The sequence below is a fragment of the Anoplophora glabripennis genome, unplaced genomic scaffold, assembly GCF_000390285.2.
Source record: "Anoplophora glabripennis isolate ALB-LARVAE unplaced genomic scaffold, Agla_2.0 scaffold263, whole genome shotgun sequence".
NCBI classification, from domain to species: Eukaryota; Metazoa; Arthropoda; class Insecta; order Coleoptera; family Cerambycidae; genus Anoplophora; species Anoplophora glabripennis.
Genome location: NW_019416378.1, coordinates 632,766 through 686,376, shown reverse-complemented (window position 1 = coordinate 686,376; position 53,611 = coordinate 632,766). Strand labels below are relative to the sequence as shown.

General features: G+C 32.5%; 2 protein-coding genes across 2 annotated transcripts; one reads left to right on the top strand and one right to left on the bottom strand.

Moving 5' to 3' along the window:
* Positions 1-6,805: 6,805 nt before the first annotated feature.
* LOC108908906 (WD repeat-containing protein 61) lies at positions 6,806-48,919 on the bottom strand (the record flags this gene model as incomplete). The annotated part of the gene is made up of 5 exons (XM_018713087.1): positions 48,915-48,919; positions 46,545-46,708; positions 37,657-37,892; positions 22,267-22,454; positions 6,806-6,977 (listed from the first exon to the last, which is right to left on the bottom strand). Coding segments are annotated over exons 1-5 (765 nt in total), but the record flags the coding sequence as incomplete, so codon positions are not given.
* Positions 48,920-49,900: 981 nt separating this feature from the next.
* Positions 49,901-51,159, top strand: LOC108908905 (putative nuclease HARBI1). The gene is made up of 5 exons (XM_018713086.1): positions 49,901-49,906; positions 50,063-50,253; positions 50,335-50,482; positions 50,610-50,757; positions 50,885-51,159. Exons 1-5 carry the CDS (start codon positions 49,901-49,903, stop codon positions 51,010-51,012), a joined length of 621 nt encoding a protein of 206 aa, XP_018568602.1. The 3' UTR covers positions 51,013-51,159.
* The last annotated feature ends 2,452 nt before the right edge of the window (positions 51,160-53,611 follow it).

The window sequence follows — 53,611 nt, the reverse complement described above, 5'->3', positions numbered from 1 at the left end:
CTCCTCATTCTAACTACGAGAATTAGCCCAGAAGTCGGAGACTTGTGCGGGAGAGGAGGCGGCATATTATTATTAGGCAGGCCGCATTTGCGCTCAGGAACGACTTATGTTGGTAGGCCCTAACCACCATTCAGTGCAGGAATGAGGGAAACCTGGAAAATTAATTAGGGGGGTGGTCAAATGCCAACCGGTGTCAATCTCTCACATTGACCCAAGCCAACATTCTTCCACCCTACCATACCTGCACAGAGGGTGCCAATTCTACGTACAAGCATAGCTAATCTACGGTCTACCGGGATTCGAAACCCGGGCAGATCGACACATCGATTTAAGTACTGACGCCTTATACCGTGCGGCTATCGACCGTGTTAAATTTAAACCGTTTAAAATTACTAATAATATTTATTTGAAGCATGGCAACTTAATTACAGAAAGAATTATCAAAAATTTGATGTTTAATAACACATTAATAGCGATTTCCTGGTAAATGGTTACATTTATCGGCTTGATCAAAGAGTACATAATTTTTTCTGATATTGTTTTTCTTTCCAATAATGTTTAAATTTCTGTGATGTCTAACAAGAGAAAAAAGTTATCAAACGGAAAATGAAATGAAAAATGAAGAAAAACTAATTTTGAGTTCTAGGTAAAGTGTCCCCTAGCGGCGCATAATGAAACTTTTCTCTGACTGGGCCAATAGAGCTTCATCTACTTAGTGGATGTGCCAAATGAGAGACTATTAGAATTTGAATTAATTAAGTTATTTAAATAGAAAAACAAAAAAATTGAACTTTGACAAGCTGTAACTTGCAAACAATTGACAATTCAAAAAAAATTTTCATTGCATTCTGCTATTATTTTAATCCGTAGAATCACCTCCCGGAGTTTCCTGACGGACTTTCAGAACACCCTGTATATCGTCGTAGTGACAGCAATTATAGGTCGCATGTCCTTCAGCCACTAGTTTTCAGGAGAGATAAAAAATTTTGTTATGTTATTTTTTTATCTATGTATCTTAGATAAGTTTCATCGACCAACTTACCATGCTTGGTACATAGTGCAAAGATTGCCCTGATCTTTTTTGGGCATATAAATACCAATGTTCATTTCATTAACTACCTTTAAAAATATTTTCCAAGATGATAATGTTTTACCTTCAATTCTGCACTTCTCACTATAATGTATATGCATATCTCTAAAGGTATACCAAACGGGTTCAAGAAAGAGCTTACTTGACGAAGACTGGCAATAATGAGATCGTTTTTTGGCAATAAATTCAGAAATTCTTCAATATTTTTTGTAACTGTTGTCCTTGGGTTAGTTCGTCCTGGTACAGTTTTGTCTTCTATAGAAACCGTTGCAGTTGATGAGGCACTTTCATCATGTGAAATCCACGATCGCAATGACTTCCCCCCAATACACATTGTGTTAAGAAACATTGTTTTGTAGACATGTTTCTTTATCTGTTCATAACTGCCTTCATTAACAGTAAGGTAAAATTTGTAAGACATTTTTTCCTTGAGCTGTCAGTGTCAATCTGGCGTCGTCTATATTTTGAGTGTACTTGCAAAACGTGTCCTGTAACAAACACATTTTTTTTTGCTTTCCATCAAATAAACTCCTTTGTAGAAAGCATCCTGACATTGCACTTCGCTGATTGCTTTGATGCTCTGTGCAACAATGTTACTCTCTGATAAGATTTCATTTATTCTTAATATTTTTTCAGAAAAATTACATTTTCTAATCCTACTATGGTGTTAGCTTAGATAAAGTCTTCTCCACATTGATGGAAAACCTGTGTTGGCAACTGAGTAAGTCGTATTCAATTGAAAGTTCATGTTAGTTCCACAGATAATTCAGGTGATATCGCTTCACGAAGACTTTTCCCAGGAGAACTTATTAACAATGTTCAATGGTGGGTGGGGCCTTCATGGCTAAAGTCGTCAAAACACAGTTGGCCAGTTTCATCTTATGAAAATAATGCAGTTTCCCTGGAAGAAGAAAAAAATAGTGGTTCTTTCTTTGTCTCTTTTGATGCCTTGGACTTAGTTCTACAAAAATATTCTTCTCTCGCAATAATTAAACGTATCATTGCCTATTGCCTTCGTTTTATAAATAATGTTCTATTTTCTGATTCCAAATTATATGGTCCTCTACATACGTGAGATACATAATTCATTTTTTCTTTTGAATTTTTGATTTGCCTTTCCAAATGTTTGCGGTGTTTTCGAACAAATCCACATTCTGTTCAACCCATTATGGGAGACCTACCGCCAACACGTGTAAAGTGTAAACCAAATTAAACCATTTCAGTGTATGGGAGTTGACTATGCTGGTGCAATTTTCATTATGTTAGGCAAGTCCCGCGGAGTAAAATCACAAAAGGCGTACTTGTGCTTGTTTCTATGCTTTGCAACCAAGGCAGTTTATTTAGAATTTGCTTCAGACTTGTCTACAGAATGTTTTCTTGCTGCTTTACATCGATTTATTGCCCGTCCAAGTCGTTGCACACAAATATACACGGATTGTGTTAGTAATTTCGTTGGTTCTCAGAAAAAACTCTCAAAGTACATGCAATGTGCTGCAGAACAAGAACAAATTCAATGGTCCTTTAATTCACTCTCTGCACCTAACTTTGGAGGTATTTGGGAAGCAAACATTAAAAGTGCAAAGCCTCATTTAATTAGAGTCGTAGGGGAATAAATATTAACATACGAATAGTTTTACATTGTTCAAACTCAGATAGAAGCTATTTTAAGCTCTAGGCCTCTGTGCCGTTTAAGTTCAGATCCAAATGACCTTTCCGTTCTAACACCAGGTCATTTTTTAACACTAGAGCCTTTAACTGCTTTACCAGATCCAGACCTGTCACATTTATCTCTTAACCGTCTTAGTCGTTGGCAACTATTGCAACGTATGTATTTCGATTTTTGGCGGCGTTGGTACTCCGAGTACCTACATGCGTTGCAACAGCGTAATAAGTGGAACAAATCGGCAGTTAAAATTGAACCGTGTTCTTATAAAAATTGAAAATTCACCTCCCTTACAATGGATGTTGGGACAAGTAGAGAACCTTCACCCTGGTGCTGATGGAATAGCTCGAGTAACTACCGTTAACAAAACGAGGTTTAATGCAAAGACCATTAGTAAAACTTTGTCCTCTTCCTCAACAATAAATGTTATTTCTTGCTATATACATATTTTTTTTATACAATTTTTCCTTTGATATTTATAAGTATCCATTTTTTTATACATTTTGGTGGGCGGTTATGTTGCAACTTCACCGCAAAATTGTTACTATATTTACATTCATTTTAAAATATATAAAATGCATTTTTTTTCTTTCCTGTGTTGCAACAAGATTGGTTGTTTATTTTTAACTCATTTAAATATTCAAATATCCTTTACATATTTTTTTGTTGGAAATGGTTTTTTGTGAATCAGCTTATTCTATAAGCAGTAAGACTTGACATAAAGATGAGTGCGTGCGTATCCGGACTGACTTCCTACTCCACCTGCATTTTTTAAAGAAACCGCTATCAAATTTAAGATACCCAGAAGGGCCCTTAAGAAGAGAATAAGTTACAACAATGATAAGCCATTTCCAATCATCTTTTTTTTCTATAACCTTTAGGCAGTCATACAGTCCACTACTTTTAAATAACCATACCGTTAGGTATAACAATTATAAAAGATTTTATATTTGTAAGTCAAAATTAGAAAAATTATTGACATTATTCAAAATAATTCCACTTAATTGTCATGCCATAATACAATCATCTTTAAAAGTTTTATTGGTAACCGATACGTCAGAACAGTTTACAAAAATAAAACAGTTTTTACGTTACAGCAATGCACACGTTTATGAAAAAAAAAAAAAAATTTCTACTAAGCAAATCACTGTGAAGTATTGGCTGAATTTAATCTATATCTATACTAATATTATAAAGAGGAAAGATTTGTATTTTTGTATGTTGTATGTTATGTTTGTTACAAATAAACTCAAAAACTACTGGACGGATTTCGATAATTCTTTCACCATTAGAATGCTACATTATCCCTGAGTAACATGGGCTATATTTTTTATATCCCAAAATGTTTAAAATAAATGTCCACCCGTGAAAGGAAGGCGTTTTTATAAATTGGAAGAAATTGGCAGCAGTATGAAAGAAGCTTTAGAAAGCATTTCGTCACTGATACAGCTGTGAACAACAAAAAAAGTTTTGGTACTAAAACATTTAAAGGGTTTAAAGAAGTTTAGGTTGAAAACTTTTTTTATAGCTTACAGCTGTACATGACTATACCAGGAGAGTACAGTACACAAGCTCTAAGATGAGGAAAAAGAATTCGATATTTATATGTTCTACTTAGTTTAAGGGTTTAATGTGAATTAAGAGCTACCAGCCATCATATTACTAGTCAACGGTTTCATCAATTCTTTATTATTCTCCACATTTCAAGAATTTTTGCCTTACTTTCTTAGAGCTCATATTTTGAACATAATTAAACACATTCACATATGACATACTATGTAACACATTTACTGTGAACAGTTTACAAATTTCATTGTTATACTTCATTACGGCTGCCCCGTCGTGCTCGAAAAATCGCGTGTGTTTTAAAGACCTTAAGGAGGTTTATCCGGTACGGAGGTACGTCTAAAGTCCAACGAAAGTTTCTGTAGATTCGCTAGTGACTAAAGTAGTAAGCCTTTAGATTTAGATATCTGCGAATTTCAAATAATATGCTACGTAGAGACCGCGGCATTGCCGCTATCACGCATATGGAGGATAAGTTAGTCAACGACATCAGTTTGAAGGCGAATTATTATAAATTGTGTGTTGTTACAAGTACCTAATCGACTTCTACAAGCTGTCATACGGTTCCTTAGATATCGTTTTCCTATTTATACAAGTTGCTGTGGAAACTGTTCGTCAATTGTTGCGCATTCTAAGTGGAAAGACCAAAAATATCTGTATTCTCATAAGACTCTGTACTAGATCGTGAAAAATTATTTTATTAATATCTCGTCTCAGGTATCCAAACTAGTCTAAATTTTTTTTGAGGATTTTCTTCATATTAATAAGATTATATTAATTTTTTATGAATATTTGGTCGTCAATTCCTAATCAGATAAACCTCCTTAATATCCACTTATACTTTAATATACTTTTTTATATAAAGTGTCCCGTTGTATCGTTATGTTCCAATTTTGGGAGCATAAAGTACACTTCTTTTCAAGTAAAAAAAAAAAAACGCAAAACTTGTATATCCATGTTTATTTGTTTCAAAGGTACACACACACCTATGAATTATTGGCAGATAGATAATAAATAATAAAAATTCGTTCTTAAAGTAAATAAAAAATTATTTTATTTAAGAAAAGGTCAATTAATATTTTAAAAATGCCCACCTCCTTGTTGAATGCAGGCTTGTGCCGGTAAATCAACAGATGACATAATTATCCATATTTGGCACTTGTTTTGTTGTATTTGTAAGGCAACCTATTGCATACACTCCAATAATTTTTCTCTTGTATTTGAAACATGCGTATAGACTAAATCTTTCATGTACCTCTCATAAATAAAATCAAGGGGAGTGTAATCGGGTGATCTAGGTGGCCAGGCAACAGACCACCTCGACCAATCCATCTTGGTAATTGATGGTGGTAACCCAATTTCGGACAGCAATTCTGAAATGTGATGGCGCCCCATCCATTTGAAACCACATGTGTAGGCGAACATTCAGTGGGACATCCTCTAAAAATCCTTACAGTTCGTCAATAAGAAATTGAAGGTAATTGTCCGCATTTAATCTCACAGGAAGAACGACAGGACCAATCAATAAGTCATTGATTAAGGCAGCCTAAACGTTAACAGAGAATTCATGTTGAAACTTAGATGTATGTATAGCTTTGGGATTTTCTGATGCAGGTTTCTCAGATTTATAACACCACTCCTTGTGATTGTAGCTTCATCTGTCCAGAGAACTGTTCTACAGAAATGAAAATTAAGCTGTGACTGTCTTAATATCTAGGTAGAATAAACTAGATGAGCATAGTGGTCTGCCTCAAGCAAACCTTGCCCCTTACGATAATGATACGGATGTAAGCTTTCATGTTTTAAAATTCGCCAAACAGTCATTCGTGGCACTCCAAGTTGTCTAGAGATTCGACGTACACTGATAGTTGGATCCCTTGCAACAGTATCTAATAGTTGTTGATCCAAGTCTGCCGGTAAATTCACTGCCCGGTCGAATGAGGAATGCACCTTTTTGGAAACTTATGTCGGTATTCGATAACTGCTTGATGTGCACTGCCGTTACAGTAACCATGCACAAAATGCATCTCTGTATATTCTTGAGAAGAAAATTGAAAAGGTATTTTGACAAAGAAAACGTTTGCACTCAATAAGAAGTTGCTGTCTGCACTAAAACTTATGACCATTATGTGTCACTGTAAATAATTCTTAATTCAACAAAGCAACCTTCACAGTAATCTGAATAATTTGTTTATTTCTACAGTTTGTTTACTTTATGGTTCAGAAAGAAATAACAGCCTTGTTTATCATAAACCCTTTTAGTTTTTGTTTGTGATCTCCAAAAAAATATAGTAGTTTTGATTTACTTTATGAATTCATTTTTATTATCTTCAAAATAATACATAGGCGTGTACCTCTGAAACAAATAAACGTGGCTCTACAAGTTTTGAGTTTTTTTTACTTGAAAAGTAGTGTACTTTACGCTCCTAAAATTTAAACATAACAATAAGGGACACCTTGTATGTATGTGGCAAAAAAATACTAACCTGATCAGTATGTTCATTGAATGTATGTACACATTGTTTAGATTTAACGTCCCATACTTTGACTGTTTTATCGCTACTACCAGAGACAAAATATTTACCATCCGGAGAAAATGCAACACTCAATACCCAAGATGCATGACCAGAAAGTGTCCCAACAACATGCGTGTGTTGCCTAAAATGAAATTCATATACAGTGTGTCTACGGATTACTAGTCACGGGAAACCTTTATTTTCAATTTTTTTTTTGTGAGGGGGAAGCGAAAGGTGGAGATTCTAATAACAGCAGTACATTATTAAATATGTTCATAAGCTGGAGTAAGTGGTATTTTCTATAAGCAATTATCTACCTTAGCAAAAAAACTAAACGTCAGCTCATACCAGGTGATCCATAATTGTAAAAGACAGAAAACTTAGTGCTGAAATACGACTTACTGGAATTTAGCTCTGCCTGTTTGTGAAAGAAAATGTACTATAATTTCAAATTCATAAAAATTTATAGGCCATGAAAATTTAGAGGTGTCTGATTATTGTCGTTTCTGTATTAGTTTAGTATAGCAAAGCTATATTTACAGGGTATGAAGGTTTTACAAAGTGTTAACTTTCGTAGCAGGGGTAATAGTATAAATTGCAAAAAATATTTTTTTAATTACAATTTAAAAAAAAAAAAGTGAAGTTTAAGTCTTATTAGCCTAAAATCCCCCCAAATACTTGACTGTCCGTAACTTATATGTGTAGTAGAAAATTAAAATCTATTTTTCTCAGAAACTAGGTATTTTAGGGATATGAAATAATTTTATCTTTTAATAGTAAATAAAGTAATGTTTAAAAAATACATGCATTTTCTGAACAAAAAAAAATTGCAAAAAATAGACAGTTTAATGTGTGATTTTAGGTAAAAAAGCTTATATTCATGTTAGGCTATCCCAACAAGAACTTACATGCCAAGTTCTATTGAAATGCTTTATAAAATGATAGATGTACATAAACAAATTAAACAAGAAAAATTTTATTTTAGATATGTAACTTTTTAAGGAAACATTTTGATATTGAGGTATATTCAGTTAATCACTTTTAATATTTCTAAAAACATTAACTATATGTGACTTTCATAAAAATAATGAAAAAAAAAACAGAATTTAATATTACCAATTACAGCTTTCTGTTTAAAACGATTTTTTTAAAAATACATATAGTAAAAAATAAATAGGTACTACAATATTCATAATTTTTAGGTTTCCTCAAGGAACAGAAATTACTAGAAGAACATACTGAAATTTCAACTTCATTCTTAGTTACTAAATTTTCTTAAACTCGTTTAACATTTATAAACATACAAATATTAAATATTTTTATAAATATATAAATAAAGTTTATGTCATCGCGAAACACGTAAGTTATCTTACATTGACATCTATTGATGTAAGATATCCTTAATAAAATAATCTATTTGTAACCTAGTCCAACTGGGTAATATTCAGTCAGGATTGTATTTATTCCAGAAGGAATAAAATTATCATTATCTATATTATTATGTGAAATGGTAGGTTACAAGCAATCAGCATGAAGATTCTTCTTCTGGTTTCCACTAGATTCTTAAACATGTGCTGTGCACTGTTTAATATTTATTATATTTTATTTTTTAATATTTATTATAAACATGATTTTTATACATACACGAGTATGTATACAATGAAAATAGCTACATTATTGTTTATATTTTTTAGTAAAACAAAGAACTGTTTTTTATTTAACTCGCCCAATGACCACCTGCACTTGAATTAACAATCGTTGATTGTTACTTTTATTGGCCAAATTTACTACTGATGTTGCTGTGGTACTGACCTGAGTACATTATGTACTTATGTAGAAATAAATTATTTATTTCTTTTTGTTTTCTTTAAGGTTTTTTTTTAAATACAAAAACAAACTTTTACAAGCAGTAGTTTAAATAAGTATTTTTATTTTTTGAACTCATTATTTCCCTTCCTTTTAAAAAAAATATTTTCTAGTTAAAAAACTTTTTTTTTCTACTTGAATAGCATTATCATTTGTTAATAATTTTATAGCTACCTAACGTTAAATTTGTTTTTTTTTGTCTTAGTATGGTAGTCTTAGTATAGGATGAATTATTTGTTATTTTTTCAAATGAATTACAATTCAATGCATGGCATGGCAGTAGTTGTTTTCCACAATATCATTAGTCAGAGGCTTGATTAATTACATAGCCCATCACTCTAGGATGTGAGATGGTCTAATCATTATAAGAAGTGAACCAGGACGCTCATAGCTGATCTTTAGTGACCTTTTTAAGATAAAAACTGATGACAGAAATATTTTGAACTATAAAAGCGTTAAAGAATTATTAATTTCGAACTTTAGTGTGTTTCATACATTTATTTACATTTATACAGGGTGTCTCAGAAAGACCTCCCGTAAATACAGGGGGTGATAGTACGTCAAAAAATAAGAATTTTTTCTCTTATAAACTATATGTCGATCTCCTCTTGTTTTCGAGATACAGAGCGACAAAATAAAATTTTTAAGAACGGAAATTGAAGTCCCGTTTCATCTAACAAAGTACTACAATATTCATATAGATGTCGCTACAGGAAATACGTTTATAGTAAAAATGGTACGATTATTTCATTCCTTCAAATTCCGGCAAAACACACCTAAAAAAAAACGAGAAAATGCCAGGTGCACGCACACGTGCACAATGAGTTGTCCGGCCTATACGTCCATCCCATTCTCTTGATGCTATCTCATAATTGCATATGAAAAGAGAAGGGTAATAAAATAATAAAAACTCCAATTTGCGGCCGCCGGTTTTTTGTTCTGAAAATATTTCTATTTTATATCTTCTACATATTATTATGTACATATTTACAAAAAAGGAGGATGGCAAGTGGTTATACAAATTTATAATATTTGCAGCCAACTAAAAGTTTTATTTCGTATTATTTTCTACATTTTAGTACTTATATGGATTCGGACCAGAGTAGGTGCGAATGTAATTATTTCTTGTATGGATCTTAGAGCTGTTATCTTTTATTGTTGCGTTGTGGCTGCGAAATATTTTATTTGTGGAGTTTACTGTTTTTTATATGAAGGAAAAAACATTAACAGAGTAAGTATTACAATTAGCTAGGCATAGTTGTACTTAGTACTAAATTCAAGTAAATAATAGATATTAAAATAAATATGTAGGTATTGTATTTGATTATTTGAAAATAAAAATTACATATGCGACAATGGACTTTCCGCTTACTTAGCCGTAATATAAATATGACATATTGTCGTTGCAATGCACATACAGGCTGTTCCAATAGTGTGACAAAGTTTATAATTATTTTCAGTTATAGTTGTATAGGGCAAAATCTTCAGGCCAAAAACAAGATTTTCTGAACGTTTAATTCGGTCTGAAAATAATGAATAATGGAAATAATAATAAAATGTGAATCCGAGCAAGTAACTTTTTTCGTATCACTACTACAGGCAGTTATACTAAACTTTATCGCACTATTGTGGCACCCTATATATGACTAGATATATCATTATGGTAAATCAAAAGCATAATAGGTAAAAATGTATAATTATCTATGTTTATAACAAATATTATCTGGTAAAATTCTTTTCTTACTTTCAGATACAGAGACAGTTAAATATAACCGGAAGAAGTCTATATGTTATTTCGTAATATACCTATAGTGGTGAAAACAACCCGCTCTATGTAGAACAAATTAAGAAAGATGAAGAATTATGGAAAAAATCAATGGCAACAAATTTGGAACAATTTTATAAAAATTGTATACTACCAGAAATAATATACAAAAATATTCCACAGGGAAAAAGATGTATGGATCCAGAATATATTATAGAAGCTCAAATTAATAAAAAGAAATAATTTTATTTTATGATTTTTTAAATTTTTTCCTGTTCTACTGTACCTATTCTATTTATTTCTTTATTACTTTCATTTATTTACATATTTATTAAACTACACTGTTCCACAGAATTTCTGTTTATATTGGAGGTATTAAAGTACCTACAACTATTTTTTCAAGTGAAGTGAACTGAATACCTATTTCTCATAAAAAAAATTTAGTCTCAAATCGTCCTTTTGTACATAATTCTTTACACATTTTTTGGACAAAATAAGTATATCGTACATATTTTTTATATTTTCTCATTATTATGTATATTCACAATTAAAATTCTATTTATATTAATATGCGAATTTTTTTTATCAAGAATTACTTAATATTAATTATTAAAAATATAATATTTTCCATTTCTGTTTATACCAAAGTAAGCCGCTTTATTCACAAATCGTAATTATAACATAACTTTCCGTTATGAACAACTTTTCTTATTAACATTTTTTTATATTATCAAAAACAAAAGCAGTTTATTCTTCAACGTTATTAATTTTGTTAAATTTCTGATCACCCTGTATATATATAAATTACAGTTTTTCATGACAAACATATTCAATTAAAAAGCAAAATATTTTTTGTCACGAATTACTTTTTCTAGTAGAATAGAAAATAAAAATGTTTTCCCTCTTATCCACTAACCGTAGATACTAATATAGGTATATTAATTATAAATTATGGTTTTAAATAAACTAAAAATTGTTTATATTTCATATTTTCTAAAATTATATAATAGTATGGACTTGCACTGTTACTTATATACTTTTATACAAAAATATATCTAAAATGATCATGACATTCTTTAAATATTTACGTATCAATTAACAGAAACCATGACTACCAATTCAGAATCAGGTTATACCAAATTAACCACATACAACAGCTGTTCGTTAAAAATAACCCGAGTCCATTCATAAATAAATTTTTACTAGTGCGACATCTATTACAAATCAAGCGAATTAAAAGTCGGAGATAATGCTATTCATGAATGAATATTTTTTAATAATTTTATTCCAATATAACTTTTTAAATAATAAAGTGATGAACAAACTATGAAATAAAGTCTAATCAGTTTATTTATTTAAAGACAACTATATAAAAAATTGCATAATTCTATAATACTATGAAGAAATAATCGTTTCTTTGTAAAAGTCCAAAAAACCTTCATATTTAGAAATTAATTTCTCACGAATTATTTACCTATCCCAATTAATGTTTGCTTTACTGTCTTCATTTATACTTTGCCAAATGTGATATGAAATTTTACTACTTTCTTCCATTGCTTTAAAAAGATATATTGGAATAAAAAAAGGGCTGTTTTCTACCATTTTTCGGTATAATTTAGGCAACCAGAAATACATCAGTTTCCAGCCTTAAACTAGAATTTTTTCGAAAATTTCCAAACGGTGTGAAATATTTTTATGAAATTTGGTATTCCGGGTTTTTAAGAACGCCACATACGCTGGTCTAATTATTTTTTGGATATTTCATAGAGGGCGCTAGTTATGCACATTCCTATTACATTTTAAGTTCTAATTTTTTTAAAGTTAGATATTTTACCATTCGGGCAAGTTAGAAAATCCTAATGTGGACGGTTTTTGAGAAAAAAAGCTTTTAATTGAACTATTACAATATTATAGTGTATAAAATAAGTGACTTTTCAAAGTAGGCTTATGGCAAAAGTTATTGATGGATGTCTCATACACAACACATATATCTTAGTAATATTTTAAACTCTAATTAACTTTATATCAAAATTTTAGGGATTTTTAGTGATTGTAATTATAGTAATGACTAATTATTAGTCACTAAAATTTTAATGTAAAGTTAGAGTTTAAAATATTACTAAGAATGTATGCGTTGTTTATGAGACACCCATCAATAACTTTTGACTTAAGCCTACTTTGAGAAAAGTCACTTATTTTATACACCGTAATATTGTAAGAGTTCAATTAAAAGCCTTTTTTCTCGAAAACCATGCACATTAGGGAATTCTAACAAGAGTACATTATTTTTAGAAAATAAAATTATACATTAGAAATTGGAGCTCGAATGGTAAAAAACTCAACCTTAAAAAAAATATAACTTAAATGTAATAGGAATGCAGCATAACTAGCGCCCTCTATGAAATATTCAAAAAATAATAAGACCAGCGTATTTGGCGTCCTTAAAAACCCCGAATACCAAGTTTCGTAAAAATATTTCACACCGTTTGAAAATTTTCGTAAAAATTCTAATTTAAGGGGGCGATTTAGTATGTATATTTTTACCATGTAACAGAGCTTCAGATGAGGACACAAATCATCGAAGAAACTAACATAATTGAATATTATTATATATCAATGTATTCGCAATGGTTCCCGCTAGTGAGTGAAATAAATTTCAATGCTCATGAGAACAGAAGAATAATTTAAATAAATGCCAAAGTACCTCAATTTTAACCATACTGTTAGTCTGCCAATATATTGGATTTACGACGGAACTAGGTCAGGCACAATAACCAAACTACTTCACTCACTAGAACGGACACTTAGGATCATTTGTATTTAATTTTCAGATTAATATTTATTAACAATTCTATAATTTGTGTCCTCAAGTAAGATGACAACATTTTACACACGACTCCATGTTATATTATATTATATTATATATTTAAACCAGAATTTTAGCGGTTTCTATCTTCTACAAGAATTTCTAAATAAAATTAGTTTGTGTACTCTGTCACAGGTGTCGCTACCCTTGAAAATGAAAGCGAAAACACAGAGTTGGTTTATTGTAAATTGTATTGGCCGAGAAATAGTGAAATTTCTGGCGTTTTTAGGTACTGAAATCTTTAAAAGTAAAACGTGTAGAACAAAAGTAGGGGTAAGCACAAAAATAAAATCCTTGATGTTTTGTTTATTCATGGTTACCGTTTAAATTTACCCAAATAAAATAATAACTAAAAAAAAGCGTTTGCAAAACATGCGTTTGCTATTATCCTAACCCCACATTTTAACAATTATTTTCACGTACTTATAAAAAGTAAACAATTTTATATGTAGGACTAAGCAAGTAAATGTTATAAGAATATTTACATGTGGAATTATATATAAAAAAGATAGTATTTTCGTAGATTTCAGTACCTAAAACCTTAATGGTTTGATCGTTTTTTGCACCTGTTTATTCGTTTTACTGCGGCCGGCGTCTTTGAAAATACTCAGGTGGCATGACATAACATTCCTATTATTTGATAAGCTTTAGATTATTCAGTTATTAAATGTTTGAAATTATTTGTCTTTGCGGAAAACACTATTTACAGAATATGGGACCCATAATGGTCTGATATTATCTTTGATATATAAATATGGGTAATATTTTAAAAGTAGGTAGGTACCTAAGTAATAAGATTTTGTAAAGCTTAAGTAGTACGAAAATATAACGCATAAAAAACCAATAATATGTACTAATTTTTCTTTATTAAGAATAAAGATTAAATTTTACGTACAGGGTGTCCCACATAAAATCGTTATTTATGTTGTAGCCTTGGTAGTTTCAAAATAAATTTACAGCTTAAAAATTGGTCTGGCTCAGGTAGATTTCTGTTTCAATCTACAAATCAGTAGCTACTTACCGATAAGAAGGAAACCACTAGTCTAGTCGAGAAGTGAGTTTTTTTTGCGAAAAATAGTTATTGTAATCCTAAAAATATGGTTGTTAGTACATTGGATTCGGAATTAAATTCAGAGAAAGAAGTATTTTTAAATTTATCCGCAATTAAAAATAGCAATTGTTATAAACAAAAAACGAAGAGAAAAAAGGGAGTCTCCGTTTTTTAACTATAACTAAAAAAATATTGAAGATAGCTGAAATTTCAAAAAAGATCCTGAAAGAGGAGAAAATTTCAGCAAAATAAGTCAGGAATTGTAGCTCCATTATTTATAATTTTAATTTGACGTTGAAAATATAGCTCCGCGCGGCGGCGGCGGTTTCCGCGTCGTCGCGTCGCCGCCAAGCAAAGTGTGCAACACAAAATAATTTTTTTATAGTATTCAATATTAATTTAAAAATCTAAATAAATTATAGTGTCATCTAGACACTTGAAGGAACACAGCCCAGTTGGAAAATAATTTTTAACTTGACTTATGTTAAAGTTATTCAATTGTTAATGAACTAATTTTTCGTGGTCCTAATCTTTCATAAAACTTGTTGTAAAACTTTAAATAATGTATCTAAAATTTTTTTTCTTTCTGGGAGGTCTTTTTATATACATAATAAACAAGATTCCGTTGTAAAAGTTTATAAAAGTTTTTTCATTTGTTTATAATGATTTTTTAAAATTAACAAAAAATGAAAAATCCGGGAAATGTTATAAATTTTTTTTTTACCAAATGTTTGATTTTAGTTGTTTTTCTATTAATATATTGCGTTTATTAGCTTAGCTAAAAACTTTTTAACGTTATTTGTTTATAAATTTGTTATAAACAAATGGACAAGTTTAATATTTTTGAAACATTTTTTTTGCCATTTTATTGTCTTGGTAATCTGTTTTTTAAAAACAAAAATTTTTCTTAAATAAATTTTTTAATTGTTTATAATCGTAATTTCCCTGGGAACACGATGGTGCAATTATTTTTTTGCTACTTGCCGTAGTTTACGAGATATTTGCGAAAAACCTTATTTTTTACGGGTTTTTTGACCTTTTGACCCCTTGCCTGATCACCTAGGTCAAAAATGTTTGCGGATTCGGATTCCTGAGGGTCGAAAACATATTTGCGCCCAGGTTTGATCGACAGAGGAAAAAATGGAGGTTCAGCCTTCATTTCAATGGACTAAATACATACAGTAATATTATCTATATATTTTATGCCTATACATATTATTCTCCAAACGCAATTAGTAGCAAGATTCTATATATTTTAGTAATTAAGCAGTGTTTTTAAGTTAAAACGACTCGTCAAAGTAAAAAAATATTTCAGGTTAGGTATATATTTTTTTTACTGAAAATAGCAGTTAATTTACATTATCGGATTGTTAATGTGAAAATATAAACATTAGACTGTTGACTATTCCATGTTATACGTGTTTTAACGTCACTTTTGAAGAAGAAACTACATGTAATTTTAAAAACCGTATTTCTGTTTTTATAATGAAGGAATAGTAATTATAAGATTGTTTAAGCTTATTAACTAAAAATTATTGCCTACTCAATAAAAAAATATTATTGTCCTCGATAATCTATTACTGATTAATAAAATATTTACTCTCTTTCCTTATAAGATTGTATGCACACAAATTGGAGCCGTTCCTGAAAAATCGGGCGAATGTGGCTGCAGTTTAAATTATTAGACTTGAAGCGTTGGCCGCTAGAACAGCACCTGCCGGGTCCCGTTTCGTGACTCACGCTGGGCGATATTTTTTGTACAAAATCCCGTCCTTAAATATTTTATTATGTCGCTCTGTATCTCGAAAACAAAAGGAGATAGACATATAATTCATAAGACAAAAAATTCTTATTTTTTGACGTACTACCCCCTGTATTTACGGGAGGTCTTTCTGAAACACCCTGTATATTTGTTCAGGTAAATATATAAATATTTGGGTTAAAATATGGTATTTTTAATAATTCAAGAGGTAACATGCAGGTAATTAACTCCAGTTATGAGTTATTTAACTATTTAACATTGGCAACACTGAAAATAGAAGCACTTCCATTAGAATTAGTGCTGCAGGTAAAGGGGTGAATCTCAAATCATTTCAAGCGAAAGCTTTTCAAAAGTTTACTAATAACACAGGGCAACATTTGATCTAGGGACAATCGTCAGAAGTGACTATGGTATTTAGGAGTTTTTTGCGTCGCTGATCACGAATCCGAGGTCGGTTAAGCTCCATCACATCAGGTTCAAGGTGATTTGAAGGACAATGGATTCGCGTTTAGTGACCTCAAAAACATTCAGACGAATTTTTTCGGATTTTTCAGACTGATTTTAACTTTTCTATCCAAAATACTTCATCAATGACCTTAAATGACCTTGAATGACCTCTAGGGTGTATCCTGGGGGTAAACAAACCTCAGATTTAGGTTCAATGACCTCTAAAACATAAGCATGAATTTTTTCAGATTTTTTGGAGGTCATTTCTTGATTTGACCTTCAAATCACCTTGAACCTGATGTGATGAAGCTTAACCGACCTAGGATTCGTGATCAGCGACCCAAAAAACCCCTAAATACCATAGTCACTTCTGACGATTGTCCCTAGATCAAATGTTGACCTGTGTAATTGATATAATCTTAGATTTCAAATAAAAATAGCACTACTTGTTTTCACAAGAGGAAATGGAGTGAAAATTCTCAATTAATCTCAAAATCAAATTCCTCAAAAGAATATCGAGCAACTGACAATGAGATTTACTAAAATCAACTGAGAAATCAACTCAGGTAAACAAAAACACTACTACTGTCTTCAATTTGTTGTGAACTTATTAAAGCTAAGAAATTCCTAACAATGTTTGTATTAAGTGTGAGTAATAAATAATAACCTATAAAGCATATAAGGTCATTCACATATGGTGACCAAAAATGAAACCTCATATTATCTGGTGAATTTTAAGGGGAGTCTTTCCTATAAAGATTTTATCTAGGACACTTTGTTAAAAACTTTAAAAAATATTTTTAATTTTTTGAAATAAATTAAAAATTAATAAGTGAAATAATTTGAAATTGGGCACATGTATTTATGTAAATATTGTCCAAAATACATACTCCAGTGGTGGAGATACAGGATATCGGTGGCATATTTTTCTAAATAAAATAGTACGCCACTGCTTTACGGTAACAACCATGATATTTTCGGATTCGTCTTTCAATTTTCTACAAATTACTACTCTTTTATGGTTTTTTTGAAAAAAGCCTGATTTTCGAGTAAAACTTAAAAAACGAACTGAGAACACACTTCGATATTTGAATATAGGTAATGCTTTTTAAAATTACATAGTGGGCTGCGATAGCTACTTTGACATTCTGAGTAGTTAGAAGAAAGAATAAATAATGCTTTTCATCAGATTCAAGCAACAATAAATTTCCAAAAAATTACATTTTCATTACTAAAAATATGTCGGGCCTGTATTCGTTGAAATGGAGGTATTTTTGAGCATTTACTCAAATAAAATCATTAAAATAATGACTAATGTTATTAATTTCCTTATTCGAATAAATAACCGAATGATTAGTGCTTGTCATGTCATTTAAGTAAAAGTGTTTTGTCGTATTCCACCCTTCGAGCGAGCTTCAGAATTTCAGAACACTCAGTATATTCCTGGACGCCGTCTTGTACCTACGGATATGCCTAAAACCGTTGAATTGGGAAGGAGGCGAAAAAATCAAATTCGCCTACCTTTCCAATTCAACCCTCCACGGTTGCATAACTAATCTAATCGCCGTCGGCCGGGCAAATCAAAAAAGCCTCCACGGTATCATTTCAGACATCGAACTCGATACCGTCTGAGAGCAATTTCCGCGACTCTGCATCTCAGTGCGGACGTCGCCCCATAACATGACATCGATCCTCCCGGCGATAGCGCTTCCAAAGCCTAAAGACCAATTTCAATGTTTCCAATGTCACCCGCATCGCGACCGATCTCGCCTGGGTCTGCCTTCCCTGCGCTCAGTATCCACTGCAGCGACCACCGCAACCTGCAGACGAACCCCGGGACGCTTCAAGGCGATATTTGGAAACTACCATCTAAAATTTTACTAACCTTTCGAATTGGTCAAGGACGCTATCGTCAATAACTCGAAAAATTATTGAGGGATCGGTGCCAAAATTTAATGCAGCACTCCTCAAGTCGCTGGCATTATCTCTCTAAATTTTCGTCCGAATCGGATGAGTCAAAACGCCGTTATACGGGGAAACGCGGATTTCCGCTCATTCAATTTTGGCCGAACCTCAAAACCACACTAGAGCATCCCTAGGCGGTTAACATATCCAAATTCGAGCCGAATCGTGCGACTACTAACGACCAGCTAAGCCATAATAGGTTTTCACGTCCTCCTAGCTGACGGGGAAAATTTCACCGATGTTTCCAATTTCCCCGTCTTTGGGCCGAAATGACCGTCTTTCGAGGGTCCCACCGCTCTGGCGGTCGGATGCGATGATCGATAGCCTAAGCCGAGACCGCGGGTAGAGTTTTTCAAAATGGGAAAAAACTCCAAAATCCCCGATGCCGACATCAACTATCCGGAGAGGCCAGAGGGGAATGAGATCCGACGTCAACAGCGACGACGGGCGCTTTTTACTGGAAAATTTGGCGGACGATTCACGAGCGGTCCGCCAAAATCATGGAGATCGGAGGAAAGCGATCGAACGTCTACTTCCGACGTTTGCAGTACTTCAGTGGGAGTACATGGTGCGAAGAACGACACAGAGCAAATATGCAATGAATCTTATTCTATGGTAAATAACTTGTATATGTTAATTGTGAACCTTTATTGTCTGTTAATTCTGTTCAATAAATACTTTTAACATATCTTCCACGGTTTGATTGAAAAAACCCTGTCATCAAACTCAAGACCTTTTGGAGCTCAAGCTCACAGGCTCGCTTCACGAGGCTTTCGTCAAGGCTGCCATATCTTGACGGGGACATTTATAGTGCCTAGCAACCACTACTCGCTTCACGAGACATACCATACCACCCGAGGTAGCCTAGCCTGAGGTGAAGACCCTGTTCCCTGCATCAAAACAGCGGTAAATTCCAGGATCCTTTTTGAGACCTGCGATACCGTCCGAGACTGACCACCTCCGACGAAGATCCTGTGCGATAGCCTCCTGCATCGACACCCCAGGCTCCTCCAGAGACCGGCGTACCGCCCGAGGTAGCCCAACCTGAGGCGAAGATCCTGTTCGATAGTCCCCTGCATCAAAACAGCGATACATTTCAGGCTCCTTCAGAGACCTGCATACCGTCCGAGGCTGAGAACCTCCGTCTAAGACCTTGACTCCGGTTGTGCCGGCTCCATCGAGAGACCCGCACCTCGGTACAGGGTACGCATATAGGCTCCTACGAGTCCTATCAATCAGACTCTATCGAGATCTGCAAATCCGAGGCAATTTTCCTCGTCAAACCTCTAGGCGGTCACTCGTCGAGGCAACATTCCTCGTCAAACCCCTACGAGATATTTTCTTTGCAATCTATGGATTCAAAGCAATAGTAAGCACGTCATTGCGGCGGCGTACTCCAAAATTTAAAGGGCTCCCTCGAGAGACCCACATTTAAAGGAAAGTTAGTGTTTCTACAAGACTTTCGGAGCAAAAGAGCTTGCTCCGACATTGTCGTACGGGGTAAGATGTATCCCGCGACATCGATATCCAGTGCTACGAGGATTGGTGCCCTCGAAGGTACAACAAATAAATCAGATCGTGATTCTTTGATCAACACTGAGCTGGACGAGACTTCGTTCCCCCAAACGCTATCTCGGTGCTCCGTAGAGTCTGAGGAGCCGAAGGTGGTAGCTCGTAGTAGTATGCGGCGCGGCGATGCCACAGTGCCGGTGTACAGGCTGAGGTCCGCGACTACACGAGTTACCGATACCACCTCGAGTATCCCTCAAGACGTGCCCATGGAGACGAGTAGTCGTTCTCAAGAGTTACCACGGAGTGGGTCACCCACGAATACTCGGGACAAGGTTATAACTACGTACCAACTGGTAGGGTCCGGGGAATCCCATGAGCCTAACCACGGTTCGCGGTCCGGCCCCGATAGCGGCCTACCTCCGATATCGGGTGTCCCGGAACGTGGAGCCGTTGGAGACAGCAATACAGTACACACAGCATTTCCACGTAATGGTACCCAGCGGGAGCAATGCGCATCTCGTTCGGATGCCATGGCATGCGAAAACTCCTTAGTCGACTATGTCGTAGGCGACGTAGCCGGCTCTTTCCATATCAGCAATTCTGGTACCTATTCTGTCAACTCTCATGATTTCCCCCGAACATTCGATCACCGCCTAAGTGGTCCCTATTTAGAAAGTCTAACCCGGCATGGCGCTCGACGTGGGGCTTGACCATCGTCGTCGAGATCTCCCCCCACGAGCTCATGTCCTAAACACCACGTCTGTAAGCCATATCCACCACAGACCACAGTCACTTGAAAATCTGATGCGACCTGGCGTCCCAAGTGACGATCCATTAAAACTCCGTGCGTCTCTATTGCGGACCCAGGTCAGGGAAACCAATAATTTAGATCACAATTCACGACATGGCGCTCGACGTGGGGCTCGAAGCTCTGCTTCGTCGTCTTCGCGGCGAGCTCACGTTGCTGAATCACTTCAAAATTCGCAAATATGACTCGACATGGTGCCCAACGTGGGGCTCGATTCGAACTTCCAATGTCTCCACCACGGACCATGTCGATCAAACACTACGTAAAGATCAAAGAATTCGACAGTTTTCAGTTAATTTTTTAGGTTTTACTCGAAAATCAGGCTTTTTCGAAAAACATAAGAGTAGTAATTTGTAGAAAATTGAAAGACAAATCCGAAAATATCATGGTTGTCACCGTAAAGCAGTGGCATACTATTTTATTTAGAAAAATATGCAACCAATACCCTGCATCTGCGCCACTGGAGTATGTAAATTTTAAGAAAAGCCTTCAGATTTTGGACAATGTTTACATAAATACATGTGCCCAATTTCAAATTATTTCACTTACTAGTTTTTAAATTATTTAAAAAAATTAAAAATATTTTTTGAAGTTTAACGCCCTGTCTCTTTTTAACGAAGCATCCTAGATAAAAACTTTATAGGAAAGACCCCTTAAAATTCACCAAAGAATACGAGATTTCATTTTTGGTCATCATTTGTGGATCACCCTGTATACCAGATCTTAAATGTCAATACTATCAATACCTACTGATCTGGTGTACTTTGTAGCTACGGGCACAGAGTGACCCACTAACTTGTAGGTGTTATAAAAGCATGACTAGTACCTCATTAGGTAGAATAAACTTTTTTAACTAATGATATGTCGAAATCAACTACTACAGACCATATGAATATATTGGAATATAATTGAATTACACCTGACAATATATAGTAAATAGTTAAGGAGCCACCAGTTTCAAACTTTTTAGTTCTCATTAGTATGCCATAGCACCTACACTCTGTACCAGTAGGTACAAAGCATTGCTTTGTGACAGTAGGTATTGAAGAGCAATGATATTTATGACATATCATGTATACTTTATCCCATTCAAAATATGGCTGTAGATAAAAATCCAAATAGCTAAATTGTTCATCGGTAATCTCACCTCTAGCATACTGATGAAAACTAATACTGTTTTTATTGGGAGAAAAAAATGATAATTATAAAACAGTTTAATTACATATTTATAAACTTTAGTAATTAGGATAAATCAAAGCAAGGAGAAAGTGAAGTATGGAAATCTTAGCATGTCTTGTGTAAGAGTAGTAACATAAACATTTATCTGTGGTAGCAGTCAACTTAAAGTTCGTCCTTTGATTAAATAATATAACAATTTTGAAGACTTACACATCATATAGTTTCATGTGACCATCATCTGAGGCTGTTAATAATAGCTGAGAATCAGGTGAAAAGCATAAAGAACGAATTGGCATGGCATGTCCTTCTAGTGTGTGCCATAATTTGTTTGAAGTTACGTCAAATATGTTAATGATTCCGTCAATAGCTCCACTAGCAATATATTTTCCATCTGGACTCTGAAAACGAATAAATATAAAATAAAATATAAAATTATAACTGGAATAAAAAAAAATCTATAATTTTACAGTAATAAATATTATTTTAATTAATAATAATAATTTAAAAAAAGTAATAACTCCATAATGACTCGTTTTTCAAATGAAAGTGAAAAATACCTTTTTTCTTAGAAAGCATATCAGGAACTAAATGTATTAATTTAATTTACAGGGCAGTCGATAACACCAAAAGTGTGTAGCTCTTAATGACAGTACCTCTTAGTCACTAGTTGACAGATTTGTATATTGTTGAATTTATGATTCCCAAAGTGGTCTATATCGACCCCTAGGGATGGGGGTCCATGAGAATGGATCCCATTTAAGCAGGCCATGGCCGAAATTTTGGCTTTGAATGGAATAATTGACATAACACAAACAGTAGCTATGTACTTACATAATACTTCTCTTATAATAGACATATAAATTACATATGAAGTAAACATCTTTAAAACATAAATGTTTATGAAACATGATGAAGATTTGGAACTAACTAGATTTGGGGAACTTTACGACTACATGCTTTAATCATGGGAAAATTTGAGATCGATGATCAGATGATTCTCCATTGACGGATTAAACCAATAACTCAATTGCTTTGAATTTTAATTAATGCTAATTGTTAGAATATTATCTTGAGTCCAATCAACATAATTTCGTTTTACTTATAAAATTATTGTTATACTTCTGTTACTGAAATTTAAGTTAATGTTGTAAAGGGTTTTTTCAATAAGAATGATACGATTTTGAAACGATATGGTAACCGTGGTAATAAAGTTATACCTGTCACCAGTTGGCATTTATATTCAGTACATTCTAACAAATTATTATGGCTAAATACACGCTTCAAGACGTTCTTCTGTGAACACTTATCGCGAACTTCTCGAAAACTTTGGTCCAAATAATTGCCCTTCTTTGCTGCCAATCGTCGCATCGTTGAGATATTTGAAAATAATTTTACTCTTCACGATGTAAAAACACCAGTAAATTTAACAATTCATCGTCGTGCTCAACAGTTAAGGCTTAAAAATATGACAACTTGGTGGATTTTGTAAAATTTTAGAACAACTTGAGAGGGATCCTAATTTTGCGAAAAAATTTATCTTTTCAGATGAAGCTAATTTTTGATTAAGTGGATACGTTAACAAGCAAAATTGCCATTTTTGGTATGAAGTAAATCCACAACAAATGCACGAGAAACCTTTGTATCCGCCAAAGGTAACTGTATGGTATGGTTTACGGCATCATCGGACCATTTTTTCAAAAATTAGGTATGAGATGCAGTTACAGTGAATGGTCAACGATGTCGACAGTGTTAAGAGATTTTTGTGGCCAAATTTAGATGCACTTGATTTGGAGGATATGTGGTTCCAGCAAGACGGTACCACATGTCACACTGCTAATGAAACTATCGATGTATTACAAGAAAAGTTTGACATAAGGATAATTTCAAGGAATGCAACTGTTCACTTAAACAATATGTTATACAAAACATAAATTTTATTGACTGTACTTTAAGATAGTAGAAAAAGTTTGATTGTATCTGACATAATTTTAATTTTATTTTATTTTAAAATCATATCGTTCTCATTGAAAAACCCTTTATATCAAACCGTTTAAGAGTTACTATAAATTTCATAGTAAACATTAGCCGCCACAAGTATAAGTATATTTTGACATAAACTATTACTTTGTGCTCTGTGACACATTATGAAACATCAGTATTTTGTTTATTGTATATTTGTTTATAATATAAAATCACTAAAGGTATGCCATCAAATATTATTTTGTACACTGACCTTCTTTAAGGTTTACAAGTGGTATCAAATTCTATATCTTTAAAATCTGCAATCTCCTCTCGCTCCCACACTGGGCCGCGAAAAGAGCCCATTTATCGGACCTAAGGCTCTTCCCGCGTTGCAACGTCATACCTAGAACGCGATTCCTGGACGCCTTCACCGCGAATTATCCGTTCTCCTGGAGGTCCTCGAGGGGAGCGGCCTATTTTTCGTGTGCAACGCACGTAGAATGAGATAGATCGCCTCTCCGATTTCCCGTAATTATTTTTTATTTTACCCGTTTTCCGCGTTATTCATTTAAAGCCGTGCGGAAAATACTCGTATTTATGGACCGGATGCCTTATTCCAACTTTTTATGTAGAACTCTCCGCGAAATCACACGCGGGATTCGAAATGCGGCCGTAAATACGTTCAAATGCGCCCTTTCGCGAGGTTCGAATACCTGCATTTTGCCCCGCAGAATTCCTATCGCCGAAGCTGCGATGCTGCGCGCGACTGGGCACCGAGTGTCCGGTCGTTCGACCTTGGTCGTTCTGGAGCATTTTTGTAACGTTATCTTCGCGTTTTCGTACTTAATTTTTGCCTTTTTCTGGGGTCTCCTCGATGACAGACGGCCGTCTCATAAACCGGAAAGATTTGTGCATTGGGACACGCCCACCCGGAGAAAATTCGAACGTCGTTAGAAACGTCACATTAATTATGTCAAAATAATTTCACGCCAAACGTCAAACATGTCTGTAGGATAGCGGCGAACCGTTATTTTACCTTACTAGGCCTTTTTTAAACGTTAATGTGTAGCTACGCCCCGATATGAACAGGTATTCTATTATTGTCAAGATATTATTTACATTTCTTCGTAACTACCGCTCTACATAAGCTTAACGTGCTAGCTGTCTCCGCATTGATGTAAGTACCCCTAAAATTACCCGTTTCAATTTCAAGACAAACAGTAAACCCTTTAAAAAACCTTGCAAGTTTAATATTACATTACATTATGCATTTATATTACTCTACTATTGCCATTAGTTGTGATACGTCAAAAAAAAACTGGCACTAAAGACTTCCGTGCCGCGAAATATCTTATTTTACTTTTACATTCACGCCATTTCGAGGTACATGCCTTTTAATTACCAGTACAAAGTTGCACCACACATGTACAATAAATTCCCCCGATTTAAAAAAGCAAAGTCTGAAAATTTCATATATTTTTTTTTCAATTTTACAGGTACCTATTCTGGCTTACTTCTTATTAACGAACATTTAATTTATTGCATTCATCTAGTACTATTCGTATACATAAAATTATTCCACTAACGTCAAAATGAAAATAGTTTGCCGTGTGAATTTTTTCCATCGAATCATATTCAATGCATTTTTAACGACTAGAGCAGTAGGTTTGCTTCCCGGTAATCCCGTTCGACTTGGGTCTCACATAGGGTTGCCAGATCTATTTCATGACAGACCCGGAGAAATTGATGTCCAAAAAAAAAAGGTCTTTAGGAAATTTTGAAGTCAAATCGTTTACGAGGAAATCGATCTCTAACAACCCCAAAACGTGAAAATAATAATATCTCCGCTCTCAATAAGTACTTCACTTTTTCTGTAGAATGCTGAAATTTCATGGACCCGCAAGTACCGGAAGGGTTGTTTTAACAACCCCAAAACGTGAAAATAATAATACCTCCGCTCTCATACATAAGTATTTCACTTTTTCTGGAAAATTAGTATTCGTGGTGTATTTTGAAATGCTGAAATTTCATCGACTTGCAAGTACCAGAAGGGTTGTTTTAACAACCTCAGAACGTGAAAATAATATATCCGCTCTCATACATAGTAAGTACTTCACTTTTTCTGTAGAATGCTGAAATTTCATGGACCCGCAAGTACCGGAAGGGTTGGTTTAACAACCCCAAAACGTGAAAATAATAATACCTCCGCTCTCATACATAATAAGTATTTCATTTTTTTCTGGAAAATTAGTATTCGGGGTGTTATTTGAAATGCTGAAATTTCATCGACTCGCAAGTACCGGAAGGGTTGTTTTAACAACCCCAAAACGTGAAAATAATAATATCTCCGCTCTCATACATAATAAGTATTTCATTTTTTCTGGAAAATTAGTGTTCGGGGTGTTATTTGAAGTGTTGAAATTTCATCGACTCGCAAGTACCGGAAGGGTTGTTTTAACAACCCCAAAACGTGAAAATAATAATATCTCCGCTCTCATACATAATAAGTACTAAATTTTTTCTGGAAAACTAGTATTCGGGGTGTTATTAGAAATGCTAAAATTTCATCGACTCGCAAGTACCGGAAGGGTTGTTTTAACGACCCCAAAAATGAAGTACTTAATATGTATGAGAGCGGAGATATTATTTTCACGTTTTGGTACTTTGGTACTTGCGAGTCGATGAAATTTCAGCATTTCAAAATACACCCTGAATACTAATTTTTCCAGAAAAAATGAAGTACTTATTATGTATGAGAGCGGAGATATTGGTTATTATATTCATGTTTTGGGGTTGTTAAAACAACCCTCCCGGTACTTGCGAGTCGATGAAATTTCAGCATTTCAAATTACACCCCGAATACTATTTTTCCAGAAAAAAATAAAGTACTTACTTATTATGTATGACAGCAGAGATATTATTTTCACGATTCGGGGTTGTTAAAACAACCCTTCCGGTACTTGTGAGTCGATGAAATTTCAGCATTTCAAAATACACCCCGAATACGATTTTTCCAGAAAAAATGAATTACTTATTATGTATGAGAGCGGAGATAGTATTATTTTTGTAAAAAGGAACAATTTAAATACCTACTTTGTTTATGTGCTAGCGGTGATGCTAATTATTATTTAAATTAAAGTGGGGAGGTTGAGAGTCGATGAAACCTTTAATAAAAAAAGCAAAAATTGTAAAAAATGTGAACATTCGGTATTGCAATTCTTGAATGTTCGTTTATATTCCGTAATATTAGTCGCCAACTTTAGTGGCCAATTTCACACCGGTAGCAACTTTATGAGCAAGTGGCCCGTTTTTTGCGGCTGTTTCAATTTTCCACTTATTACTATAAATATTATATAAATAAAAAAAATATTTTTCGCTGCATTTACTTTCTTTAAGGTCTTAACTTCATTCTTTAATGGTTTATTAAACAAAACAATTTTTTTTGTACATTATTAAACTTTATTTAACAATAAATTTCATTTTTCATGAAAATTTTCTAATTTTTTATTTTTTTTTTTTTCAACTATTATTTCAATTTTTTAAGAAAAATAAAATGCACCATCTTGGAGATTTTAAGCTTTAAAAAGTTCTCTCATAAAGTTTCAATATCATATTTACAACTATAGTTTTTGATCTATAAAGTATGGCCTAAAAAGTCAAATTTGTGATTTTTTAAAATTATTGAATGTGTTGGGCTCAATATTTTTCAAATTAAATTTTTAAGATTTTTTCCATATCGCTCACTGTTTCAATCGTCATTTGAAGAGTAATCTGTGAAGGTTACAGATATTTATTTTAAAAATTAAAAGAATGACAGCTATTTTATTATTATTGAACAAAATTATAGAATGACGTAAGTTTGTATACGTACTATATACAGGGTGATTCATTAACAATGGGAAAATCGAAAGCTGAAAATACTACACGTGAAATGGTGACCATTGGCGCAAACATGCCTTATCCGAAAGTTGATTGTTTCGGAAATACAGGGTGTTGAAAGTTAAAATTTTAAATCGTTTTTTTGCGATTATTCTGAAAATATGTAGGTTAGGAACTTGAAAATTTGTGAAACTATATTTTTTTAGGCGACGAATAAGATGCGTGTTGTAATTTCAGCATTGCTCATAGAGGGCGCCACTTACGACCAATTTTACCGAAAATTTAGTTAATAACTTTTTACCCTGTATGTCTAACATGAAACTTGATTCAAAACCTGAAAGAGCAATCATTTTTCCATTAATTATGTATTCTTGTTTCATTTCGGTATCTCGATCCGTTTTCGAGAAAAATCGATTTAACGAACACTATGTTTTGATAATACGAGAAATTAAAAGCGAAACAAACCAAGTGTTTCTTCGTGTTATTACAACAATTAACAATAAAACAAATGAAATTCGTAATAATGATTTAAAGTCAGTGTTCGAAGAATCCACCGTTGACATTTACACACTTTACACAACGTTTTCTGAGAGATCTTCGAGTTTGAAACAACATATTGGGATTGCGTTTGACTTCGTTGGCAGCGATTTGTATTCTTTGCCACAACTCTTCACACGAACCAATAGATTCTTCCAAATAGAAAAATGAAGAGGATTGAAGTCCGGACTTCTGGGTGGCCAAGTAAAAATGCTTCCACGGCTTGAAGAAGTTCCACTTTATTTAAGAAGAGACATGTGGTTCATGCACGACGGAGCTCCACCGCATTTTTCTTGGCCAGTGCGTGCATATTTAGATGCAGTTTTTCCAAATCGCTGGATTGGCCATGTAAGCATTTTTGCTTGGCCATCCAGAAGTCCGGACTTCAATCCTCTTGATTTTTCTATTTGGTCTCGAATGAAAGATATAGTTTACAAAGAATCTATTGGCTCGTGTGAAGAGTTGTGGCAAAGAATACAAATCGCTGCCAACGAAGTCAGACGCAATCCCAATATGTTTGTTTCAAACTCGAAGATCTCTGATGAAAACGTGTAAAGTGTATCAGTGTCAAAGGTGGATTCTTCAAACAATTACTTTAAATCATAATTACGTATTTTATTTATTTTATTGTTAATTGTTGTAATAACACCAATAAACACTTGGTTTGTTTTGCTTTTAATTTCTCATATTATCAAAACATAGTGTTCGTTAAATCGATTTTTCTCGAAAACGGATTGAGATACCGAAATGAAACAAGAGTATGTAATTAATGGAAAAATGATAGTTCTTTCAGGTTTTGAGTCAAGTTTCATGTTAAATATACAGCGTAAAAAGTTATTAACTAAATTTTCGTTAAAATTGGTCGTAAGTGGCGCCCTCTATGAGCAATGCTGAAATTACAACACGCATCTTATTCGCCGCCTAAAAAATTATAGTTTCACAAATTTTCAAGTTCCTAACCTACATATTTTCAGAATCGCAAAAAAACGATTTAAAATTTTAACTTTCAACACCCTGTTTTTCCAACACTATTAACTTTCGGATAAGACGCCAATCGTCACCATTTCATGTGTAGTATCTTCAGCTTTCGACTTTCCCATTGTTAATGAATCACCCTGTATATATATTTTTTTCTCAAGTTTAAAGACATAAAATTTTGATAGCCGGATGACTTCTTTCATTTAAAATTTTGTGAGGTCGATTTGATCAATTAGATCAAAAGTTATAACAAATTTAGTGGAGCGCGCTCGGGGCCGCGCGCACTTCGAGAGCTATACTTGGGGTTTCGTACGTTAGAAAAAAAAATCCAAAGCCCTCAATACGCATTTTAGAAAAAAACTTTTAACATTTTTTATGTAAAATTTCTTGTTCTTTCGAATAGCGCAGTTATTTTTTTTTTTTTAATTATATATTTTTTATATATATTTTAAAAACTGTAATTTCGCAACTAATTTGTTAAATAAATAATTTAGCGTACACTCTACAGTTGGTAACTTTTTATATGTTGTTTCTGACAACTTTACAAAGCGAAAAATAAAAAGTTCTCTCATCCCGTAATTTTCGCTAAGTCCAAATCTATCTTGACTACTATAATGCCCTTGTAGATTTATATTCCAAATTTTTGTTTTCACCGCTTTATAAATTTGAACAGCACCATGTTAAAGAGTATCAAAAATTATTTAAAAAAGTATCTCTTGTTGCGATACAATAAAATGAACCGTTTCTGAGAAAAACAACTTCAAACATTTTCATGTGTTAACGCTGTTTTATACTGATATTCACAGTTTCAACTCATCAATACAAAATTTATTCACTAACTACATTATTAAGTAACATTTTTATTTAGTCTATGCCAAGGGTCGGCAACTGGCGGACCGCGGTTCAGGTCCGGACCGCGGAAGGTAAAATACTGGACCGCCAAACATTTTTTGGAAGTATAAATTACTCTAATAAATTATTTAAAAAATGTTTTCTAGTATTTTACAATTGTGTGAGTGTGTGAGTTCTTAATGGTTAGTAAGCGGATTAAATTTGAGTCAAAATTAAAATAAAAAAATAAGAAATATGAATTTTTTTTCTGGACCTCGTTAAAAATTTTCAAAAGTATCCGGACCCCACCTAAAATTACTTGCCGACCCCTGGTCTATGCTCTTATATTAAGTTCTCGAAATGTTGTCCTTCCATTTCGACACACAAATTCATTCTTCTCAGAAACGAAACGAACCCTGAAGAATATGGCCTGTTTTGCTCTTATTACTGCAAAACTGTCAATAATTCGTTGCCTCAGCTCTTCCACGTTATTCACAGGCCTTCTGTATACCAGTAACTTAACATAGCCCCAAAGAAAAAGTCGATTGGGTTCAAGTCGGGCGATCTGGCAGCCCACTCTATGAATCCACCATGCCCTATCACCTCTCAGGGAAAATTTCATCTCTTACCGTTAAACTGTAATAAGGTGGTGCACCGTCATGCAGTAGCCACATTGCACGTCGCACTCCAGTAGGAACGTTTTCCAACAAAACTGGCAGATCATTTTGTAGAAAGTGTAGGTAAACCTCACCACCAAGCCTTTGAGAAAAGAAATGTGGCCCAACTAAATGATCTCCCACGATGCCAGCCCATACATTCATAGAAAATTTAATCTGGAACCCACGTTCCACCACTAAATGGGGATTCTCGTCACACCAATAATGTTTATTATGTAGATTTATAACACCATCATGCCCGAATCCAGCTTCATCCATGAAAGGAATTGAATTGATGAAAATTCTGTTGCCATCATGGAGATTTATAATTATCCTGCAAAAATTCAGTTGTGCAATCGGATCTCTAGGGAGTAGGGCTTGGACCTTTTGATAGTGGAATGGATGCAGGAGTTGTTTCTGCAAAATTTCATGGACAGAACTTTTGGGAATATTTTCATGGGATGCAATTAACCTGACGCTTATATCAGGATTATTATCAACCACATCCAAAACACGAACTTCAGCCCCAGGAGATCGAGTTCATCGTGGGTGACCGACATCAAACCGCTTCGTCTTAAAAGAGCCAAACCCACATAATCTCTGATGGACAGTACTGAACAACTGCGGTCGTGGAATTCTTCTATTTGGAAATGCAACTCGATACAAACGTTTTGCTCTTGATGCATTTCCCGCAGCTAAGCCCATAATAATAATGCATGCAGCTCCTCATTCGAATATTTATTATAATTATTATTGTTATTATTATTATTCATTTTATCAGTTTTAATCACGATACTTATTACACACAAATGATCACAACAGAATAATTCATATAAATATTGTATCGCAACAAGATACTTTTTTAAATAATTTTTGATACTCTAACATGGTGCTGTTCAAATTTATAAAGCGGTTGTTGTGGGCCATGGATCGAAGATTAAAGTCAGGTTAGACCCTTTGGCACTGGAATATTTGCATCATATTTGGAACATAAATCTACAAGGGCACTAGTAATACATAGGAAAGCCTTGCAAAAAATCAAATCACAAATAAAAAAGTTATCTAAGAAAAACTAAAAAAATAAATTTTTTTTGACACCCTGTATCTCCGTTAATATTGAGTTTTCGAAATATTGTTATAGGACTTTGTGACCCTAATTTTTTGTGAGGAATCACCTCCTGAATTCTTGACGCATAATTTCCGGACACCCTATATATTAATGCACATGGTTCTGTAGAAAATTTGAAAAGAGATTTACAAAAAGGACCAGACCATGTCTTTGGTAATCACTCAAATTGTCACCTCAATTATTGTTGTAATACACCAGGAGAAACTTCTTCTAACAGAATAACCAAGATAGAGGCAACAGGTATTCATTACCATATTAAAGATACCCTGTTTGATGTGTTTTTTACACTATTCTAAGAATTCTTTTTGTAGCTGCATTAGAAATACTAATTGCAAAGAGAAACCGTCTAATTGACAATGCAACAAACAATCGTGCTGAGCTGTTCATGTTGATTCTATGCAAGCACAATGCAGGGAAACGATTAAATCTCACTCAAAGAGAGGGATTTGAAGACAGGTCATATTTAACAGGTCTTCGTTACAATCAGGGACCAGCATGGGAAGGAGGTGCCTATGAATCATACATGGGATTAAGCCCAGGAGACCATTTTAAAAGGTTCTTAAATGATAAGGAAGCTTCATATGCAATACAAACAGCTGCTAAGGCTAAATACAGGGTACGACATGAGAGTACGACTACAGAAACTGTGAAACGAAAGAGAAAACACAGTTTTTCGACAAAAGACAAAAATATGGACAAAAAGCTGTAAAAGCTGCACCTACATTAATCGAATTTCAATCTGAAAAAGAAAGGATATTAAAAAACTTTCAGGTAATTATTTTGTAATAATGATTATGGAGTAATACAAACTGGTAATGTTTCTTTAAAATTTTGTTGTAACATAAAAAGTAATTTGTATATGTGTTGTAGGTAGCCCATCGAAAAAATAGATTAACTGCATCTTTATTTGGGGCCGTCATAAAAAAACGACACACTACCAGTTCTCAGAATTTAGTAAAACAAGTACTATATCCTAAAGGAATTATTTATAGTGACACCATTGAATATGGAAAAACTAAAGAAAGTGTAGCCAGGCAAAAATTTTCAGAATCTCGGAATGTGGCAGTAAGAGAAAGTGGACTCTATATTGACAAAAATTATGCATACCTGGCAGCTTCACCTGATGGTAAACGTTTGAGAAATGTTTTATAAATATAATGAAATTAATTATTATAGGTTTTGTTGGAGAAAATGGATTATTTGAAATCAAATGTCTTTTTAAAGTTCACAAGTCTGGCAAATCTTTAGAAGAAATGTTAGAACAGGATAAGTCTCTTCGTGTGGAAATGGTAAATGGTCGTATAAAACTTTAGGTACCAGGGCAGCTAAATATAACTGGCAAAGATGTATGTTTCTTTGTTATATACATTAATGACCAGAATCCAATATACGTAGATGCTATTCTTCGTAATAAAATAATGTGGGAAGAAAAAATGTTGCCAAAACTTACAGCTTTTTTCATAGAATCTGTTGTGCCAGCTTTAGTAAAGCAAAATCTTTAGTTTTTGGCTGACCATTTAACATGTAACACATCACATTATAACTTGTTTATAATGCATGAGCGAAGTTAGGGAAAAATATTCAATAGCTATCACACACACGTTTCATAACAAAAAAATAAAAGACCATATTTTTTCAACAAAAAAAAATTGTATAATTTCATGACTCGCAGTTCAAACTTGATTTCAACAATGAGAATAAAAAATTGGCTAAGGTTGACCGTGGGCCCATTCAATTCTTTAGCTCTTGCAAATATTGAAAATGGTATTAGAAAATCCTTGATTCTAGATAATGTTTTGGAAGAATTTAAAAACGGGAAATCGAAATCTGTTGCTTGAATAAACCCGTACTAGTGGATGCGCGAAATAATGACAAACAACTAGTTCATAATCAAGGATCTTTGTATCAGAAACTTTTCAATTTATAGTTATTTAATTCTGAATAAAATCATATTTTTTTAATTTTCTTTTTTCTCTTAGTTTTCATATTTGTAGATTAATTGTACGGTAAAAAATATACCTACTTTACCTTAACACATACATTAAAAAATGAACAGAATGTACATACGTCTTCCCCCCCCCAGTTCTGATGACTTAACTTCGCTCATGTTATAGTGATACATAAAGGATGAACCTAAAGTAAAAAGTTGTATAAAGTCAATAATCGATATAAAGCAAATTTTTAGTTTTATTGGAAACAAGGTTCATTTCACCAGAAAAATTTAAAAATCATTTGACGTTTCATTCCTGATCAGGAACTTTTTCAATGGCACTTCTCTCTTAGGACATTTCCACATTTTCTTAATTTATTAATACCCTGTACATCTGATTTCAGATTTCAATATGCCAAACTTATTTTCTCGACAAGCAGGCATTTTTTTATTATAAAATCGATAATAAAGATTGTTTTCTTCTTATCAAGTCCACCCGGGAACACACTGTATGTAGATTCATATAAAATGTAATATACTTAATTGAAATAAAATTATTGTTCATGATTGTTTTTTTATCGTTTTTCCAAACATTCCTGTTTCACACAGTTTGCAATGTGTACATTCTGTATCATAAATAAATATGGTAGACAATGTATTATCAATATCATTTTTAATATAAAATACAAAATTTAATATAGAATTTGAAAATTAAATTATGAAAAATCAAAATTTTTGTCACCCCGCAATCATCAAATCATTTTTGATAATTGTTTAGAATTAGAAGAAGAGGTTATCATGCGGCGCTATCTATCGGACAGACGCCTAAGTTCGTTTTAGCGTATCTACCCGCCAGGGGGGGTTCATTTACTGAGAAAATCTATGTAATCAGACAATATTTCTAAACAAAGCGTATTTCAAACTTTTCTAAAAAAAATTAAGTAATTTTAGGCATGTTTATTTATATTATAAAAAGTCATAGTACTTAATAGCTACAACTTATTTCTATTTTTTAGTTGATAAAATTAGTTTTAAATTTAGAAATATAAAATTTAGTCATACAGATATACGTCCTATTTCATCAATTTTTTTTTCTATGAAATTATGGCTTTTGTGGATTTACAACGGAAATAACCTGTAGCTGCAACAATTTGTTACTCATATTTGCCTTGGAAATTTTATCTGATTTAATTATTCGCAAAAGTTAAAAACCGTATACATATTATTTAGGCTCTAAATTCAATATGGCGAATAAAAAAAATAATGCCCCCTTAACGAGTCACTTTCCTTAAATGTGTTTAAGAAATATCTTTGTAGTTATGCTATTAACTTTTAATTAATTGTTCTATGCTTATTTTAGACTAAATTCACTTATATTTGTAATATTAGGATGTTCCTATTTCTGAATAAAGTTATTATTATTATTAATAATCAAATATGCTTAAATTTATCTATGCAACTAAAAAGTGTAATGATAAAGTTTTTCATTAAAAGTCATTATTGATAATGCAATGTTAACAATTAGATGAACCCTCTCTTCCTGTAAATACATAATGCTTACACTAAAGGCAATGATTAACACAAAATTCCCTAAAGACAGAATGATCCAGTCGAGTACATATTACTTGAACTTTAATCTATAATAAAATATATTTTTTTGAAGTATCGAAAAAAATTATTTTTTAACAATTTTACTTACAAAACAATCATATTCCTATAATATATTTTGAATTGTCTAAATTAAAAAAATATTTTTCATTTGAAAAAGGTTAGCTTTTTATAAGCCAATGAAAATAATGTTAACACGAAACTATTACAAGTGGTTTTTTTCAGCACCTTGCCTGATAGGTCTTTGTAATTATTGTTCTTGCCAGCGTTGTTTAATATAAAATATACAACTGTTACTGACATTTAAATCAACAGCCACTTCACTCAAAGACCAATTATCTTCTAATTTAGCTAAAGCCCTTGCTCTATGCGCTTCAGTTAAATGCTCCGGCATATTTCATATTACTTGTTTACATTTAATTACGTTTGCTCTAAGTGACATATATATTTGACAACTACTGAATTTTATGACTATGATTTGAAGTTTAAATTACACGGTACAATATTGCCGTTCACATTTGGGTGGCGCCGACTGTACATACTAGAGTTGTGTGTTACAACTTCTTAGTAGATATGTTACCGCAACGTCTGGAAGATGTACCATTAGAGACACAAGCTAATTTATGGTACATGCACGATGGTACGCCCTCTCATTTCCATCGAACTGTACGTGATCTTCTTAATGAGTAATATCTCAACAGGTGGATAGGCAGGGCAGGACTAATTGTTTGGCCTCCACGGTCTCCTGACCTTAATGGATTTATATCTGTGAGGCAATCTGAAATCATTAGTATATGAATTGCCAATAGCTGATGAAGATATTATGCTTCGACAACGTTTAATGGAATCCTGTGACAGAATCTGTAATTATCCTGGAATATTTCAACAGATAGGCTTATGATTCGACATACACTAGTGTGTAGTGAATCTAAGGGAGTACATTTTCAAGATATGTTTTATAAGACAAAACAGTATGTTTGTTAGCATTGTCTGTTTCATTTTATGATATAATATATCATAGCATAAATGTTATAATCTACAAATAAAATATAATCTTTTTCATAGAAAGGTTGTGAAGCAAAACTGGTCGTTATTTGATGTACGATGAAATAACTGGAGAATGAAGGCTCATCCGAAAAAAAGTAAAGTTTCACTTTTTGCTCTAAAGGGAACAGGCAATTTAAAAATTCACCTATTTTTTTTTTTAGAGTCACTGACGTAGAAATATTTAAGAAATAAGGGGTCCGGCTTCCCTATATCTCCTCACTTGGATTACACTCTTAATCATTGAAGGCTTCAGGGTATGAGGGGTATGTAGTGTAGTATTCGTACCAAATATCGGATTATTCCCTCCTACCGTTTTCAAAATATTTGGAAAAAATTTTTTTTTTCGACTTTTCAACACCCCGTATCTCACACCAAGGAAACACCTTACGCAAAAATTTTATATGAAGTTTGTATATGTTAACTATTTAAAATTGACTTCCCTATTTCTAGACCTATGAGCCGCTACCAGTCAAAATACATTTTTATTTTAAATTATTCTTTTCAAAACACTTTCATTTCAACATTTTTTATTCAAAATATTGGTTAATCATATTATACCAACTTAACCCTTTCGCTGCGCAATACATTCGCGAGTTTATCGCGTGCGAATATATAGGTACGTCTGAAGTAGCTACACCACTTATAGTTTTACATTATGTCGTGTTAAATTACGATTTATGATAAATTTTACGATTTTACTTTAAATAAAATACAGTATATCGACAGCTGTACTAAATAGAAACTGAAAGAGAGATGAACAATCTTGGCATTATTACCAGTACCTCCTTCCATAAAAATATTTGTCACAATCGCTATTAACTCTGCCCACAAAAATTCCCTATACTAATTGCACTAATGCGCATGGTTGCGAATATATACGGTTTGAGCAGCCTGATCCAATTTAACTATTCTAGCAAATTAATCCGTCTGGAGCAGTTAGAGCCCTATAAATTTTTAGCAAATAAATACGTCTGGAGCAGTGAAAGGGTTAATAAAATGTATTCACTTCATTCATTGCAAAAAATATTGAAAACAATACTTACATAAGCTATGCTGAGTGTAAATTTTCCTCGAGTTTCAAATGTTTGCTCTGGTTTAGCCGTTTCCACACCGTAAGAAGTAATTTTCCCTGCATGGGATCCAGAAATTATATATTTATCATCTGGACTAAAAGCTACTGTCCAGAGATCAACAGGACCAACATCTACATTTGCTACTTTTTCTCCCTTTTCTAAATCCCAAATTCTCATGCTTGAATCTAATGAACTTGATGCACATACTTAAAAGATATCAAATAGCTTGAATTAAGATTAATAACTTATATTACAATAATATTACAGTATTAAAATAGATTTTTTGAAAAACTGTCGTTGAAAGTTAATTTTTACATATTTATTAGGTGTCAAACCAAGTTTTTTGTCTATAGAACGAAAGATTCACATACAGCCAGGATGTAAAAGACTTTTACATAGGTGATTGAATCAGTTCACCAATTTATTTTTTATCGTCAACAAAATCATAAATTATAACAATAATTAATAACCAGTTTAATTACACAGGCAGACAAAAAAAAAATCGTATCTTTTTGAGATCTGACCCCAAACATCCTGAATAATTCCCCTCAAAATTAAAATTTTTAAAAATTCAAACTAGCGATCCAACCCACCTATCTTTGGTAAAATTTTCCGCTGAATCTGAGAATGATAAAAAGAAAATTTTCTGAGGTATAGATTTTCCCTTACACACCCTCAATTCTCCCCAAAACTTAAAAAGATCCAAACTGACCATCCAACCTACCTATCTTTAGTAAAATTTTCCGCTGAATCCGAAAATGATAAAAAAAATATGACGTATGGATTCCCCTCCACACACAATCAATTCCCCCCGAAAATTAAAAAAATCCAAACTGGCCTTCCTACTTACCTGTTTAGTAAAATTCAGTGAATCCGAAAATGATAAAAAAATAGTTTGAAATGTGAGGTATTTTTTAAATCCAGGTTATAACTTACCCTGGATTGGTAGATGCCTTGATAGGGCCCCAGGGCTTGAACTCGCATTTTGATTGATTGCGGAATTAAAATGCTAAAATATTTTAGACAATAACTTGCATTTTAGTTCAAAAATTTTTTAATTTTGGTTTTACCAATAGATTTTATAAAAGTTATAACGGTTACTACATCTGATCTGTATTTATTTTTATTTTTGAAAAAAGCAAGTGGAGATACGGATGAGTAAGGGGAATCCCCCACATCCAAACAAATGTTTCGCCATTTTCGGATTCGGCGAATTTTACTAGGTTGGATGGCCAGTTCGGATTTTTTGAATTTTTGGGGAGAATTGAGGATGTGTGGGGGGCAGGGGAGAATCAATAAGTCAAAAATTTTTTTTTATCATTTTCGGATTCAGCGGAAAATTTTACTAAAGATAGGTGGGTTGGAGGGCTAGTTTGGATATTTGAAAGCAAGGATTTTCTCACAGCTTAGTTAATATGAGTGCCAGATTTTCCCGCCAAAAATACCATTTTTGCCTTATGCGACGAAAATAAAAAATGTCAATTTATCAGCACCTTAATGAAAACACTAAATTAACTAAATTTGCGTGAACTTTTGTATCAATTAACTTTAATTCATCGATAATTCTGCTGATGAATTAGCCGAATGAAGGTATTTACTACATTTGTGAATGTAATTTCAATTCCAAACAAGGCTCTAATCTGCGGATTAGTTGTTTCCTAGAATATCATTAGTTAATATATAATGCTTTTTTCACGAGTGAAGTCGTATGTTGCAGTACGTGTAGTATGAGAGCCTATTAAATTTTTCCCGAGTACTGCCATCAAGAAGAAGCAGACCGTGTGGAATATATGCATTCCTTCATACAGCAGTTCACGAAACAATTGAATGGCCAGTGTGATTTTTGTCACAAATTTAAATCTGCCAAAAGATCGTATTGTGAAGTGAAGTGAATCGTCATAAAAGTGTAGATAATACTTATCTCATAATTTGTAGAATATACCTATAATATTCAGGGTGAATCTTAAATGTGTACACATATTTTAAACAGCGGTGCTGTTTGCTGTGTAGAAAAATTAGAAAAAAGTAAAATTTAGAATATACGTTTTTAATAGAAAACTTGACTATAGCATTTATACATAATATTAATCAGCTATGCTGTGCTACCAGGTTACATAGAACTCTCAAATTCTAACTTTTTATATGAAATAAGAAGAAACTTTAAATTATCTTTATAGAAATGTTTATGGCTTACTTACTCCTACTCTTGCCACTCCTACCAGGAGCAATAACCAATTTATATGTACACAAATATTGAGCTTTTGAGGGATGGATATCTTACAAAATGTGTACACCGAAACCTAATTTTAATAACTTTTTCCATATTTCTTTAAAATTTCATACATTTACATATTCTATTTGCTACATTTCTGATGTATCTAACGTACGAGTATATAGATCAAATATGTCTCCTCCTTGTGCCAGGAAAATAACTTCCTCCAAATTACAAATCGTTTACCTGCTACTGCTAATTTTCTTAAAGGACAATTCTTGGAAAAAGTGTTGACAATTCTTTTTTTAACTGATCGGAAAGCTCTAGCAATTTTAATACTGCCTGCAAAAAAAGTTTATGGTGTACAAGAGCTAAAAAACAATTATTAGTTTGGCACCCAGCTACAGAGAGGGTTTAATGATATTACAATTTAAGCAGTAGATAATTCAAATGCCACTGTTTTGTGTGTTGCAAAAAGTTTGTTATTTTTCATACAACTAAAAACGGATTTTAATTTAAAAAATATGGTATTCAATTGATTTCAACTTTAAAATGTCATAATATTTCTTGTTATGTTGTATAGTGTTTTGAAATATCTCAAAAATATTAGGTATTTATTGTTACAGATTTAGCAATCAATAGAAAATGATAAATAGCAACGTAGGTACTTAAGTATCTTATTTGATTTCCCAATTATCTAAAGACCAGTAAATTTTATGAATACTTTACAAGAATACTTTATTGCCACAAATTGATTGTACATTTTAAAAACATTTAAAATTATTTAAAAAAATAGTGGCATACGATTTTTTTTTTTTTTTCAAAAAAGGTGCCCTAGTCCGCCAATAACTACGCCACTGGAGTGTATTTTGAAATAAGTTGCCCATGAAAAAATAGTCCCTACTAAAAAATATCATCCCCCAAATTTTATCACTCAATCTTTTATGCCAGTGAAGTTACAGGAAAAATCATATAAATATTTGAAACTTTTAACAGGGAAGTTTAGCAAAACTTATCTACATATAACACCCTGTATAATGTAAATTTTTATTATATAATTTAATATATTATTATATAAATTCAATAATCAAATTTTGATTAAAATTAGTATGAAGTGAGACTTTGAATAGTGTAGAATAGCCTACAGAATAGTATATTAGATTTTGGACAAATACAATTTTTCAAAATTTAGCTGTGAAAAAAATAGCTGAGTAAGATTTGAGAAAGTTCTATGTCCGAATATGTGGTTTTTTAGGGTTTATTAAAAATATATTTGTGCTTCATTTGTTCTTTACTTATTATGTTAATAGATTGTAATCTATAAATTGGATAAGGAATGCCGTATGTAAATATGTATTTAAATACATACACTGATATTACAACTTAATAATGGTTTATGCAGAATGTAAAATAAAAGTATGGAATAGCAGGAATAGTCTAGCAAAGGACTGAAATGAAAACTAGAAAGTAAGTTGAATATTTTGATTACCTTCCATGTGAACAGTAGTTCTCAAGATGTACATGTGAACAAGCAGATTAAAAAAAATGTATCCATAAATATTTACACATTTAAAATTCACCCTGTATAAAGCAGACATTTTCGGTTTCAGGGACAGTTTCATAAACGTGAATGTGAAACATAGAAATGCCAAAGTAAAGAAAATAGTTGTCCATGAGATTAAAATATGTTTTGTTTTCATTGAATATGTAGTTAAATTATATAGGTTAGGTGATATACAGGGTGCTTCTGAAATAAGTGTGTTCCTTGAAAAGACTGATACAGGGCACGAAAAAGAGCAACTTTAATGTGCACATACATTGTGTATCGCAGTATTACTTATCCGGCACATAAAATGTTTATTGGTGTGATGCAAATCCTCACAGAGATCTCGGTTCCAGCAAGGGTTTTCAGTGAATGTGTGGCGTGGTGTTTTTCGTGACAAAATTTTGACCATCATATGGAAGCATGTTTATTAGCAATGGAAACAACTTTGAACAATTTTTGTAGAGCATATAATCTATTGGTAAGTAATTTGTTTATTTGTTAAATTTTTGTATTATTTTTAAACGAGATTTGAATAAATTTCAGCATTTTCAAAAACAAAATTTGAACCATCAAAACACCAATAAACGCTTTTGGCCTGTGGCGCGCGGCTGTTTCAATATCAAAGGTACAGCTAGCTGCCGCACCAGGGACGGCTTTAAATTTGTTTTAAGGCCGATTCTCACTTGCGTGCAAGGCATGTGCTCGGCACAGGCAAAGCACCGGCTTGGCATAATATCTTAACCGTTGTATCTTATGGGTTTTGAGGGGTGTAATTCACACTATATGTGCAGCGTCTCGTCAACCGACAGACTTTGCACGCGACGTTCTTCCGAAAGAATATTTGCAGGGCATGTGCCGTGCCTGTTCCGATAAGTGTGAATACTCTCCAGGCAGTCAACTTGCAATCATAGTTTAGCTGAGTTTCGTATTGACAAGAAAATATGAAGCGTCAGCAGAGGCTCCCTTTTTCGTCAGAACAAGATGAAATTCTTATTTAGTATATCAGAGAAAATGAGGTTATTTACGATTTGTCTCATAAAAAATATACTATAAAAAAATACTCGGACAATGTCTACATAAAACAAACACGATTTCTTAACAATAAAATTTTGTTTCACAAAGCTAGGGAAATACTACCTGCGGCATGCCTGTCGCAGTGTGAATTGTCTCTGAAAAATCGGCCTGTGCCAAGTATGTGCCCTGCCGATGCCGATCCGGTTCCTTGCTCGTCTAATGAGAATCGGCCTTAAACCTTCATGTGAAAATTTTTTTTTTTCAATTTAAAATGTAATGATTTAAACAATCAGTTCCATCATAAAAATTGCTTATTTTCGTGCCCTCTATCACCCTTTTCAAGGAACATATTTATTTCAGAAACACCCTGTATATGTTACAGTATGTTAATACATGTGTATAGGCATCATTTTTTGACATGGTTACCGAAGTATTTGCATTTGCAGAAATGAAAAAAAATATTCCCACTCGTAAGCAGATATGCTCATATCTTTTTTGCAGATGACTTTACACCACCAGTCTTGATTTCATTTTCAAATTTTTTCTCTAGCATTCTTTTAGTATTCTTAACAGCTTTCTCTTAATTATTTTATTAGGCATAATCAAGATGTTTCCGAAACAAATCTGTATTATCATGAATATTTGATTTCATTAGAAAAAACAAAATGGAATTTGTGGAAATCGGAAATTAATATTGGAATATTCTGTCACAAAAATTATTGGAAATAATCTTGTAAAATGTGATTTTATCAAATTAAAATCTCTGCAGTTATTCTTATTTCAGCAGCTGGAAACAAGATGAAATTGATGAGAAACTACAGTTCATAATTTACTGAACGAAGGAAATCTCAAATAAGTGCAATTGTGATAGTAAATTGGATTTACAAGACTACTAAAATATTTATGTAAAATCTGTTAGAAATACAAAAAAAAATACAGCAGAATAAACTTGAAAAAAATAAAATCTGAACTGAAGTAAAATTTTCTGCAAAATACATGAGCATATTCGTTTAGCGGTGGGAGAATTTTTCTCATTTTTGTTAAATCTACAGGACAATTTCAACAATTGGGGCAAGCAATAGTCCAGACGATATATTATTATCTTTGGGGCACTCTGAAAACAAGTGTATGCTTCCACATCTAATATTGAAGAAAAGTTGTGGAGGCATATCAAAATTGCCCTCAGGAACTGCAAAGGGTGTCCTTTAACTTTCTTCGCCAAATTAACCTTTGTTGTAGAAACAGCGGTGGTAATTTTGAACAGTTTTTATAATAAGTTGTACTAAAATTAATAACATCAACTTTGTTACTTTTATCTCCAGCATATTTTATTATATTTGATTGTCTTTACTAATTGTCTCAATAAAATTAGGTATGGTGTAAAAAACTCTAATTCGTCATATACGAGTGTGTATCCATATCGAAAAATGAAGTAACATGTAGTATATCTTATCGTAGTAAACACTCATTAAGAAATGTTAGGTACAATGACTTAAAGATCAAACTGAAATTACAGTCAATCTACAAAATCAGTGCCTACTAGCACTTTGTTAGGTATTTTAATATGGGTGGCAAGATAATGTAGACATTCAAAAAATATTTTTTTGTACCCGAACCGCTCATTTATATATAAAATTCTCGTGTCACAATGTTCGTTCCCGTACTCCTCCGAAACGGCTGGACCGATTTTGATGAAATTTTGTGTGCTTATCGGGCAGGTCTGAGAATCGGCCAACATCTATTTTTCATACCCCTAAATGTTAAGGGTGGTCCACCCCAAAATATTTTTTTTGTCGTTTTTAGGACAAAATTTTATTTTTTTATTTTTTTATGATGTGGCCTTAAAAAATACATACAATCCTAAATTTTCACCCTTCTACCATCAACCCTTACTTTTTAATAGCGATATTAGTAATTCAATAATTTTCAACCCCGGTCGATAACTGATCAATTATCACTTGATCATTTTTTTTATCCCCGCCAGGCGTCGACCGGTGTCACTTCTGACCCAGTAAACAGCACGGAGTAGGGATGAGATCTCTCTCACACAATGAGCCGTTTCTCACTCCCTACAGTTTTCGGCCATTATTATTGTTTGTGCATCAACCATAATAATGACATTTACTATTACCATTCATAAAAAAAATATATACACGATATACACTGGATAACACTAAATATAATATAGATGGTAGAAGTGAAATTTCGTTATGAAAAATCTACTAAAATAATCCTAGGATTAATTTATATGGCAAAACAACGTTTGCCGGGTCATCTGCCTAGCTATATATAGGACATTGTCAGGTTATCAGTCGATCAAATGAGGACAACCTAGGCTTATTTACTGTTGATGTCCTCAGGACATCAGCCGGGCTATTATCAGGTTATCAGTGGATCAAATGTGGACAAGGTAGGCTTTACTATTGATGTGCTCAGGACATCAGCTGGGCTATGTACAGCACATTTTTAGTACTTATTGAGCTAATAAAAAAATTGCAGAGTGGTATTAAATATTTCTATAGATCAAATACGTACCTAATTTCCAAAACAATTGCTTGCCATTTCCGCTCCATCTTATATTTTTCATTCAAAAAAAAAGTATTGACATACAAAAAAATGAAAAGAGAAATCTGAATCAGAAATCAGTTATATGTAATACGAGATTTGATTTCTTTGAATACCACTGGAATAAAAATTAACAATACAATATTTTGGATCTGTTGATTATATTCGCCTTAAATACGTGAAGAGTAGTTTTAAAATTCTCTTTTCATGAGATTTAGGCATTTTCACATTTTTCTGCAAGGAGTATCTAATCGTTGATACCATGTATGTATTTCTTAAACATTTTACTCACCCACTAACTAAAATCTGACAACAAAATTCTGTAACATAGCCACCGGCAGATATTTTTCTGTTTAAGACTACATAACAAGTTTTCAGAAACATCTCCAAATTATTTAGATATACACATCAATGGTTCATATTATTCATAAAACTCTATTCTATGGCATATTCATGACTAAAGTCTGAAACCGCTGAGTAGTTATTTCCTCCAATATTGGCAGCTAAATATCGGTTCACCTAATTGACGAGAGAGATCCTGTTTTAATAGTACCTATACAGTGACTTTACTAAGATGGCAATCACATCTGCCATGAGTGGTTGAGTGGTTGAGTTTGTATATTTTATCTCTTATACGTATTTAGTGTATGTTTTTGAATTTTACTTATATTTTATCCCAATTTTTTTTGTGGAACTGGTGTGGCTCAGTAGTGCGGAACCTCTTCCTATAATTACCTTTGAATTTTTGAATAAAAATTATTATATTCCTTTTTTTTTGGTAATTTTCAAATTGTTCCATTTTTGTTAATTTATCGAGTATAGTGCTAGGCTAAAAACTTTGAATCTCCCAGAGATCGAGAAGTTTGTTTTACTTGATAATGATATTAAATTGACTTACAAGTGTTCATTTTCTACAATTTTAACAGAAATGCACTGTTTTTGCCACTATCTTAATAAATAGACTGTAGTATCTGTGAAATTGCAGTGTACTCTTTATTAGTGTGGCCATATTAAAGGCCTAAGTATTGCATAAATGTAGGACTCTGCTGCGTGTAACCTATAGGTACTTGTACGTCGGGATTATTGAAATTGTAAAGTTTTAAAAGAGCGACACTTATACACAAATTCTAGCACACTAAATTTCATTTAAATAGGACAGTATTTTACAGAATTTGGAAAAAATTAAAAAGTTCCCTCTTTCAAGGGAACTAGCAGCAAACTGAAACAACTTTGGATAGAGTCGTTTATTTAGATTGTCCTATTTTGAGCCTAGGGTAGTTCCATGTACATGGCACAATGGACATGATATAATAGATATTATATAATTCATTCATTGGAACGAATCCATTCCTTTACATACATGAATAGCTCAAACTAAATGCATCTCAAGTACAAGTAATACACATAGCTTTGTATTGGATTATAGAAATGATTTTTTTATAATCATGAAAAATGCATTGTATAATTTGAATCTGATATAAACTTCCTAATATTTAAATGCGGAATACAAAATTTTCTTACATTTGCCATTGTTGCTTATAGCTACTGATACAACACCCAGGGAGTGACCCTCGAGATTATATTTCAAAGTCAGTCTATCATCTTGAAGTTCCCACACCTTCACTAAATCATCCACACCTCCTGTTACTATATAATCCATAGAAGTTTCATCGGATACTGAATCCCTAAAAATGAGTAAATATTATGTTGAAAAAAATTGTCTTAACAGTTAACCCTCAAATTAGTATACACCTTTCCAAAACTAAATAATATCTACGTTCAACTTATTTCATCTGGAAAATATTTAAAGTACTGTAAGTTTGTTTAATAGAGTTCATTATGACGCAAACTACGTTTAAGTCATGGTTATGAAAACAGCAATGGTTTCCCAGCAACAGTGGTTCACATTATAATTTTCATTCATGTGTTAATGCCTATTAACTTTTAACACCCATAGATTCAAATGACTCAAAAATCGGATATATTTCCAGTCCTCAAAGATAAGAGTAACTGCCGCCCTTATGTAAAGATTATAAATTTATACATATTATTATATTATTTAATAATGACTGTTAAATTTCTCTACATGAATAGCTTCATAATCATTATTTATGAAGGCCTGAACGTTCTTATACATTTCCAGGCTATATTAAGGGTGGCACTTGTTTACAATATATTCACATAAAAATTATTTAACGATGTCTGTTAAATTTCTGTTTTAATAATTCTAATTCACGAAGGCTTGTATGCTATAGTATAATTCTGGGACGTATTAAGGGTGGCAACCGCTCTTATGTAAAAAATATTCGTATAAAAACTATTTGATGATGTCAATTAAATAATGATGTCTGTTAAATTTCTCAGCATGAATAACATAGCTCTTTCTATAAACTCCTGTACATGTCGGTGCCATATTAAGGGTGTAGACAGAGGTAATTAAGCTATTCATGTAGAGAAATTTAAGACATCAGTAAATAATTTTGTAGAAAGATGTAATTAAGCTATTCGCACAGTGAAATCTAACAGACATCGTTAAATAATTTTTATATCAATATAAGGACGGTTGCCACTCTTAACATGGCCCAAAAATATACAATAACATGAAAAAGAAATTTAATAGACATCAAATAATTTTTATTTTTTTTGCCTAAGGGTGACTGCCATCTTTAATACAGTTCGGACATATACAAAACATACTGGATGTTGTAGAAAGAGCTATTCACGTAGATAAATTTAGCAGACATTATTAAATAATGTTTATATATTTTCTACATGACGGTTGCCACCCTTAATATGAATGTATAGAAGATGACCTGTTGGCTGAAAATTCAAAGGAAAATCGAGAGGAAAATAGTACATGCCAATTTTCAATTGGCAGGCTAAATAAATTAATGGTAAATTTAACGATAGTAGCTGCAGTGCTGAAAATATTTATGGTTAAGAGAAATACATGTTTCCATTTCTTTAGATACACATTAATCATTTTTCCAGTTATTTCAAAACATACTTTTTTAGATATTCTTTTCCTATGATTTTTTAGAGAAAATAGTATAGATGGCAATAGACAAATGTCGTATATAATACAAAAAGGTTAATAATTTCAATAAAAAATACAGAAATCCGATAAAAGTAAGTGCTTCAGAAATGTATGTTTTTTACCAAACACTACTTATGACTAGAGAGCGGACAATGTGTGACTTTAACCCGAAGAATAGGTCAAATTTTGGTAGAGATGTGTACGCGTTCAAAAATGTATTGTGTATAAACTATGCAAAATATAATTATTATGTATAGCAAATATATCGTATTATCCTCGCCAAGATTTGTACCCTTTATTTAAAATCCATAAATCATGTGAACAGGTTAAATAACGAGAAAATAATTAAGTTAATTTAGTTCTAAATAAATGAAATGACACTCGCGCCCATCTCTAGTCTATCCGTCGACATCGGTTGCGTTTATCGAATTCCTATTGGTCAGAATTCAAACTGCAGCCCCGTTATGAATGGAGCGTGAGTTGGACTATTCTATCATGTGCGTCGCCTGAGGATATTCGTTACATTGACTCCTAATTTCCAATTAAAAGAACGACACTATTTTTAACCGAACTTTATTTAATAAATATGTAGTATACAATTTCTGATTTCCTAAATATTTTATAACGCCTAAAAATGTATGTACCGTGGAATTTTCGTGAATTATCATGGGTAATGTATCTAGGTTTATGAATGACATATCTATGTTCAAGGTTAAAGTCACAAATTGTCCGCTCTCTGCTTATGACACAGTGTAAGAAATTAAGACTACATGAGTTCATTGATCCTGTTCTTTCAACTTCCATATTTTCAAGTGTAATGAAACGAGATAAATTTTACTTTATTTTCAAAATACCTCATTATTGCGATAATAATCAACTAGCTGGAGAGGACAAATTATATAAAATTAAGTTTGTAATTGATCATCCAACAAATAAATCTGCAGAAGCAATTATGTCATTTGAAAAGCTTTGCTTAGATGAAAATCTCGTTTTGTCAAAGTATGGCTATTTTCGAAGCAATACATTCCGGAAGCAATACATTGTTTTGGCAAGAAGTTATTTAAGTATGTGACTGTACAACAAAATTTTGTTTAGATTTTAGAACTATACTGGATCTAAAACAGATTTTAATAGACCTTTTTAGTAGCGACGTCACATATGCCAAATAATAGACAACCCCATAGTACACATTCAGCCCTATGCTGTATGAACATTGACTTCATATCAAGGTTGAAATTATATGAAAAAATGACATTTAGACAGACATTTCAATAAAAATGGAGGTTTACTATGCTGTAAAAAACAAATTGATTGAAATTTGTCAAGGGTTTGAAATGATGTCAAGTAACCTTGAAAACTTCTAATGTTGGTATGCACTAAAGCAGAAATTGATATAAAACTGCAGATCAAGGTTGACAAATGTCAAGAATTGTAACGGAAATCGAAAACCTTCACGTTACGAAACTTGAAACCAATTTAATCAAGAATTCTTGTTGTCTTGAGGTGTGTTTTGCTGACATTTCTTATTTACAAGCATTCTAAAATGGATTTCATTTAATATGTTGAGTTATTAGAAGATGAATTACAAAGGTAAATATAAAGAATATAATAAATATAAACTGATGTACATACGTTACGTACGTACCTCATAAAACTTTTTTGTAGACAAAATATGAATAGAAGCAGACGAATTTTAAGAGACCAAAGTGATCCATTGTCATTATCCGAGTTAACGTTTAAAGGGCTATACAGAGTATCGAGGGAATTGGGACATTGGTTATTAATTGAGATTGGCCCACATTTGAGAGAGAGTGAAAGGTCGACAAGTATCCCTAAAAGTATGAGGGTAAGTACCTATTTAAATAAACTTTAATGTGAAATGAATGAATGTAGTTAGTTTCTACAAAAACTTTTGGCTAAATAAGGCTTGTATAGATCGGTAATTTAATTATCCAAAAGTTTATATAGTACAGGTATTTTTTTAATTTTAAGTGCTTTTTAGTTATTTGCAGCTTTACATTTTATGAGCGAAGGATCATATCAAAGAGGCATAGGTCAAGATTATTTAACAAGTATGCATCAGAGTTCCATAAGCCGATGTCTGTCTGAAGTAACAGATTTTATAGTGGAATTACTTGGATATGTGATCAGATTTCCTGAAACTGAAGAGGAAAAAAATCAGGAAAAGTTTCAGTAAGTGCATTCTTCGTTAACAAAATTTCTTAACACTTCTGGCTAGTAGTAGAGACCAAAAAGTAGTAACGAGAATTTTAGATTTACCCAATTGGGCGGATTTCCTGGTATAACAGGGTGCATTGACTGCACACAAATTGCTATAATTTCTCCAAAAACACATGACCCTGAAATGCCTGGGGTGATATTTTATTGCCGAAAGCAATATTATAGCTTAAATGTGCAGATAGTAAGTATACATTTTAAATTATCACACGATAAACAATTAAAATGGTTAGAAGTAATATTTATATTTATTTATGTTTGTTTATGTAAGTACAATGTTGTTATTGTTTGTGATTATTTTGTGTTAACAGGTTTGCAGCGCACATTTAAAAATTCTTAATATTAACGCAAGATTCTCAGGATCCGTACATGATTCAGCAATTTGGCAGTCATCATTGGTTCGGACCCACTTGTCAAATAATTTTGGGCAAAACAGGAACCAATTTACATATTTATTAGGTAAATAAGCTACTCAAATCACTCTTATCCTTAACAGCATTTAGTACCTATTCTCTCTATAAGTTATTCATTCTTTTTCGTTTCTAAGTGCCCACTCTATATAGATTATTAACAATTAAATTTGCAGGAGATTCGGGTTACTCTTTAGAACCTTGGCTGCTGACTCCTATTGCTCAACCAGAAAACAATAGTGAACGAGAATATAACCGGTCTCAGAAACTCGTAATGTCATCGAGAGAACCAATGGTATCTTGAAGCAACGATTTAGATGTATTTTTAAACATCGAACATTACATTATATTCCAGTTAGGGCAGCACAAATAATTTATTCCTGTGCAGTATTACATAACCATAATGATGAAAATGACGAATTAGAAGATAATTATATAGATTATATAAGAAATAATTTGCAGGAAGGTCGTATTGTACGAAATAGGGTAATTCAAAATTATTTTGGAAACATATGAAGTTTCATGCCATATTAGATTTAATATTTGTTTATGAATAAAATAATATTTTATATCAATAAACATATCCATATGAAATAAAATATTTTTGATTTAATATTTAAGTGTTTTTATTTATTTTAACAAGTTTTCTAATGCCACATTCAAAATAATTATACTATTTTTTAAATAATTGTAGTTTTTTTCTAACATTTTGATGTGACTTCATGCAGCACAAATGGTTCAGCTGAAAATGCAAAATAATTAATAATAAAAAAATAATGTAAAAAGTTTCATACTAAAAGATTTTCCTTGATGTCTTTTTGTCCTTTTCTGTTTATTTGTTTCATGTATTTTTTTTCTTATTTTTTATTTTGAAACCTAATTCTACAACTTGGGGGGGTGCCCATATATTAATATTTTTGACAAAATCTCCAAGTTTTTTTTTGTAGATTTGTTAAAATTTCAATTACAGCGATGCCACCTCCAGTTAATTCTTGTTCAAAGTGAATTCTCCTAGCTTTTACTTTGGATTCCCACTCGTTAAAGATCTTAAAATGTACTTGATTAATTTTATATATTACTAGCTAATTTAGATAGCATTTATTACATATTTATTCATGTGTAAATAATGAAATATAAATGTAAATTATATCTGATAAGCAATTTTAAGTGATAGTGATAAAAACAGACCTACAAGGAAATATGTTATACCCGCTTCCAATTGGCAGCATTCCTTTGTTGGCTATGATTTTCTTTATTTAACTCAATACAAAGATTGTTAAATGCTTCACCATCTGTACAAATATTCCTTTTGTATTCTATATACATTTCATACTGATGGGCAGTAGTTTTTTGTTTCTTAACTATAAATAAAATATAATTCCAGTATTCAAGAAACATTCATATATTTAAAAAGACATATAACGAGAGGTTCGCTTCTATTATTAAAACATCTTATTTGGTCTCACGAATTGATGTTGCCAAATTATTAATTGAATCTGCAAATACGATAATTGATTTTGCAATCTCCTGCAATCCCTCATTTGTTGTTTTTATGTGTTCACCCAAAAGTACTAAAATTGATTTAACAATAATTACTCGATTTTATATATATATAAAAAAAATAATATTTTGAAATATCTTCCACTACCATACCAAACCATAAATGTATCTAATTGGTATACGTGGTAGGTACTCTTACTTACGTGTTGTCGATTTTAAGGTTGTGCTAGGCATTTTTGCTTTTTTTGATGAGCCAACATTTTTGTTTTTAGCCCTTTTCTTTTTATCGCAAATGTCATCGTCAGATGAATCGGATACTTCCTGTGAAGTTCCAGGAACTTCCAGTAAATTTTCCAGTAATTCACCTTCGGGTACCTCTGAAGTTTTAATTTAATTTAATTTAAGTTTAACTTACCAAGTTCTTTTCCAAAACCCAACTCTGGAATATTCTGAACTCCTGAACACGAGGCAAACAATCCATTAATGTTTGCACATTTTTCTTCTAGGTCTGTAAGGGTCTTTTCACCTCTTATTTTTCCCTTTATATGGGATTTTCATTCTATAAATGCCTGTAATTTAAAATATATTTAGTAATTTTATTTAAAACTTGCAATTTGATATGTAATACATATTATAAATACCTACTGTTATTTAAAATTTGTATTTTTTAAGTGTAGGTAAATAATGGGGTCATTTCCCATTTTTCAATGAACAGGTATTTACATTTAATGATACATAATCAACAAGTACACAAAAAAAAATGTTTGTGCACCTCAAGTAACTTTAAAATGAGTGAAATTTAAATTTCTTAATGACCGCCGAAATCATGACGTCACAATTTTGTCATGCGCAGTATTCGCGAATGCAGCTAAGAGCTCGCCTTCTGGCGGTGCCAAGTGATACTAGCGAAACGAGGTAAACATTTCTTCTATATGTGACAATTCGTTTTGTATTTTATTTAAAACCGTGTTTAGTGATCGTTTTTTGAACACTTATTCTAAGAAAATACTGTGAGGAAAATTTCAGCAATTATGGATAGAAAGAGGAAACTGTCAAACTATTATTGTTCAGTTCAAGGTTGTTCTTCATGGTCCAAGAAAAATCCAGAATTAAGTTTTCATCAAACCATTGAAGAAATTTACAAAATAGTATTGCCGATAGATAATACTCCCTGAATTTCATGAGGGTTGTTAGTAAGTAAGGGCACTAGTCTGCAGACATAATATAAATTTCTAAATTTAAATTAACTTTGCTCAATTTTCCCATATAGTACCACATGATCAGCCTTAAAAACTGCCTCTCCTTCTAATATACAACGAGAGTTTTCGTTAGCATATATGTAAATAGGAAATGTATTCCACAACGGATAAGTTCATAGTTATAACTTAATAAAATGTACATTA

What these genes read in the sequence shown, in the direction of transcription:
- LOC108908905 (XM_018713086.1), top strand. An exon ending in AAAAATCAGGAAAAGTTTCA is followed by an intron (nt 50,254 to 50,334) that starts GTAAGTGCATTC and finishes CGAGAATTTTAG; the next exon opens with ATTTACCCAATTGGGCGGAT. An exon ending in CCAATTTACATATTTATTAG is followed by an intron (nt 50,758 to 50,884) that starts GTAAATAAGCTA and finishes TTAAATTTGCAG; the next exon opens with GAGATTCGGGTTACTCTTTA.